A 72,089-nucleotide genomic window follows, 5' to 3' on the forward strand; every position below is an offset into this window, starting at 1 on the left:
CTGACTTTATCAAACAACTTATGTCTTGAAGATACTGCTGATATTTACTAAAAGATTGCTATTAATATCTGGTAATTCACAATCAACACTCACAGGGTTTGAAATAAATGCCGGAAGGGCAACTCATTGAAATGCAAAAGGCATATTGCCCACTGCAGGGTTCTGTTTACGTTTTCTTCAATAGAACGAATCGCACCATTTTTCCAACCCGTGTTAGTAACGGTACTGTCACACCCCATGTTCATTACGTCAAGTTACATTCATTACGTCAAGTCACCCCATTACGTCAACTTTGACAGCAAGCGCATCTTCAACGTAACCACTCAGAAATAGTGAGTAAAAAACTCTTTCTTAAGTCAAAATTTCATTTAATTTGTTGGCATTGTTTGGCTACAACTTGGTTTCTTTTTTGTTTTAATTAAACATGCTATTAAAATTATAAGTTGTTTTATTTATATCTTTTTTAACTTTAAACACACTTTAATAATTCTATTCTAATTAAATGGACTATAAAGTAAAAAAACAAAAAATGGATTGTGCTATTAACACCAAACACAACATACTAGACCACACCTTCTTTTAAGGTGCTAATATGTGAATTATACCAATAATTGAGTATTTTGCGTTACCGCAAATTAAAAAATATTGCCTATTTCAAATTTATTTCCTATTTTCTAAACTATTAACTAAACAGTTTTCACTACAGCACGTTCAAATAGTATTGGCTAAAGATTGTAAACATAATTGAAAAATGTCTTGATTACTGAAAAAAACTAAATTTTTAGGAAGGATTCGCTAGCTGGGGGTTCAATATATAACTTTATTTTACTTTGCATTTTACTTATATAACCCAAAGGCAAGTTTTCCGCGGTATAGCGATCAAATAATGAAACATTATATTTTTTCGACCCACCCTAATACATAACTCAAAAAGTATTGATTTATTTTAATAACTTGATATAACATATTTTGCTTAGAATTTTTCCATATATCGAGTTTGCTCTTATTTTTAATAAAATAATTGTTAACAACGAGGAGGTATGACCCTTTTGTTTTGTAACTTTTGTTTCTTGAGGTATCTTCTAACTACTCACCCATTTTCATAAATATCGGTGGAGGTTCAACGAAATCGAAGGTGAAAACCTTCATTGACCGCACTACTAATATAAAAATTGGAGGCCTTTGAGATGTGGTTATATCGACGAATGTTACGGATCAGTTGGGTTGTCGAATAAGAAATTAAATATTTTTACATCAAACGAAAAAGAGCACAGAAATAACAAAAAGAAAAAATTTCGTTACTCAATTATTTCGTTTTGGAACGTGGTCAACAAAAAAATACATTTTAGATAGACACATATACATATTTGGTAATCTATCTAAATACAGCTTCATAATTGCGAACTGGGACGTTTCGCCGTCGCCGTTTCGCCGTCGCCATTTCGCCGTCGTCGTTTCGCGGTCGAGCCGCTTCCCCGTTGGCCGTTTCGCCGTCGAGCCACTTCGCCGTCGAGCCAGTTCGCCGTCGGCCGTTTCGCCGTCGCCATCGCGGCATTGGTTAAGTTTACAAGAACGTGATAACATACTTACTTTATACTAAATGTCGCAAGAACGTGATAACATACTACCTTTTTTATACTAAATGTGAGTGTAAATAAAATGCTGATGTTGCCAGTAAAACCAAGTTATATTTTCGTATTCAACTATACATTGTTTTCGACTAAAAATAAAATATTTACAGTATTAAAATTTTTTAAAAAGATACATTTTATAATTATGGGCAAGTCCTCTAAGATTGTCTAAAATATCTCCATTGGCATTGAAGTTTCGGACTAATCTTAAAATTCGCTCATCCGCGTCCCTATATTTTTTATTTTTCAAGGGTGGCAGATTCCCAGCAACTAATTGTTCATAGTGAACATCCCTACCCTTCTGCACCTTACGGGGGCTGTCGATAAATTTCCATATTGTAGGGTGGTCGACTCCTAATTCTGTTTGAAGCCTTCTGTGTGCTGCCTCCGCGTAATTGTTGGTTCGATCCTCCCTATTCATCGTCCTTTGATAGAAATTCCACATCTCCTGGGGAAATAATGGAGGGCGTCTACCATCTCCTCGTCTATAAATAATTAATAAAACGATATACAGAGTTTGGATTTTCTGAAGAAGTACACTTTATAGTTACCTGTTCATACGTCCTGCGTAATTGTCTTCGAACCAATCCAACATTGGTTGAAGCGCAACTGGTAAAGCGTTTCCCAACACATCAATGGCCTGATCTAAATGACGAACTGGAACGAATGCCAAGGATTTCACCATCTTACAATTTAAGGCAAATGGGGCGTCGTTATTGTATTCTGTAAGATGGCCTAACTGTGCCACATGCTTTTTCATGTTTTGTGCTAAGTGGAAGAAGCATCCGTTGATATTTACTCCTGGGAAGCAATATTCCATGGCTGCGAATGCTGCCTGCTCAAAGTCGCAATGGATCGCAGTAGGGCTCAGATTTGGCTTCAAATTATTTATTAGATCGAACATACGGCTATAAGTAGCTCGTGATTTGTTTGGCAAAAGGGCATAAAATATAGGGTGGACCCCATTATTTTTAGTTGCCATCACGGTGTACACTTGGGAAAAAAACGGCGGTGCTATTGAAAATGCACCATCGGCAAACCATATGGGCCAAGTTTGCAAATGCTGTAGCCAGCTGTCTCTCCCGAAAATCATTATTCTGTTGGGCCCTTCTCCATTGTCCGCCAAAAGGAAATTTTCTTCCACCCCTTTCGATACTTCATAAATCCTGTAATTTTCCGGTATCCACAATTCTTCCAAATTAACAGGGTTTGGTGGTGCAGCTTCAATTTCGTTGCGTTTTCGTCTGATGGTCTTCCTCACTGCGCAACTATGTGGAAGTCGAGCTTGAGAAGCCTGACTGGTATTATTCAAACGTTCGTTGACTACCTCAAATAAAAAAAATGAATCAATGAATGAAAATTTCAAAGTAAAATATTGTTGGAAATAAGAAAATTTATTAGAATAAATTGAAAATTACCTGAATTGTTCCTTCCATTGCATCTTCTGCTCGTCTTTTAATGGTTGTTACTATTTGGGAAACCTCTACATCCACAGTCATCCACAGAGGCGTCATGAGAGTGCAGGTTAACCTTTTTTATTATTTCACTATTTTTAGTGTGAATTCTTGCCTTACACATGCCTCTTCTCTCACATCTTCAAAATCTAATTTCATCGTCATTTTTGCTAAGGGCATCAAAAACATAAATAAACCATCTGAGCTAAATTTTGGCTTTCCTCTAGTAAAAAGAATTTGTCGGTCCATAATTAAGTTCGTAATTATCGCAAACACTTTCAAGATACGACTGAACTCTTCAGATAAATTCTGCACCCTTATAGTAAATCAAAATAGAGAAATGAGGAAATACCTAAAAAAAAATGAGTACCTGATGTACCTGCCAACCTTTAATAGTCACCTATTGTTTGTAGTTTTAAGTTTAACCTATTATTTCTAGGAAATTAAGGACAATAAACAAGAGTATAATTAGAATACATCATTAAATAAATAAATATTACTATTATCAGATTCCCGGAAATAAACAATATTGAGAAAAGGGATTTCAATTTCAATTGTTTTTACTGTATCAAAAATAAAAAACTTCATTATGCAAAAGTGATAGTATATAATCGTTCGAAAACCATTCAAAACTTATATACAAGTAATTATCATCCCAAAATTATAAGTACGAATGCTAACAACGAAATGGCGACGGCGAAATGGCTCGACGGCGAAACGGCGACGGCGAAATGGCTCGACGGCGAAACGGCGACGGCGAAATGTCCTAGACCCTCATATTTGAGGGCTAGATATTCTACTGAGACATTCTACATCAAAACTTTTGAGTTATTAAAGATCAAAGATTTTAATATATCGTGAGAAAAATGCATGTTAACCGATTTTTCACAAATAACTCAAAAACTATAAGTTTAAAAAAAAAGTTATTGTTACCAAAATTGAAGTTAATAAAAAATGAAATAAACTCCTTACTTGAAACACCTCTTAATGTTAACCCAAAGTGAGTTACAGGTAATTGAATGTGTATTTTTTTCGGCGAGTACCCAAATCTAAGTATTCAAACTTAAATAACGGGAAAATGATGAATTTTATAACATAAACTTTAAAAAAAATTCGTTATTCTCAATTAATTTCGTTTTGGAACGTGGTCAACAAAAAACAATACATTTTAGATATACATATTTGGTAACCTATCTCTTAAATAAATACAGTTTCATAATTGAGGGCTCGACATTCTACTGAGGTTTTTAAATTAAATTTTTTATAGAATATACAGATTGGATTTTGGAAAAGCTTTATCTCGAATGTTATATTAAAAATATTTTCCTAACGCAAAACGGCCGCATTCTAAGAACATAATATCGAATAAAGTTAATAAAAGTTTTCTTTTTGTTAGTCTTTCTTTTTCTTATGGCAAAGAAAGCAATGTATCTCAAAAGCGTTTTGCTTTTACTCGGATATACAAATCAATACTATAAATTTAAAAGGATAAATTTCAATTTTCTTTTATATTTGGGTAAACCAATACAAATTAAGTTTTAAATGTATTAAACAATTTTGGGCGAGGAAATAAAGCACTAAAACCCCATAAACCTCTAAATTTTTTTAAAGTAAAACGGATCATTGTGAAACCTTTTTCATTCGGTTCGGGAGAGCTTAAGGAAAATTCTTGAACATGAGGGAGAAAAAAAATTGCATTGTTGTAGGCGGAAAATGCATTTTCCAAAGTACATCTCAAAGTACTCAAAAAATAAAAATTCACAACTGGGAAAATAATCATGTAAATGAGTTCAATTTGCATACAACGGGGTTTTTGATGCTGCACGAGGTACGTTGGGCCCTGTATCTAAGTCGTCTCTGGGAATTTTATGATATTTCGTAATAAAATTTGTTGAAATTTGTTATTTCGAGGTTTTTAAGGTTACTGAGAGTTTTACTCATATCGTACCTACTCGAAGTTCTGACATCTTTATTCACAATAAAAAAACCTAAAACTAAAAACCTTATTTTTAGTCTAGGCGCCAGAGGGGTCACCGTGTCATATTCAATTCTGATGGACAAACTCAACGGTTTCTTATAGATTTTTGGCTGCTGATTACGAATTTCGAGGGGGGATTTTGATCAGAGTGGTCAAAAAAGTGTTATAAGCAATTTAATTGTTTATAAATTGTTTATAAGGCTCTGGCTCATAAACTAAAAGAGATGAAAAAAAAACGTTTCAAACAAAATTTGTTCCTTAATAAAAAACCAAGAAAAAACCGTTTACTAAACTTAAATCTAACAATTAGAACTCAAGATATTGTAAAATTAGTGCACAATGCAAATTGCAAATTGCAAAATAAGTATTTTTCGAAGCTTTATCGATCGTAACTCGGTTTCTGCGCATGCAAATGAGTCTTAGAAGGTGTCGCTTTAAAGCTTAATTAACAGGCTTCCAAACAAAGTTCATTAAATTACTTGATCTTCATTTGTTTTAAAGTTATACCCGTTTGAAGTTACAATTTTCTTAAAAATATTGTACATTCATTTCTTTATAAGGGTTTCAAGCAAATTTGAGCTACAAACATTTATACTTTAATGAACAATAATGATAGAAAAACTCAAAAGGAACAATTTGAGGTTGTGAAAATGTTCATAAGTTTATTTTTGGCCAAGATGTCGATATTTTAATGGCGCGCGCTATGAAGCGCAATATCGGCTCACCGCGTAAAGGTTCACGCGCTAACTTCTCGATGCAAATTATAATTTCTATGTATACATACGTTATCTTCATTTTTCATTTTTGAAGATCTTAATAAAATTTTATCATATAATTCTTATAATTAAATCATCATACTGTACCTCGTATCACCTTTCATTCTATTTACTTTGTCTTCTATTTTTTGCACTAAATGAGAAAAAAAAAAAACATTAAAAACTAATATTTCAGAAGTATAACTAAAAAGTAAGTTGATATTATTTATTAGTACTATTTTTGCAAACATTTTTTTCATGCATCTGCAAATCTGCAAAGAGATATACAGGGAATATTATCAGATTTTTTACATCTGCATAAGTTCTTAGCGAAATTTTAACAGTTACATGGTGGTACAAGTCTGTTCTTGTAGGCAGTAAAACTAAAACTTTTTGAGGCTTCAGAGTCTAATTATCTCTATGATATCCATATAAAGTGGATCTAGAATCTTTTGTTCATAGATTTTGTTCATGAATCATAGTTCTTTTGCAGCATCATCAAGGCCCGTCAATTGTGTGTATGCCGCCACATCATAAATGCTCGTTTTATATGCAATGATGATGCTGCAAAAGAATTCGATCCATTTTTATATGGATATCAGATATTGGTTCATTTGCTTGCGTAGAAGCCGAGTTACGATCGATAAAGCGTCGAAGAATACATACTTACTTGACTGTGAGCCAATCTTGCGCCTCATAGCGCGCCATTAAAATATCGACATCTTAGCCAAAAATAAACTTACGAACATTTTCGTAAGCTCAAATTCCTTTTGAGTTGTTTTATCATTATTGTTAATTAAAGTATAAATGTTTATAGCTCAAGTTTGCTTGAAACCTTTATAAACAAATTAATATACAATTTTTTTGAGAAAATTATAACTTCAAACGGGTATAACTTTAAAACAGATGAAGATCAAATAATTTAATAAACTTTGTTTGGAAGCCTCTTGATTAAGCTTTAAAAGGACACCTTATAGGGCTCATTTGCATGGGTAGAAGCCGAGTTACGATCGATAAAGCTTCGAAAAATACTTATTTTGCAATTTGAAATTTGCATTGTGCACTAACTTTACAATATCTTGAGTTCTGATTGTCGGATTTAAGTTTAGTAAACGGTTGTTTCTTCGTTTTTTATTAAGGAACAAATTTTATTTGAAATATTTTTTTCTATTTCTTTTAGTTTATGAGCCAGAGCATTATAAACAATTTTTAAACAATTAAATTGTTTATAACAATTTTTTGACCACTCGGATCGAAATCCCCCCTCGAAATTCGTAATCAGCAGCCAAAAATCCATAAGAAACCGTTGAGTTTGTCCATCAGAATTGAAATTGTAACAACCTCCACCATTTTTTAATATTATGCATGCCTTCACAATTTTCTAGAAAAAATAGTTTATCGCCAACCGTCACTAAAGTCATTCATTATTGTACTCATTTGCCCTCATTTGCGGCAGTAAAGTGACACTTTTTTGTACTAAAAGAAGAATTTTACTTTACCCGCCGTGATTATTAATCAAATTGATCGAGATTGAATGTAAACACAACCAAACCTATATGGAATCACCATGCATTTCAAATAGTGGAGTCACTGAAGGTTTTCACCTCCGATTTGGTTGAACCTCCATCGATTTTCATGAAAATTGGTGAGTAATTAGAGGATACCTCAAGGAATAAAGGTGACATAATGCCAACTTGCGCTTTTACCCTGGGGGTGGATGCCACCCCTTCTCGGGGGTGAAAATTATTTTATTAAAAATAATACCATAAATCGATAGAGGGACAAATTATAAGCAAAATTTATTATGTTAAGTTATTAATATAAATCAACACTTTTTGAGTTATTAAAGACCAAAAATTTTATTTTTTCGTAAAAAAAATGCATGTTTTAAATCGGGTTTTCACGTATAACTCAAAAACTATAAGCTTTTACAAAATAGTTATTATTACTTAAATTGATGATAATAAAAAACTGAATACATTCCTCACTTAAAGAACTAAACTAATGTTAGCTCAAAGCGAGTTATTGACAATTGAATGTGTATTTTTTCGACGAGTACTCAAATCTAAGTATTCAAGCTTAAATGACGGGAAAACGATGCAATGTATAAACTATACTGCTAATCATTTGTCAACGTACCTACTTCTAAATACCTATTAAATGAGCTTCAGAACAAGTTAATAGCGTCAAAATTAACCAAGTTATGATTAGAATAAAAGAACCCTTTCGAATTTTTTAGGAAAAAGTGAAAAATAAAACATACGCCATTTCCATAAAAATTAAAATTTATAGTAATCCTTACAACAACTTCTTTATATTAGCATAAGTAATGATTTCAATAATTTTGACCGGCTTTGAATGCATATTTAAAAAAAAAGATATAATTTAAGAAAATCATAATTTTTAAAATTATTGTAATTTTCATATTCATTTGATAACAACTCCAAAAATACTCAATATACGTAAAAAATGATAAATACCCAAATTTTAGTTTATTCTGTGTCAAATATTTTACCTGTTTAACTATTTGCATAGGGTAATAAATAACCGAGATAGAAACGTTTAAATCTTAAATTTTTCTGTGAAAACCATGCAACCGGGGCCATTTAACCTTTTATTTTTAAAAACGTGAGGGGTCTAAAAGAATAAATTCAACGTGGTTAAATAGCACTTGGAATTAACTTTTAAACGGTTTTTAGATAAACCTGATATCTTAAAAACAAACGGAGTTATTAAAAAAAACAATAACATTTTTTGGAGAAATAAAAAAAAATAAATTTTGAACAAGTTTTGGTGCATAAATTTTAATGCTATCAACATTTTCGGGGGCTCATTTAATAGATATTTTTAAGTACTTTGACAAATGTTAAATAAGTTTATGTTATAAAATGCATCATTTTCCCGTTATTTCAGCTTTAATACTTAGATTGTTTTACTCGCCGAAAAAAATATATATTCAATTACCCATAACTCACTTTTAGTTAACAATAAAAGGTTTTTCTAGTCAAGGATTGATTTCGTTTTTTATTATCTTCAATTTTGGTAATATTAACTTTTTTGCGCAAACTTATAGTTTTTGAGTTATTGATGAAAAATCGGTTAAAAACACGCATTTTTCTCAAGAAAAATTAAAATCTTTGATCTTCAATAACTCAAAAAGTTTTGATTTATTTTAATAACTTTATATAACAAATTTTGCTTAGAATTTGTCCGTCTATCGAATTATGGGGTTATTTTCAATAAAATAATTTTCACCCCCGAGAAGGGGTGGCATCCACCCCCAGGGTAAAAGCGCAAGGCACAATGTCACCTTTGTTCCTTGAGATATCCTCTAACCACTCACCAATTTTTATGCAAATCTATGAGGGTTCAACGAAATCGGAGGTAATAGCTCATATCCACCTCCAGTGACTGCACTAAAAGCAATATTTGTTTATTTCTTTTGAAAAAACTTGTTATTGTTGCGAAGTATACAGGTTTTTATTGAAAATAAACAAATCGATAAGACAATCAGATAGTACAGCTCAGTACGGTATATGTTATTATACCCCAGGCTGTGGGTGAAAAAACGTGATATAATTAAGGAATTTTTGAAACCTATCAGGTGTTGTAAAGGATGATGCCAGGAATAACTTATTCTAAAATGTAACCAAAAATTTTCTGCGGTTTTTTATTTATGACGATTTTCATTTGTTAAATTTACAATTTTTAAAGATTTTTAATTTTGCAGCTTAGGATATTCATTTTAGAGAAAAACTTTTAAATAGAAAATTGTTGTAAATTAAAAAACCTACAATTTGAGCTATGGCTAGTTTAATTTCGTTAATACGTTATTGCAAAACAGCCTGCGAAAGGTCCAAAATGGCCGTTTTTTGCAATTGCCTTATTTATTGTAAAAATAACTTTTAAGTATTTTTTAAAGCTTTAAAATGAAGATCTTTCAATACTAAACATAAAAAAATTTGTACTGCCCGATTGGTGAACTTGTTGTTTAGATATTATAATTTGTTTATCCCAAGAGGTCAAATGTCCAAGTCTATAACTTTTTGAAAAAAAAAATCGTACAGAGTTAATCCAAGATCCACTCTCCCTCTAAAGACTTATAGTTTCATATTCTGATGTAAATAAATGCGTATAACATTTTTCAACCTATTATTTCGGGTTTGAAAATAAGGGGGCAAATTTCGTTATAAACATTTAGAACTGAAGCCGCCCCTGTACATCCTATGAGTTTTTAACTTACAGGTTATTGTTGCTGAAGACAAAATAAAAATTCAAAACTAAATAAAAATTTTCTACGACCAACTGAAGCCGAGATAATTGTTTTTGTTTTCTTAAATCGTAGTGACTTTATTTATAACAATTAAGAAATTATTTCACAGTCATTGACTAAAGAAAAACTTATATTATCTTAAAATAAAAATTATTTTAACCGAAAATTACATTTAGTTATTAAAAATGACTTTAAAATGTAATGGAGATTTATTTTTCGTTACGACTATGATTTATTGTGTCGGTTGCCCTTAGCAACGGCTAGCAACTTATAATACATTGTATCACGGTTTTTGCTTTAAATTTTAAAGCACCGCTTGGATTGACAGGAAATTTGGCAAACACATAGTTAACATGTTAAAGAATAAAAATTATATTGGACATCTGTGTGCTTTTGCCCAGGGGGTGAGTTTCGCCCCTTATGAGGGGTGAAAAAATATATGTTCAAAATAAGTTCGGAAATGGATAAAACGTCTAATTCTAAGCACTTTTCGTTCTACAGCATTTTTTCACCAAGTTAATACCTTTCAAGTTATTTTCGAGTAAATACCTTAATTTTTCAACAACAAAAAAAACACGTTTATAGGCGGTTTTTGACAAATAACTCAAAAAATAAGTGTTTTATTGAAAAAATGGGTTTTAACAAAAATATAGCAAATTAAAAATTGAAAAAAATGATGTATGCATGAAATCTCTAGACCCAGTATGAACAAAGTTCTAGCTAATGAAAAATAGGTTCATATCCGTCAAATTTCAAAGTGAATTATTTCAACGTGAAATAATAAAAAAATCATGCACTTTTAGGAGAAAAATCATTTTTAAAGTATTTAAAAAAAATATGTATATATGTTTTTAAAAAATGTTTATAGTATCAAAAGTAAGCAAGTTACTCTGAAAATAAAGTTGATCTCTTTTTTTTTGGTCAAAAAAACTCGAAAGTCAACCCCCAATTAGCATCTTAAATCAAATTAATCATTACCGCTTCACAAGTTACTTTGCTCATGTATTATTTATATGATCTGTATAATCGGTGCAAAGGGCTTATTTAAAAAAAGTTGGTTTTAAAATAAGTTTGTTTTAATTTTTAATTAAAAAAAATGTTTTTTCCTAAACAACTTAAAATTGATTATAATAAACTATTTTTAATGGGAAATTAATAAGCTTCAGAACAACATTAAAATTTATTAATGTCACCAAAAATCACAAAGAGTAAAAAATTTAGTTTTTGCTGTTATGAATATTTTGGATTTTTTGCTTTTTTTGGAAGGCAAAAATTTGTTAAGATATGGCTGTTCTAAATTTGCATAGACTCGTGATTATTGACTAGTTCAAGTCCTTTTAACTACTGCCCCTTCAAAGATAAGCACTTTAAACCGATGAAACTTATAGACATACGACGCATACATGAGTAAAACAACATTAAAATAAAATTGATTAATTTCATTTTTGATGCTAATTAGGGGGTGACTTTCCCGAGTTTTTTTGACAAAAAAAGAGATCAACTTTATTTTCAGCGTAACTTGCTTACTTTTGATGCTATAACCTTTTTTTAAAACAGATATACATATTTTTTTAAACACTTTAAAAAATTTGTAATGATTTTTCTCCAAAAAGTGCATGATTTTTTGATTATTTCACGTTGAAATAATTCACTTTGAAATTTGACGGATATGAACCTCTTTTTCATTAGCTAGAACATTGTTTCTACTGGACCTAGAGATTTCACACGTACATCATTTTTTCAATTTTCAATTTGCTATATTTTTGTTAAAACTCTTTTTTTCAATAAAATACTTACTTTTTGAGTTATTTGTCAAAAACCGCCTAAAAACGTGTTTTTTTGTTGTTGAAAAATTAAGGTATTTACTCGAAAATAGCTCGAAAGTTATTAACTTGGTGAAAAAATGCTATAGAACCAAAGGTGCTTAGACTTAGACGTTTTATCCATTTCCGAACTTATTTTGAACATATATTTTTTCACCGCTTACAAGGGGTGAAACTGCCCCTAGGACAAAAGCACACAGGGGCCCAATATCATTTTTATTCTTTAGCATATTATCTATGCGTTTGCCAAATTTCATGTCAATCCAAGCGGTGTTTTAAAATTTAAAGCGAAAACCGTGATTCAATGTATTATAAGTTGCTAGCCGTTGCTAAGGGCAACCGACACAATAAATCACAGTCGAAACGAAAAATAAATCTCCACTACATTTTAAAAATCATTTTTAATAATTAAATGTAACTTTCGGTCAAAATAATTTTTATTTTAAGATAATATCAGTCTGTCTTTAGTCAATGACTGTGAAATAATTTCTTAATTGTTATAAATATAGTCACTACGTTTTAAGAAAACAAAAACAATTATCTCGGCTTCAGTTGGTCGTAGAATATTTTTATTTGGTTTTGAATCTTTATTTTTTCTTCAGAAACAATAATCTGTAAGTTAGAAACTCATAGGATGTACAGGGGCGGCTTCAGTTCTAAATGTTTATAACGAAATTTGGACCCTTACTTTTAAACCCGAAATAAGAGGTTGAAAAATGATATACGCATTTATTTACATCAGAATATGAAAACATTAGTCTTTGGAAGGAGAGTGGATCTTGGATTAACTCTGTACGATTTTTTTTTCAAAAAGTTATAGCCTTGGACATTTGACCTCTTGGGATAAACAAATTATAATATCTAAGCAACAAGTTCACAACTCGGGCACTACAAATTTTTTTTATATTTGGTATTGAAATATCTTCATTTTAAAGTCTTAAAAAATACATAAAAGTTATTTTTAAAATAAATAACGCAATTGCAAAAAACGGCCATTTTGGACCTTTCGCAGGCTGTTTTGCAATAACGTATTAACTAAATTAAAGTTGCGATAGCTCAAATTGTAGGTTTTTTAATTTACTACAATTTTCTATTTAAAACTTTTTCTCTAAAATGTATAACCTAAGCTGCAAAATTAAAAATCTTTAAAAATTGCAAATTTAACAAATGAATATCGTCATAAATAAAAAACCGCACAAAATTTTTGGTTACATTTTAGTATAAGTTATTCCTGGTATCGTCCTTTACAACACCTGATAGGTTTCAAAAATTCCTGAATTATATTCTGAAATCGACCTATTTTTCACCCACAGCTTGGACTATTAGCTTGATTTGCAAATTTAACCAAATAACTAAACTAACTTTTGCGTCCAAAAACGAAAATATGCCTCATGTGCGGTTATAGAACTTACAACAGGGAAAGACTATTGGCCATGTGGAGCAAGTATTGTTCTCATAGAGACATAGCTATAGACCTAGGCGTAACACAGGGCGTTCTCTCCAAAACCTATGCTAGGTAACAGGAACTAGAAAAGCTCAAAAATAAAGCAAGGGAAAGTCGCCAAAAAGTACTGTTAACTGTTTCAGTTGAAGCGATAAGAAGGAGTAAAATTTAATAAAAAATATTTGTCTTGGTTAAAGGTATATTAATTTAAAAAACCCCTATAGTGCTACAAACATAGAAACAAAACGTTTTCTCTGTAGCAAGAGCATCATCAGTGTTACAAAAACATGGTGAGCCACCCAAAAATACAAAGGTAATTTTAATTAAAACCTTTTAAAAATAGACTAAAAGACTTATAAAAATGTAAACATCGTAAAATCCAAAGGATGGATATAGTTCCTATGGATGTGGCTTTAGAGCAACATATGACTCCCACACGTGGTAAGTGGGTTACTAGGTAATAATTATTTAGGTCATTATGTTACAAGAGGTGACAGGCAACTCAAAATTCTAAATTCTTCCTTGTGGATATGAACAAGAGTTCGTACCAAGAAGTATACAGCAGGAGACAGTTAAGGGTTCTTGAGTTATCGAGCCAGCACAAGATTGATCGCCTAAATTGGTATCTTTACCACCAAAACTGGAACATTGGGAATCGACAAAATGTGCTATTTTCAGAAAATGTCAGGATTTGTGTAAAATCAGATGACCCACGAAATCGTGTACTTAGAGGTCGAGGAAGACAAGCAAAAACAAAAACTGGCAGATCTGTTTACAAATATACAAGGGGAAGTGTAATGTTCTTGAGAGGAATTGTGATTTGTAAAAAAACTCCTTTAATTTTCATCCAATCAACTTTAACTCATCTGTTACTCGCCTAGCTCGCTTCGCTCCCTCTGCTCGTAATATCAGACTCGTTTAATAAAGAGTCACTTTACTGACTTGGTACATATTAGTTATTTATGTACCAAGTCAGTAAAGTTACTCTTTATGGAACGAGCCTGATATTAAGAGCCGAGCGAGCCTAGCGAGCGAGGTGAATAACAGACGAGTTCGATAAAGAGTCTTTACTGACGTGGTGCATACAAAATTTTATCGCCAGTTTTTACTTACAATTTACAATTTGACAATTTAAGATTTTTTTTTTAATTTTAGACGTAATAAAAATTTCATAACAGTGATGACAGGTGACTTCTGCATGATGGCCGCTTTCGATTTTTAATCGATAGTTATCAATATTGAATAATTCTAAATCGGTAAAGTGTTGATTTATTTTATATGAATATAATTACAAAATACTACAGAATTTCACTTTTCGATATCAATTTAATTAACAATATCGTAAATTTTGTACAATATTTTTAATAATTTAAGTAAATAAATTGTAAGTTAACTCAAATAAATAATTGATTACTGCCATCGACCACTTACATTCAATTCCGATTAATCGCGGCAGGTAAAGTAGTATTCTTCTTTTAGTACAATAAAGTGCTATTTTACTGCCTCAAATGAGTACAATAAGGAATGACTTTATTGACGGTTCATTAAATAACTATTATTTTATTTGGAGTAGTATTTTATTCTCTAGCAGTGCGAAGAATCATTCTGTAGTTATTGTAAAAAAATACAACGCTATAAGACAAATTAATGTTAAAAAAAGGGAGAAGAGGCAACGGTATGACATACCGCATGTCAGAGTCTATGTCCTGAAACAACCACGTCAACAGCTAAGGGTTAACATTGCTTTATAATTATCTTTTTATTATTGTCATGAGTTATTATTATATCATTCGTCCAGTGATTAGTAATGTAGTAGAGCTTAATACAGCAATCTTTCTCTTGGTATAGAAGTAAGAATGCTGAGATGCTATGTCTACTCTGTCCTTTTTTATGGTGTTGAATCATGGACCTTGAACGAAGATATGTGCCGAAAGTTAGAAGTATTGGAGATGTGGCTATATCGGAAAATTCTTAAAATCCCATGGACTGATCGGGTCACAAATGAGGAGATCCTTAGAAGAATACTAACTAACCACAATAAAATCTCGAAAGTAGGAATACTTTGGACACATTATATGAAACGAATCCAGATATGCCCTCCTACAAGCCATCCTGCAAGGAAAAATATTTGGAAAGTAAGGTGCAGGAAGAAGAAGAACATCCTGGCTAAAAAACCTCAGAACCTAGTTCAACACAACATCTGTGCAGATTTTCCGCGTTGCTGCAGATAAAGTGAAGATTGCCATGATGATCGCCAACATTCGTCACGGATAGGCACATCAAGAAGAAGAAGAGCTTAGTAGATAATATGGATCTTGACCAAAATTACCACCAATTTTAAATACGATTTATACAATTTTAAAATCATCTTTCCAGTAATATAATTATTTTTTGTATTTAAACGTGGCTAACAAAGTACTTAGACCACATTTTCTAATATTTACAAATTCGATAAAAGCATTATGGAATAAAAAGATAATGCTGTAGTATTCAAAATTCCAATTTATAATGTTTTACGATGTTCTGTTTTGTAGCTCACTTTCCATCTTACATTATAAAGCTAAGGTTTATTTATGGGAAAAGTCAACAAGGGATAACGTTTCATGTTTTTGGGGCTCGCTTAAGCAGCAGCGTCCTTGTAGAATTTTAGTCGACTGTAAAATGACGAAGGTGGATTTTGGCCAATAAAATCTTATTTTGTTATACGAGTATAAGCCAAAGTAAAGCCCATATTTTTAAAATATAAAAATTGCCGCAAAAATAATAAGTAAGAATTGAAGACCTAAGTGGAAGAAGGAGGTAAGTTACAATGCCTACCTTTTGAGATATGGGCAGTTAAAGTTTTTATTCGTCTACTTTTAGAAGGAAAATGTTGTTTGTGTTATTTGGATTTATTTATATTGCTATAAGCACTCCTTTACGTTAATAGTTTGTTTTTATTGAAGTTATACTTCTTTAGGCGCGATTGAGGGTGAAATTTTATTAATCTGCGCGCATGCGCACACAGACAGTATGGAGTTCTTTACTAAATGTTTTAATTTATGTATGTATCAGTCCAGAAAAGGTGTGGAAACAATAAATTAGTGTTTTTAAATATATTTTTCTACAAACGTGTTAAAAATGCAATTTATAGCACTCCATAGCACTGCAGTTAAAAGTGAATTGTCAAATTGTGAAACGTCAAAATATTTATATTTCATTTATTAACATTAATATTAATAATACAACTTGCGCAATTTAAAAAAGGTTGTTTAAAAGGTTTTTTAAAATTTAATTTAACCTGTATTATTGCATTTTTAACACGTTTGTAGAAAAAAACTATTAAAATTTGTTAAAATATACAAAAATAAAAGTAGATTTTGATGTTATTCTATAGTTGTTATGATTTGCGTTTTGACAGTATAGGCAGTTTTGATGTAATGTCAAGAAAAATATAAAAATAGAATGTCAGTCAAGTTCAAGTAAAAGTTTTTGTAGGTATTGTCCTGTAATTGAGAATGAATAAATTATAACTGTTGATATATAAGACGTTTGTAGAAAAAATATTGTATGATATACGTGTTAAAAAGTACATTTTTAAGGCACTCATGTGAATTGCAGAATGAGCGAAGCGAATCTTTCACACGAAACTTTTACATACGTGCCTTAAAATTGTACTTTTAACATTTATATCATAAATAATTCTTATAATTTTTGTGTATTTGAACTTGTCTACCTCGGGAATAAGATAATAAGTAATATTTAAAGTATTTTATAATCAACTTCGTCTGTTTGTCACTATGTCTGAGAAATCTTGTAGCCCGGATAAAGAAAAGGGTATAGCTCAGTGGTAGAGCGTTGGACTGGAGATCAAGAGGTCTTCGGTTCGAATCCTGGTGTTTTCTAACCTTTTTTTAATTTTTGGTATTGTTTTAATAAAAATTTTTGGAAAGTAGTAAGTAAAAATTAATTTAATCTTTAAATAAAATACAAATAAAATGTCCGAAAGTATATTTATTTCATTGAAATCATATTTAGAAGTATAACTTCTTATGTGCGTACAAAGTACACACACATTCTGTTTTTTAGTATTTTTCCTACAAATAAATAAAAACTGTACATACCGCCTTCTTCCATTAATTTTAGTTTGAATAACTATCCTTTATCTGAATGGATGAAGGGGGTATGTGGCATGAAATAATACTCTATAATTAGTTTTACAGAAATTTATGTAATTGAACACAAAATAATCTTCTTCTTCATGTGCCGTGCTTGATTATTGAACGTTGGCTATCAAATTAACTATAGTTATTTTTTGAAGTTATACTTCTTTAGGCGCGATTGAGAGTAAAATGTCATAATACTGCGCGCATGCGCACACAGACAGTATGGCGTTTAGTTGCTAAATCTTTCAAGTTATGTATAAATATATCAGTGCAAGAAAAGGTGTGAAAAGAATATATTAGTGTTTTTAGTAAATATATTTATTATAATTTTTGTGTCTTTGGATTTATCTTCCTCAGGAGTAATTTATTATACTGTGAAGTATTTATTATACTTCACCTTGTCTGTTTGTTACCGTGAATTGTCATTAGGTAGGGGAAGGGGGGGTATGATGGGGTAGCTAAGGAAAATAACAAAAATACAACATAATTACTACGTTTATTACTATTACTAATTGATGGCACGTTACGTCATTAATCTAACTATGATTTGGTACAATCTTTGGAAAATCAACCTATCACATTTTTCAACAATTAGCCATTAATAAGAACATTATGAAAAACCATCTTGCCCCATACTATGGGGTATGATGGGATAATGGAATTGGGGCATGATGGTGATGCTAATTAATTCTCACAAAACAAACAAAAATGTGTATTTGCTCCAGATCTTCATTGTCCACCCTAGTACAAGCATTGTGAGCTCAACATCTACAGATCTGGCAGCCTACCCAGGGTTCTGACGATGTCACTTTATCTATGGCTGTTTTCATAGCATCTCTCGACCACTCTCCTCTTTTTGTTTTTTTCTTGTAAGTACGTACCATGGTATTATCTAAAATAATAATCCAATGGTATTTATTAAGAAATTTAAATTAACCCAGACTTACCACCAATGTCTTATCATACCCCGCACCCAATACCCCATCTTGCCTCAAAAGGTAACTTTGAACAAAAAAAAAATTCACTAATTAAATGTTTAACGTATTCACACAAACAATATGCCATTATCAAAATAAGAATACTAGTAAACAACGATAAAAAAGACATTAATGAGGTGATCATCTTCTTCTTCTTCTTATTTTGCCCTTTAATTCGTCCAATTCTGAACATAGGCTTCCCCCAGTTTCCTCCATTCGCTTCTGTTTAGTGCTTTCTGTTTCCAGTGCGTTCCTCCTATCTTTTTAATGTCGTCTCCCCATCTCATCTGGGGTCTTCCTCTTGCTCTCTTTCCTGTCCATGGTCTCCATTGTTGTATCGTGCTATTCCACCTATTGTCCGTTTGTCTAGCGTTATGACCTGCGAAGCTCCATTTTAGCCTGGTTATATGTTGACCTGCGTCTTTGACTTTTGTTCTATTTCTGACCCAGTTGTTTTGCTTTTTGTCTGTCAATTTTACTCCTAACATTGCTCTCTCCATGGCTCTTTGTGTCTTTATTATTTTATCCATGTTTGCCTTGGTCAAGGTCCATGTTTGGCATGCGTATGTGAGAATTGGGAGTATGCACTGGTCAAACACTCTTGTTTTTAAGTATTGTTGTATTTTTTTATTCATTAGGACCCATTTTAATTTTCCAAATCCTGCCCAGGCTAATCTGACCCTTCTTTTTACCTCCGCTGTTTGGTTTTCCTTATTTATTTTTATAATCTGTCCCAAATATATATAATCATTAGCCGCTTCTATTGTGGTGTCGTTTAGTATTACGTTTCTATTGTCTTGTGTGTTTGTCATTGTTTTTGTTTTGGCAAAATTCATTTTTAGACCTAGAGGTGATCATAATTACCTTAAAATAACGATGGTTTTCCTTGCACAAAATTAGATCAACGGGTCGCTAAAACAGTTTTCCGTTTGTAAACAAAAAACGCATACACTCTCATTCACAGTTTCTCTTGCAGGGACCGTTAGTCGAATGACTCTTCCTATTGAGTTACTGCATGATATTCACCAACCTGTAGTTTCTTGTTTGTGTGTGGTACCCCGTCTTACCTCGAGACCCCGTCATGCCCCCCATTCCCCTACGTCCGAACCGATAGAGACACAGTCCTTGTAGCGTATTTGGTATAGCATTCGGCTAGAGATCGAGAGGTCTTGAGTTCGAATCCAGAGCAATCCTATATTTTTTTATTGTTTTGCAAGCGGTAAGCACAAAATTAGTTTGGTGTTTAAAAAAAATTAAAACAAACTGTTTAAAGTATATTTATTTTTAAGAAATCATATAATAAAAGTATAACTTATTACGTGCGTACAAAGTAAACACTAAACACACATTCTTTTTTGGTGGCAACTCGGTAAAGGGATGCAGAGGATCTATTAAACCATTCTCACATATGTCTAAGGCGGCACATATAGTGGGAGCGGTTTCCGCTTACGTGCAAACCGCGCGAATCTGAGCGGTTTTCACACGCGGGAATGGTAACACAGTGAAGACAGGTAAAAGCGAGAGAAATCGTCCAAATATGTCAGTTGCGTCTATAATTGCTTTTAATTCTGTTTTGACTAAACTGAAAAGAAAAAAAGTTGGTATACATTTTCTTAATCGCGAAAAAATAATTTATGGAGAATATCATCATCTACTTCAAAACTTAAAATAAGATAATGAAAGAAAGTGAAATATCGTTCTCCCTCGTGTCCCAAATAGGGGATCTTTCAAAAACGGCCGCAATTAATGCCTCCTTTTTCATTGTACAAACATTAAAACATTAAAACCGCGCGGAAAAAACTAAATTTTCATTCGAGTAAAAGCGGTCACGCTTGGCCCGTGCGAACCTGCTTTGACTATGTTCGTGTACATGATACAATAACCCAAGATACGACACGCAGCGATCCTAATTTGTTACTCCACTTATGTTACATGTATTAAACAAATATGTACATTGATTAATATTTAAGGCAAAAAGCCCGAGTATTTTGGACCTCTACCTCCATCCATCCAATGGCACTACAGCCCAAACTGAGCCTTGAGGTTCAACAAGCTTCTCCAATCATCTAGATTTACTGCTGTTTTTTTTTCATGAACGCATTTTTAGGAGGTTTTTGGCATCCTCGTCTACTTTGTTATCCCATCTCTTTTTGGGTCTTCCTTGCAGGTCTTTTTCTTTGCAATCTTGCATTTAGCAATTTTTTGTGGATTCTGTTCTCATGTATGCGGACCACGTGCCCTGCCCACGGTAATCTCTGCAATCTTGTGTATTGTTCTAGTGTTGGTTCGCTATAGTGTTCGTATATTTCTTAATTATATCCAATTCGCCAGTTGTTATTTTCACTTATTGGGCCCAGTATCCTACGTAATATTTTTTTTTTCGAACACGTGCAATACATAGGCAGATTTCTGTGTTGTAACTTATAACCCATGTTTCACACCTATAACTTACTATATGGGCCTGATTATCATCTTATATGGCCGGATTTTTGTTTTCCTGTTTACGTCTGTCGATTTGAATATATGGTCCAATAGGCTTTATTTATTAGCCTTCTTTAATAGCCTCCTATTTATTTCCGGTTGTTATTCATTATTTGCGACCAGGTCCACTACTAGATACGTGAATCTATTCACGTGTTCTATATATAGGCCAGGGTCCCGCGTACCAAAAAAAAAGTTTATTAATAGCAAGCTGAAAATTTGTTAGTAGCTTAACGCTGTCTAGTCGGACAAACTTTAATGTACGGAAACACTGGAAGAGTGGAGGTTTTAATTGTGGAACAGGTTACAGGGTTCGAACGTCAGACTACGAAAACGTCTAATGTATTTTGTCGGACAGAACTTTCAATTGATTTGTTACCCTTTCATTAAACTCTCTTGCAAAAATCAGACTGCTATTTACCACCATTATAATTCCTGTCATTTGACATGTTCTACGTCTCGGACTTACTAAAATGCCCAACATATTTGTCGGATAAACATTTTTTCTTATATTATATAAAGTTTGCTATTGAATAAACTTAAAAACAACCTGCTAGTTTTCACAATCATAAACTTGTCAGGATGACACGTTCCACAATTAAAATGACGTTCCACAATTAAGACTTAACTTGATACATCAAAGTTTGTCCTACTAGATATCAATAAGCTATTAACAAATTTTCAGCTTGCTATTAATCAAATTTTGCCCGGCCCTTTTGCTTACTTTATATGGCCCGTTGAAAAATCCTGCAATCAATTTATTATTACTATTATTTATTATGAACAGTCAAATTTCTTTGTCCAAATCCTTAAAAATTATACTTATGATGCATCTGTTTCCGTCATTGTCATTTGCACTAGTCTTATTAATTTTGATGGTATGCCTAATTCTTGCAATATGGTTAGGTATTACTGTTCTTGCTATTGAATCATAGGCTTGCTTAAAATCTATAAAGACATTGTAAACATCTCTGTCATATGCCCATATTTGGCTAATATTATGTTTAACTGTTAATAATACGTCGATGGTAGATCTATTTTGCCTAAGCCTTGCTTGATATTCCCCGGTGATTTTTTTTAGTGAGAGGTTGAAGTCTTCGATTAGTAGTGTTTGTTTCCCGAACAAAGTAAAGAGATGCCTCTATAATTCTGACATAACAATTTGTCTCATTTTTTATAAATAGGGCAGATTATACTTTTCCTCCATTGTTGGGTGACTTTTGCTTTTCTTCATATTTCTTGTGTTTATGGTATATGGTATATGTATGGTATGGTACATCTGTTATATCAAATTGTTTTCTCCTTGCTTGAGTAGTTCTGATGATATTTTATCTATTTCCGGCGCTTTATGGCATTTTTGTATTTGGATTGTCATTTGAACCTCCTCTAGCGTTGGAGGTCTAGTTAATTCATACTCTTCTCCATCTTCCCTCAGTTCTTGTTGTTGTACTTCCTGTTGAACCTGCTGCTGCCGCTGATGTTGTAGTGGTGGTTGAATCCTTCAAACAATCAGATACATCCAGCTTCCCTTAATTACGTCCATATCACTAATTATTTCACCGTTTTTATTTTTGCATAGGCTAATCTGCGGTTTGTATCCCTGTCTTAAATGTTTGATAAATTTGTATGAACTGCGTGTTTCGTTTTCCTTAAACTCTCTCTCTCTCTCTCTCTCTCTCTCTCTCTTTCTCTCTCTCTATGTTTGTTTTTCATATTCGCGGTGTGCAAGTACTTGGAAGGGAATTGAGAAACGATCGTGCGCGAATAGCGGAGAAATATTGCAACTTTTTTAAGTAATTCATATTGTCAATTGAAATTGTCAAATTGACGTACATTTCAAATCTACTGTCATTGAAGAAGAAAAATTATATGTTGCTCCACAATATTGATATGATATGCAATTATTATATAAAGGTAAATTTAATTAATTGTATTTTGCTCGCAGTACTGCATTTTAATAACTAATTTTATTAACTGCATAAAATTGTTTACGTTTTAATAACATAACCTGAATCTTATTTTTTCTTATTATTTTTTTACTATGGCCTTGACAATTATCCAGTAACCAGGACTAATATTATTGGCCAATATAATTAAAAATGCGAATAAAGTTGCAGAGCGTAGAAATAGGTGTCGCTTTGCCGAACTTGCACGGTCCCAATAGGTTTTCGTACTTTCTATTTTTCTGTGTGCCTAATTTATCTGCTCTACGTCTTTTAATTCCAAATTCTGTTTCTCTCTCTCTCTCTCTCTCTCTCTCTCTCTCTCTCTCTCTCTCTCTGGTTCGTCTGAGTATGAAATTCTTATGGGCTTCTTTCTTTCGCCTCTTCATGTATTACGCCAATTATTATTCGAGTAAATAAATTATTGTCACACCGCTGTAGATGGTCTACCAGAAATCTCAATTTTAGCATGTCTTTTTCTTAGGGCTGAACAAAGTAAAAACCAAAAATAAAATTCGATTATAATTAAATTACAAGTAAAATTCAAACAGTGTAACCTAAATTTAGTTTCGAGTAAGTTAACCTGTCCGCTATTCTATAAAGTATACTGTCTCCATTAAGTTTAATAAGCCTCTTTATCCCGCCACTGCAGAAGCTGGAAGGTGTACCGAAACTCCGCTTATGTTACATGTATTAAACAAATATGTACATTGATTAATATTTAAGTCAAAGAGCCGGGGTACTTTGGACCCGTTCCTGTGTTGACATTAAAGCAAGATTTTCTATTTATGAGTTGAGTATTATAGACAGAGCGTTTATGACGGGAGATTTTAAAATATTACAGTTACTAAATTTATGACAATTAGAAGGATGTCGTGAAACGAAAACAAGAGGTGTATTATATTTCAATTCTAACAATCTAACACTGAAAACGTTTGTTTTCTATACTTCCACAAAATGTATTACAACTATGTGACTACAGCTGTTTCGGCAGAGTGCCTTTCTTAAGTGATTTAGTTTACTATGTGTTTGCCTTTTTAAAGTCTTTAACTGAAGAGGTTGAGGAGTGGGGTACTGTTTGTCTCGAGTTGGTCATTCAGAATTAAATCTTTATTTTTCAATTTACTAATTTCCATAGATTCTAATAAAGATAGCTTAAGGCCTTTATTTTGAATATGCAGAATTTGAAACTGTTCATTAAAAGAATGATTATGATCTAGAAGGTGAAGTGCGTTTGTAGAAGTGTCTGTTTTTCTATTGTTGAAAGCCCTTTGAAAGTGTTCTGCTATCCGTTTGTCAAAGGTTCTGCCAGTTTGACCGATGTAAGTTTTCGGACAGTCACCACAAGTTAGTTTGTAAACACTACTCTGTAGTTGATTTCTCTTTCGTCTCTTATTGTTCTCAATATATTTGCTTAAGTTGCTGTTAGTTCTGAAAGCTGGTGTTATTCCTTTTTTTTAATGTATCTGGCTATTTTTGTTGTTGTAGTATTTTACTACAAAAACGATATTACGTAGGTCAAAATTTTTGACGTAAGAGAACTGTCAAAACATTAGAATGTGACTTTTCATTATTGCCATGTTTATTAAATCAAAATTTTGACCTACGTAATATCGGTTTTGTAGTAAAAATACTATATCTTGCCAGTATATGTGATAGAGCAGAAGGTACTGGGTTCTTTCTGTGGTGGTGGATAAACTAATTTCAGGTCTTTCTTATGAAGTTTTTGGTTTAAAATTTTGTTAATTGTTTGTTCATTATAGCTATTGTTCACTGCTATTTGTTTAATGATGTTCAGTTCTATCTCAAAGTTATTTTTTGACATGGTAATTTCTGTCAGTCTATGTATCATGCTATGGTAGGCTGCTAATTTGTGTTGTGTAGGATGAGATGATGAATTGTGTATAGTTGTATCAGTATGGGTAGGTTTATGATATACGGAGAACTCATGTTTGTTGTATAGTCTGGTAATTTTTACATCTAGAAGGTTTATGGACATATTCTGTTCTGTTTCTATTGTAATGTCAACATTAATATGAAGTGATTTAATGTATGATAGAAATTGGTCAAGTTGCCTGTTAGTTCCTGTAAAGCATACTAGTATATCATCCACGTATCTCCACAAATATAAGAACTGTTTAAATACGGGATGTTTAGAAATTGTCGTTTCAAGCTGGTTCATGAATATATCTGATAGCAATGGGCTTAGAGGATAACCCATAATAAGTCCTGCACTGTTGTTTATGTATATTTGATTATTTAATTCAAAATAGTCTTGATTTATGCAAATTTCAAGAAGGTGTAAAATTTCAGATGCAATGATCGGATTTGTACTATTATGGTCTGAAAGATTTTTAACAAAAACAGAAGTTTCTGTTGGAGCAACACTAGGAAAAAGACTTTTTAGTCTGGAGTTGTTGGGCAATTGAAAATTTGTATAAAATAAAAGTCTACACCCTAAAACATTCATGTCAACAGTTAAGAGTTAAAATTATATTTTGAAAATTGATTTGAATCTGGAAGTCTAAACTTTATTTAATTTATTTAAGTGTATGAGATTTTGTTATCAATTTTTAAAAGGGACTGTACTGTACCGTCGGCCCCGTTAGCGAAATTATTCCAATTCGATTTTTTTGTACAAACTTACTTAAAAAGAGGTCCTTATAACAAATCCACAGGGAGCCAGGTGCAAGGACGCCGTGGTCGAAAAATTGTTTAAAATTTTTTTAAACAAATTCACAAAAAACAATATTTTGAACAATTTTTTAAAATAATGTGGGTCATTCTGAGCAAAAAAGTTTTCTTGTAATTTTTCTCTAAAATTGATTGTTGTCGAGTTATACGCGATTTAAAATTTGAAAAATTCAAAAATGGCCATTTTTGAGACTTAACAACTCAATTAAAAATTATATTATGAAAGTCAGAAAGTGATCATATCAAAGTTTAAAACCCCTCCTTCAAGATCCTGAAGAAATTTTTGTCATTATTTTATTACAAAGCTGTTATTTTTAATTATTAACTATTAGCGCTATACTGGGTGTCCCGAAAAGATTGTTCATAAATTATACCACAGATTCTGGGGTCAAAAATAATTTGATTGAACCTCACTTACCTCTATACAATAGTGCACACAAAAACAGTTACAGCCCTTTGAAATTACAAACTGAAAATCGATTTTTTTTTCATATATCGAAAACTCTTAGAGATCTTTTATTGAAAATGGACATGTGGCATTATTATAGTAGCAACATCTTAAAAAAAAATTAAAGTGAAATTTGTGAACCCCATAAATATTTTATTGGGGTTTTGTTCCCTTAAACCCCCCAAACTTTTGTGTACGTTCGAATTAAATTTATATTGTTGCACTATTATGTAAACACAATATTTTTAAAACTTTTTTGCCTCTCAGTACTTTTTCGATAAGCCAGTGTTTATCGAGATATTTTGAATAATTTTCGAATCCACCACATATTTGTATATGGTTAACTACGATTATAGAGGGCTATCAATAATCTGAAAATTGGTTTATAATTCACATTATTAGGTATACTTTGAAAAAGAAGCCACATCTCTTTAAAAGGTCAATAATCTGAAAATTGGTTTATAATTCACATTATTAGGTATACTTTGAAAAAGAAGCCACATCTCTTTAAAAGGTGACTTAAAAAAAAGACTAAGAGGCAAAAAGATTTAAAAACACTGTTTACCTAATGGTACCACAATAATAATTTAATTGGAATGTACACAAACATTTGCGGGGTTTAAAGAACAAAACCCCCATAAAATTTTTATATAAACATATTAAAAAAGGAGCCGCAATATAAACTGGCTTATCTAAAAAATACTAACAGGCAAAAAAGTTTTATAAACGTTGTGTTTAACTAATGGTACCACAATAATGAATTAATTGGAACGTTCACAAAAGTTTGGGCGGTTTAAGGGAACAAAACCCCAATAAAATTTTTATGGGGTGGAAAAATGTCACTATAATTTTGTTTTAAGGTGTTCCTGCCATAAGAATGCCCCATGTCCATTTTCAATAAAAAATCTCTAATAGTTTTCGAGATATTGAAAAAAAATCGATTTTCATTTTGTAACTTCAAAGGGCTGTAACTTTTTTTATGAGCACATTTGTACTAAGGTAAGTTAGGTTCAATCGAACTATTTTTGACCCCAGAATGTGCAGTATAATTTCTGACCAATCTTTTCGGGACACCCTGTATATTAATATTTTTTAATCGAGTTATTACGCCATGAAAATGGCGCATTTTTCAAAATTTAAATCGCGTATAAATCGACAAAAATCAATTTTAGAGAAAAATCACACAAGATCTTTTTTGCTCAGAATGATCCAAATTATCTAAAAAAGTATTAAAAGTATTCAAATTATTCAAAGTAAAAAAATATTTCTGTCAATTTGTTAAAAGAAATTGTTTAAACAATTTTTAGACCAAGTACCGCCTGGAACCCTGTGAATTTGTTATAAGGACCTCTTTTTGTGTAAGTTTGTGCAAAAAAATCTAATCGAAATAATTTCGCTAACAGGGGCGGCGATACAGCCTGGACTATAGCGCTAATTGTTAATAATTAAAAATAACAGCTTCGTAATAAAATAATGAAAAATATTTCTTCAGGATCTTGAAGGAGGGGTTCTAATCTTTAATTTGGTTACTTTTATGACTTTTGTAATAATAATTTTTAATCGAGTTATTAAGCGTTAATTGTGGCCATTTTCGCATTTTTCAAATTTTAAACCGCGTATAACTCGACAACCATTAATTTAGAGAAAAATGAAAAATACCGTTTATGCTCAGAATGAACCATACTATCTAAAAAAAATTGTTCGAAATGAAAAAAATATTTTTGTGAATTTGTTAAAAACAAATTGTTTAAACAATATTTCGACCACGACACCCCCTGGCACCCTGTGGAATTGTTATAGGACCTCTTTTTGAATAAGCTTGTGCAAAAAAATCGAATCGGAATAATTTTGCTAACGGGGGCAACAGCCCCGACTATTTATATATTTTAGACCCTATTGATTTAGCAAAAAACGACCACAATAATTTACAATGTCAAATAAGAGCAATTACTCATTTACATATTTACAAATACACAATACCAAGTGACTAGCTTTGGTAAAGTATCACGACAAAAGCACACTCGAAGGAAATCATTAGGCGATAAAACCTGCTGATATTTTTTCCGGATGCGTCTTATCTTTACGAGAGCGGTAGGGAGTAGTAGCTCTAAAGTTACTGGTATCAGCTTTCATCAAATGGTAACATGGCGTAAAATGAACACGATACACGCATTATAGACCCCCTTCTGGCTCGATTAATGCTCATAAGCGGTTCTGGTAAAAGTAACGGGATAAAATAAACAGTACAGAGGTACGTAAGTAAAATTTAATAACAGTTTGATTCAAATTATATATTTGTTCAAATTAATATTGTATTGTAGGTCAGATAATATAATTACTCTGGGCTAATTAGCAAAGTTCATGGAAAAGTTATTTACCAGCAATTTTATTGATGGAATCGAATTATAAGGTCCTATATATTAATAATATAGGTATGCAAAGTCCGCAGATATTGTGCTATTTTTTTATAAACAAAATGGCGCCGACAAATCGTATTTGTTTCAATTATGGCTCTATAACTCCAAAGATTTTAACTTTACAAAAAAACACCCAACTAAAAATTCACCGCAATTAAATTCTTCATAGAGATATGTTTTTCACGATTTGCTCCGACGAATATTTTCCTCGAAAAATGCGGGTTTTCCTAACAAAAACTCTAATTTTCAAATAAAGTTTTAGGTAAGTAATTATTAATCAATAATTAAATAACTTAGTGACATTAAAGCTTTCTTGGTTTATATTGTAATTCTAGAAACCGGTGAAAATTAAACGAATATTTTAGCAACAATTCAATTGTTAATTAACAATTTACGATCGCAATAATAACCAAAATAATCATGATACATTGATCAAACTTATAAAGATTATAAAGATGAGATGCTTATTTAATATTTTATTGACAAAATATAAATTCTTCTTTTTTTTGCATAATCTTTAAATTTTGAAAAAAAAAATGTTAATAATACGCTGGTGTAATTAGTAAAGTACAAAGAAATGTTATTTACCAGCAATGTTATTGCTGGAATCGAATTATAAGATCCTATATATTATTAATATAGGTATGCAAAGTCCGCAGATAGTGTGCTACTTTTTTTATAAACAAAATGGCGCCGACAAATCGTATTTTTTTCAATTATTGCTCTATAACTCCGAAGATTTTAACTTTACACCAAAAACACTCAAATAAAAATTCACCAGAATTTAATTCTACATAGAGGCATGTTTATCCCGATTTCCTCCGATGAAAATTTTCCTTGGAAAATGTGGGTTTTCCCAACAAAATCTCGAATATTCAAATAAATTTTTTGGGCCAGTAATCATTTATCAATAATTATATAGCTTGTTGAAAGAAAAGCTTTCTTGGTATAGATTATAAAGTCAGAAGCCGGTGAAAATAAAATGAGTATTTTACCAACAATTCAATTGTTAATTAACAATTTACAGTCGCAGTAATAACCAAAATAATCATGAGACATTGATCAAACTTAGAAAGATTATAAAGGTGTGATGCATATTTAATATTTTGTCGACAAAATATAAATTTTTAATTTTTTTGCATAATCTTTAAATGTTTAAAAAAATTGTTATAACCAAATTAACATATCTCAGAAATTGTTTATTATATTCTAATTTTAAAAAATACTTAAAATGCGTATTTCATAGTTCTTGAAAATGAATGCTTTAAAAAAAATTTCCAACCATTTGCAAAAAAGTTATGAAACAGCAAAATAAATATACGATTTCTCCGTTGTTTATTATTTGTTTTAATTGTTTCAAAGCTTAAAAGTCAGTCTATGGTACAATCTAATTATTCACAAAGAATGTCAAAAATTAGTGCAATGGTTATATTTTAATCAAAGATTAAAAATACTTTTTTTTGTAATTTTTAGCGCAAAAGTAGGCCTGATACAGAGTCGGAGCTAAAATGTTCACTCGAAGCGACTGACACGCAGCATGCATTATTTATTAAAAGTGTACGTCGCGCGGCCAGTCGTCGCTCCAAGTGAAAATTTTAGCTACAGTACTGTATTAGTCGACTTTCGCGCGTGTAAATTACAAAAAAATATAAATATTTATAATCTTTAATTAAAATATAACCATTAAACTGATAATCGATATTTTTTTGTAAATAATTAGCTTGTACTTTAAACTCACTTCTACGCTTTGAAAGAATTAAAAAAAATTATAAACACCGTAGTAATCGTACAGTATTTCTCATGATCATCTTTCAGTGCGTCACAGTTTTTCGATTTCTTTCTAACGCATTAAATTGTATGTGACAGAAAAAAAGGCACGTCGGTGATTACATTTCGTCGGTGACATTTTTATAACATTTATTCTAGTTATTCTAGTTGTCGATAGATGGCGCCATAATAAAAAAATATTTTTTTTTAATTAGATAATAATATTACAAATATAATCTGTATAATTTATAAGACTATACAAATCAAACAAAATACCATTTTATAAATGCAAGAAACACATTTGATTTGTTTTTATTCCAAATTGAAAATAAAATGTGACAACTGTCAGATTTAACTAAAATGTAATGTTAGAATAAATGTCATAAATGTGTATTATCACGGACTTACCCTTTTTCCTATCATTTGTTACGCACTGAAAAATGATCATGAAAAGGACAATATGTTTATTTTGCTGTTTCATAACTTTTTTGCAAATGGTTGCAAAAAAGTTTTAAAGCATTCATTTTCAAGATATTTGAAATGCGCATTTTAGCTATTTTTTAAAACTATAATATAATAAAAACTTTCTGAGAAACGTTAATTTGTTTATAACTATTTTTTTAGACATTTAATTATTATGCAAAAAAATAAAAAAATTATATTTTGTCGTCAAAAGGTTAAATAGGCATCTCATCTTTATAAGATTTCAAAGATTTATCAGTGTATCATAATTATTTTGGTTATTATTGCGACCGTAAATTATGAATTATCAATTGAATTGTTGCTAATAGACCTGGATCCCGCGTAAGAAAAAAAAGTTGATTAATAGCAAGCTGAAAATTTGTTAATAGCTTAACGGTGTCTAGTCGGACAAACTTTGATGCACGGGAACACTGGAACAGGGGAAGTTTTAACTGTAGAGCATGATAAACGTGTTGTCCTGACAAGTTTATGATTGTGAAAAATAGCAAGTTGTTTTTAAGTTTATTCGATAGCCAACGTTATGTAATATATGCGAAAATGTTTGTCCGACAAAAATGTTGGGCATTTTAACGAGTCCGACACGTAGAACATGTCACATCACAGGAATTATGTTGGTGATGAATAGCAGTCTGATTTTTGCATGAGAGTTTAATGAAAGGTTAAAAAAGCAATTGGAAGTTCTGTCCGACAAAATTAATGGGAAGTTTTCGTAGTCGGACATTCTAAACAGGTAAGATATAGACAAAAATGCTGGTGATCAATAGCTTTCCGACAAAGACGAAATATAATTAAGTAAATTATTCCTTACCAAGAATGACTGTTGTCGGAAAAAAATAAGGGGTAGATTTTGTAGTCGGACAATTTAAAAAAATTATTTTCGAAATTTCAATAAGGGGTGATTATTCTATGTCAAAAGTACTTGCAATCAATTACAATCGATATCTTTCGATTTATGTCAACATCATTTAGATACCTCACTGTAATACATTTATAGTAGATCAGGCAAATTATATTATGGATTGAGTGGTCTAGCTATCTTTGTCTGCCACATGCGCGGTATCGCTTTGTTAAAAGAGATAGATAGACCACCTATCGACTTTTTGCACTGTATTCCCTGTCTACCCTTATGTCTATGAAAACATTTCCATTTAAGAAAAACTGTCACTTTTGACAATAATTCATAATAAATTGCAATCGTAACTTCAAATTTAAACTAATCGATTTATTTTGGCAGCAAATTATTTCTTGCCATGTGACATATTAATTACATTATTATTTCATTTGTAGAAAGTTGAGAAAAATTACGTTATACAATTTTAGTAATAATTTATTTAGGTACCCTTTTTCAATCAAGCAAAGCATTATAGCACGAATAATGATATTCAATAGAACTTTCACAATTATCTGGCAACTGAACCTCATTGAATTGATGACCAAGTATTTTACTAACTTTGTAAAATGTTCGAAAATTACTCAAAAATGTTCCGTTGAATGGTTTCACTTTTGATTTGGCGACTTAAAATTTAAACTGTTGACACTCAAAAATAGACACAAAAACACTCCACTAGACCATAGTTAATATAAATTTTAATTTCCAACACACGTGGCAGACAGAAACTCAGAGACCATGTACTTTCAAATACTACTTTGTATAGCACAAAGTGTCACACTGACAAATGCAGCCTTCTAATACATACTTCTAAGCATAATGTGTCATATTTACGTCTATTCTTATAAGCACCGAAGTTTTAGATTCTTCACATTTTTCAATGTCGTTTACAGGGTTAAGATTTGAGTATGGAAAAAAATGTATACAACGTTTTTTGTAGGAAATTTTCCGTACTTTCTGATGCGCCTAATTAGAAAACCCTAAGAGATTGCTTTCACATGTTCTTTGACATTTTTTATTGTCATTTTGAGAATATCTAGAACAAACTCTACCCAAAAAAATAATTGTTTTGCAATATATACATGCATTGATACTTACCTCACTGTTTTTGGAGTGTGCATGTATATATATGCACATGCAAATATATGTGAATATAAATAATAATATACATACAACTAAAATAGCTTTATCAATATGTGACTAAGTCATTCTGAAAAAATGTTTTTTATTTATTTCCTTCGATTTGCCCAAACTTTTTGTCCGACATATAACTTTTTGCGTTACAAAATATAATTTGAACATAAACAAATCAAAATTAGCTTGCTATTTATCACCAACATTTTTGTCTATATCTTACATATTTAGAATGTCCGACTAGGAAAATTTCCCATTCATTTTATCCGACAGAACTTCCAATTGCTTTTTTAACCTTTCATTAAACTCTCATGCAAAAATCAGACTGCTATTCATCACCAACATAGTTCCTGTGATGTGACATGTTCTACGTGTCGGACTCGTTAAAATGCCCAAACTTTTTGTCGGACAAACATTTTTTCATATATTATATAACGTTGGCTATTGAATAAACTTAAAAACAACTTGCTATTTTTCACCATCACAAACTTGTCAGGACGACACGTTTATCATGCTCCACCGTTAAAACTTCCCCTGTTTCAGTGTTCCCGTGCATCAATGTTTGTCCGACTAGACACCGTTAAGCTATTAACAAATTTTCAGCTTGCTATTAATCAACTTTTTTTTCTTACGCGGGATCCAGGTCTATAAGATATTCGTTAAATTTTAACCAGCTTCTGGAACTATAATCTAAACCAAGAATGCTTTTAAGTCATTAAATTATTTAATTATTGGTAGATAATTACTTATCTAAAACTTTATTTGAAAATTAAAGATTTTTTTGGGAAAACCCGCATTTTCTGAGCAAAATTTTCGTCGGAGCAGATCGGAAAAAACGCGTCTCTATGCAGATTTGGGTGTTTTTGTTGTAAAGTTAAAATCTTCGGAGTTATAGAGTAATAATTGAAAAAACACGATTTTCGGGCGCCATTTTGTTTATAATAAAAGTAGCACACTATCTGAGGACTTTGCATACCTATATTATTAATATATAGGATCTTATAATTCGATTCCAGCAATAAAATTGCTGGTAAATAACTTTTCCCAAAAATGGCCTATTCTCCGATAATCAGCCCAGACTATAATGTATATACATTACTTCTACCTAAAGCTTCTACTTTAAATATAGTCAATATCAAAACAGCTGCAATCAGTTAATAGAAAATCTAAAAATTATATTCATTCTTCACTATAACCTTTGCAAGTGTATACTTCTTCTTCTTCTTATCGTAGCACTACAATCCGGCGTGGGTCTTGGCTGACTGCTCAACTCGCTCCCATCTCGAACAACGGTCGCTCATGATAGTTAAGTCATTGTGTAGCCCCATTGTTCTTAAATCTAATCATATAGAATATTATCTCCCTATCGCTTTCGTAGACATCCTAAGCGAGACACAACCTGCGGGACGGGTGACCCGTGCATTTATTTTTCTAGCGTGCCGCATATTGAACACAACCCAACCCAACCGTTGGCTATCGACGTGATGAATAGAGACGGGCAAAACCAGTGCGGACATGTAACGGTTACTTTTGATACCGGTTCTCAGTGGTACTGAGTACAAAATACTGATTACAAAATACTGATGTATCTGATCCTTGTACTGAATTGAGTGGGCAACTTAAAATCGGTATTTCCGTACTTGTAACTAGTAACTTTTAAAAATATCTTACACGTCCCTAGTAGTCATAGCGGTATGACTTTCGAAAACCTCGACTTTGATCATAAGCGATTGCATAAAAGATATCTAACACTGAGTATTTTATTTCTGCACATGATACCTACATATTTAAAATAATCTCTCCTCTACTGCCCGGTCATAACTCATATTCCTCAATTTACTGTTCGGATTACAATAATTTACAATTACTGCAGGATCGCAATCATTTACAATTACTGCAGGTCATAATTCATAATTCCTCCGCTACTAGTCGGTCATAAAAAATAACACTATCTGCATATTTCGTTTTTAATTTTTAATCATAAACAAAAATGTAATATGTAATAAACAAAAATGTAATATGCCGACGAGTTGAATTTGACGGTAATACGATATTTTATCGATCACTGTTTTAAGTAACATGAATCATTTTTCACCTTATTTTTCCAATAATGTGTTTTTGTAAAGGCATAACTTTGATTATTAATTACCAAACCATACCATTACAATACCAAAAGTTATCCGAATTTAATGACAAAGACAACGCAGTTTTCACTCGGGGTGTTGACTATATGCTAATATTATTATTTATCATAATAAATTGTACTTAGGTACCATCCGTATTAATTTCAGATACGTCCATCTCGCAAACATAAACAAGTAAAAATAAACATCTGGCGGTGAGTCACGCGTCCCACGGCCCAAGAAAACTGTACGCCGATGACAAACGTTCCAAGCGAGACCTGCGAACGAATGCACTGATAGTAGGATATGCAAAACTGTCAACGCAGTTCGCCGGTGCAGGTTGTGTCTCGCTTAGGATCAATTTGCGCCGGGCTAAGGGCCTCCTTTCGGGGCTTCCTCCCAGATTAACTTGGCAAGGCGGTTATTACTGAAATCTATGGACATGGCCAGCCCATCTTAGACATTGGGATTTAGTCCCTTTACATCTGTTTCACCTCGGCATTTGTTCTTATTCCGTATTGGTTACTATTCTGGTCGTGATAAGGTCCAAAGATTTTTCTGGGGCAAATGAAACTTTAACGTTTAATATTAACAATATCAAAAATAAAACTTTATTAGAAATAATCTTCTGGTTACACCATTCGTAGCTTCTAAAATTTGCAAGCCACCGAATTGCCGGAGCTAAGAAAGCCTAGGGAGATCTATCAGGTTGCTTCTCACTTCCAGCCTCTCCAGCACGGTAAAATTCCAACAAAGATTAGTTCCTAATATTCTGATTAACTGTGAAGCAGAAATTCGGAGACGTATTGGTATGGCAAAAAATGCGATGAGTCGCCTAACTAAAGTTTGGAAAGACAGATCTATCTCTCAAAATATCAAGATAAGACTGGTGAATGCCCTTGTATTCTCAATATTTCTATACGGAGCAGAGACTTGGACTCTTCGCGCATGCGAGCACCAAAAAATTGATTCCTTTGAGATGTGGTGCTGGAGAAGAATGCTGCGCATACATTGGACAGCTCATAGGACAAACGTTTTCATTCTAAACCAACTCAAGATTAAAAAAAAAGGCTGTCCACAATATGTCTGCAACGAATACTGCAATTCTTTGGTCACGTGGTTCGCAGAGGTGACGACAGTTTGGAGAGATTAATTGTTTCTGGAAACGTTCCGGGGAGAAGATGAAGAGGACGATCACCAACTAGATGGCCCGACCAAATAAAGAATTCAGCTGGAAACTCATTCTGCGAAGCTCTTGGAGCAGCTGAAGATAGAGACCAATGGAGAAATATTGGTTAGGAATATTGGAAGAAATCACGATCCTCAGTAATGGGGAAACGACAAGAGAGAGAGAGAGAGTGAGAGATTCTGATTAGGAGCAGAACAACAGGAGCCTTGGACCAATTTAAAGTGGTTAACGAGTTCAATTATCTAGGATCCTACATCAGTAATACAGAATCTTGTGAAACAGAAATACGTAGGAGAAGAGGCATGGCCAAAAACGCTATGAGTCGATTATCGAAAATCTAGAAAGAACGCTCCTTGTCAAAGAACACCAAAATAAGATTAGTACGTGCCTTAATTTTCCCATATTTAATTACGGATCCGAAACATGGACAATGAAATCGGACGACAGAAAAAGGATTGACGCCTTTGAAATGTGGTGCTGGAGAAGAATGCTTCGGATCTCATGGACGGTACACAGAACAAATTACTCAATCCTCCGAGAGCTTAATATTTAGACTCGACTTTCCTCTATTTTTCTCTCCACCGTCTTAAAATTTTTCGGCCATATTGCAAGAACAAGTGATGATAATCTTGAGAGACTTATAATTTCGGGAAACGTTGAAGGGCGCAGAAGTAGAGGTCACTCACCTACTCGATGAACGGATCAAGTACAGAAAGCCAGTGGAAAAACATGCTCTGAATCCGTGAGGGAAGCTCAGGACAGAAACCGATGGAAAGAGATAGTTGCTCGTATTATAGGGACTCACAACACTCAGCAATGAGGAAACGACTGAGGAGGAGGATTTTGTTTTCTCTTCATTTGCCCTTAAACTAGTTTTTTAACCTTTACCTCCAATTTATTGAAAGTGTGCTTTACATTGGTGACTGTGTTTTGTGTTTCCCACAATGTCAATGTCATTCGCGTATGCTAGTAGTAATTTTGGTCCATTTACTGTCAGCAGTTTTGTTTTAATTTCTGCTGGAGCTTTTGCGTCTTTCAATTGATTAATTGCTCTGAATGTTTCTTCTACGTTTGGGCCCTTTATCTATAGGTCCACTTCAAGATATACTATTTTAATTATTGTTGGTATTCTAAAATTTATAGCACAATATAATATTGTTGTATGTATTGTAACTATTCTATAAATTTTTATAATTCTTTTTTGTGAATACGTTTTTCTATCGTTACATCTTTGGTGTAAAATAATTAATAGTGTTGTATTATGTTTTAGAGGGAAAAAAGAATTTAGTTGAGCTAAATTACACTATATACAGGGTGTCCCGAAAAGATAGGTCATAAATAATTATACCACACATTCTGGAGTCAAAAATATTTCAATTGAACCTAACTTACCTTAGTACAAAGGTGCTAATAAAAAAAGTTACAGCGCTTTGAAGTTACAAAATGAAAATTGATTTTTTTCAATATATCGAAAACTATTAAAAATTGTTTATTGAGAATGGACATGTATCATTCTTATGGCAGGATCATCTTAAAACAAAATTATAGTGAGAGTTGTCCATCCCATAATAATTTTATGGGGGTTTTGATCCGTTAAACCCCCCAAACTTTTGTGTACGTTCCGATTAATTCATTATTGTGGTACCATTAGTTAAACACAACGTTTCTAAAACTTTTTCTTTTTAGTATTTTTTCGATGAGCTAGTTTTTATCGAGATGCGGCTTCTTTTTTAGTATATTCACATAAAAATTTTATAGTAGTTTTGTTCCTCTAAACCCCCCAAATATTTGTGTACGTTCCAATTAAACTATTATTGTTCTACCATTAGTTAATCACAGTGTTTTTAAAACTTTTTTGCTTCTTAGTCTTTTTTTGATAAGTCACCTTTTATCGAGATGTGGCTTCTTTTTCAAAATATACCTAAAAATGTAAATTATAAATACATTTTCAGATTATTAACAGATCGTACTTAACCATATACAAAAATATGTGATGGATTAGATAAATATTCAAAATATCTCGATAACCACTGGCTTAACGAAAAAGTCCTAAGAGGCAAAAATGTTTTAAAAACAGTCTGTTTAACTAACGGTGCCACACTAATAATTAAATTGGAACGTACACAAAAATTTGGGGGGGTTTAAGGGAACAAAACCCCCATATTTTTTATGGGGTACACAAATTTCACTTTAATTTTTATTTAAGATGCTGCAGCCATAAGAATGCCACATGTCCATTTTCAATAAAAAATCTCTGAGTTTTTGATATATGAAAAAAAATTGATTTTCATTTTGTAACTTCAAAGGGCTGTAACTGTTTTTGTGTGCACTATTGTATATAGGTAGGTGAGGTTCAATCAACCTATTTTGACCCCAGAATCTATCTGTGGTATAATTTATGACTGCCATTAAGTCTATTTAAAAATTCCGACAAAAGAAGGTAAAAAAGCACAAAAATACAAATTTTGTAGTTTATCGAACGGGCGAGTAACTACGTCATCATTTTGCATGCGTTAACATGCTATTATAATCACGCAAACGTTTTAGCAGACCTCATATCATGCAACTGACCTGCCACCGAATACAAATACACCGTTTTAGAGGTTTTAGTTATTGCGTTGTGTTGTATTTGTGAAGATAAAAATAAAATGGCAAATTACACCGTCAAGTTTATAAGCGGTAAGTAACGCCTTAAAAAATTAAAGTAATGATTTTTATTAAAAGAAAGCATATATTAAGGGGCAACATCAGCGCGCAGAAAACGCGTTCCAAGATTGCAGCTTTAATTCATTCCGTATGAAGAGGTACCTAACTGTGGCATTAAATGGTCACTTCTTGCAATAAAAAGAAGATTCAACATACCTGGAAATTGACCTGGACCGATGAAGAACATGGATAACAGACATATTGGCTAAGAGAAAGCAACGGAGCTTAAAACTTAGCAAACTATACTGAATATTATGTCCAAAAATACAACTAACGATTAACAACGAGATGTTAATTATTAACAAAACCATCCTAAACTCAATGTAGGGCTATGAAATAGAATTGTGGGGAGCAAAATCTAACTCAAATATCGAAATATTAGAAATATTTTTAAAGTTCTCAGGATTATTGCAAAGGCTCCATAATATATGTAACTTACCGAGACATTAATCGTGACCTTTAAATGAAATCAGTTGAATAGAAATATCCCAAAAGTCTAAGTTTTCAGTCTAATGGCATATAAAGCAACATAATGCTACTCTACATCCCACCAGAAAGAAAAAAATGGGAACCTTCCCTGGTTACACCTCCGAGGCTTCTACAATTTGCAAGCCATACGGATGCCGAGACTAAGGAAGATGAGGGAATTCTACAATATATAATTCACGTCCCATCTGCTCAGCGCGGTAAAGTTCCAACGAGAATAGTTCCCGTTGTACTCCAAACAGAGTAAAGTAAATCAAAAACACGTGACGTGAATTATATATTGTAGAATTCCCTCATCTTCCTTAGTCTCGGCATCCGTATGGCTTGCAAATTGTAGAAGCCTCGGAGGTGTAACCAGAGAAGGTTCCCATTGTTTTCTTTCTGGTGGGATGTAGAGTAGCATTATGTTGCTTTATATGCCATTAGACTGAAAACTTAGACTTTTGATAGCAGTTGCCGCTAGGGCATCTATGCCATTTCGTTCGTTGCGATCCGTGACTGCACGCCGGGGTTTGTTTTGGTTGGATCGGGGAGAGCAGCATATGTGCCTCCTGATGAGAGATTAATAAGCTTCGAAACCGGTAGAGGTTCTTGCGGCACTCTCTGATTGGACTAGAATATCGCGCGGCTGTAGTTTCTTGTTGCAACGACATTGAAAATGGTTATTCATTTTTGATTTACTTTACTCTGTTTGGAGTACAAAGGGAACTATTCTCGTTGGAACTTTACCGCGCTGAGCAGATGGGACGTGAATTATATATTGTAGAATTCCCTCATGTTCCTTAGTCTCGGCATCCGTATGGCTTGCAAATTGTAGAAGCCTCGGAGGTGTAACCAGAGAAGGGTCCCATTGTTTTCTTTCTGGTGGGATGTAGAGTAGCATTATGTTGCTTTATATGCCATTAGACTGAAAACTTAGACTTTTGATAGCAGTTGCCGCTAGGGCATCTATGCCATTTCGTTCGTTGCGATCCGTGACTGCACGCCGGGGTTTGTTTTGGTTGGATCGGGGAGAGCAGTATATGTGCCTCCTGATGAGAGACTAATAAGTTTCGAAACCGGTAGAGGTGCTTGCGGCACTCTCTGATTGGACTAGAATATCGCGCGGCTGTAGTTTCGTGTTGCAACGACATTGAAAATGGTTATTCATTTTAGAAATATCCCATTTGCTCGAAAGTATAATTAACACAGAAAAAATTACCTTAATCCTATGGCTCAACCTCCAACCTAACTATAATAGCTTTTACTGCTTATGCAGTGTAGTGTAGTAATTGATGAATGATGAAATTGGTACGAACCACGTAGAAGAGAGTGAAGTAGAGAATGAAGTAAAGAATGAAGTAGAGAATGGAGTAGAGAATAAAGTAGAAAATGAAGTAGATAATGAAGTAGAAGCTCCAACCATAGAAGAATTTTTTGAAGCTATTAAGGCCCAGGGAGTTGACGACCAGCAGAACTGTATAAGGTAGGTGGTAACCACCTAGCAAGTCATATCCACGTGCTCATCAAAAACATATGGCAATAAGAGAAAATACCCGACGACTGGCAGAAAAGTATACTATGCCGATCTATAAAAAAGGAGACAAACTTCAGTACAAAAACTACCGTCGAATTTCTCTACTATGTACCGGGTGTCCCAATAAGAATGGCTCTCGGCCATATCTCAGGAACCGTTTATAGTAGAGCTTTGAAATAAAAAATTTTATAACAAAAGTTGCCTCAGGAAAAGCCTGGAAATTATTTTCATAATTGTGGGTCCACCGTTAGAGGGCGTAATTGAATATCAAAAATAAAAAAATCTAAATTTTACAAAATTTTCCTAATGAAGGGGCACTGGAAATCCGATTATTGTATTCTTCATCAAATTCTGCGCATATTTGATTTAACAAGTTTAACTCTACCTTTGCAAATAAGAGGTGGGGGTGAGTGGGAACCTTGTTATGAAAAAATGGCTGTAAGTCCGGTTCTGCTAAATCAAATTTTGAAAACTGGGTCTTGTTGAAGACAGATCTTTTTCTTCAATGTAAGCGTGATAATTTTGAACCATCCTAATAAGTAATAAGCCAGCTGGGAGGCGTTATTTAATTTTTTTCAGAAATCTAGTTTTCTTTGGAAAATATTAAATACAAGTATGCATTTTTAATCATACTTTATAAAATTAGATTAAATTAGCAATAGAATAGCGAAAACCGCATGTCGATACCCTTTTTCTATCTCAAGATATCTCGAGAAACGTGTAAATTTTATACATAACTGTTACTATCACCGGTAAACTAAGTTAATGAAAAGTAGTGTGCTGTGGAAAAAAACAAAATAACATTTTCCAGATGTCAACGTATAAAAATATAATTAATTAAAACAACAATGTAAAGAGAAACAATACTATTAAAATTAAATATAACATAGAACAAAAAGACCTACTTAGTGACGACCTAAATATTCAAATTGTTGCCCATCATACACTACTCTAGAATACATTATCCAGAGAATACTAAACGCCATTCAAAGCATATCTAGAGCAGAAATTGAGACTGCTGTTCAATCTACTCTTGAAAGAGTAAATGTTTGCAACGAAAATGATGGGCAAACATTTGAACGTTTATGTCATCACTAAATAGTTGTTTTTATTTCTTTGTAATAGGGCTTTTCAACGCTTCTCATTTGTTTCGAGCCTCTGTCATATGCCGTATAATCCGTGTATAATATTAATATACGAGATATGAACGAGGCTCGAAACAAATGAGAAGCGTTGAAAAGACCTAATATACGTTGACAGCTGGAAAATGTTTCTTTGTTGTTTCAACAGCACACTACTTTTAATGAATTTCGTTTACCGGTGACAGTAACAGTTATGTTTTTAAATTTACACGTTTTGTAAGATATCTCGAGATAGAAAAAAGGTATTAACATGCGGTTTTCGCTATTCTGTTGCTAATTTTGTAATATGGTATTAAAAATGCATGTTTGTATTTAATATTTTCCAATGAACACTAGATTTCTGAAAAAAATTAAATAACGCCTTCTAGCTGGCATATTACTCAGTAAGTTGGTTCGAAATCATAACTTTTACATTGACGAAAAAGATCTGTCTTCAACAAGACCAAGTTTTCAAAATTTGATTTAGCAGAACCGGACTTACAGCCATTTTTTCATAACAAGGTTCCCACTCACCCCCGCCTCTTATTTGAAAAGGTAGAGTTAAACTTGTTAAATCAAATATGCGCAGAATTTGATGAAGAATACAATAATCGGATTTCCAGTGCCCCTTCATTAGGAAAATTTTGTAAAATTTAGATTTTTTAATTTTTGATATTCAATTACGCCCTCTAGCGGTGGTCCCACAATTATGAAAATAATTTCCAGGCTTTTCCTGAGGCAACTTTTGTTATAAAAATTTTTTATTTCAAAGCTCTACTATACACGGTTCCTGAGATATGGCCGAGAGCCATTCTTATTGGGACACCCGGTACAGCATATAAAGTCCTCACGTATATTATAAACCAGCGGCTCCGACCATTAGCAAAAAATATTATTGGAGATTATCAGACTGGCTTCAGATGGGGAAGATCGATAATGGATCAAATATTTACAGTCCAGCAGGTCTTGAGCAAATCATGGGAACACAACATTGATGTTCACAACGTGTTTGTAGACATCAAACAGACATACGAATCAGTCAAAAGGAACAGACTATACTCTATATTGGCTGAATTAGCAATACCACATAAGCTAAATAGACTCACTGAAGCCACAATGGATGAAAGTCAGGCATTTGTATGAATACAAAACCACCGGAGAGACTTTTTCAAAATCTCGCAGGGACTGAAGCAGGAAGATGGACTGGCCCCAACATTGTTTAACCTGGCACTGGAGTATGAGGTTAAACAAATGCAAATTAGACGAGGAAACCTACTGACCAACAGAACGGTTCAACTGGCCGCTTATGCTGATGATATTAATGTTATGAGTAGAACATCAACAGGAGCACAGGAAACATAAGCAGAGTTAAAAACGCAAACGAAAAGGCTAAGTCTGGAAATTAACACAGAAAAATCCAAAATAATGATACAGACGAGAAGAAATATAGTCCCACAAAACATTATACATGAAGATGATGTTGAAACGGTTGGAAAGTTTACATACCTGGGAGTAGAAATATATGCCGACGGATCCGAAGATGGAGAAATACGGCAGAGGATAATGCAGGAAAACAGAGCTTATTTTGCCCTCTCCCCATATATCTCGACCTACAAGTGTCCACCTAAATACAAAGATGAATCTATAAAACCTTAATTCGACCAATAGCACGCTATGGCAGTGAAGCATGGATCCTGAAAGAAACATCCAAAATCAAACTCGACACATTCCAAAGGAAAGTACTGAGGAGGATACTAGGATCTGTGAGGGAAACAGAATATTCAGAATTCGATACAACAACGAGCATTATCAACTTTATAAGGAATAATACCTGTCAGATTTAATTAAAATACAAAGATTGCAATGAGCCGGACATGTGATACGAATGGAAGAGGATAGGCTACCAAAAAGAGCACTGAACGCTAGAATGCAGGGAAAGAGATCGGTTGGAAAGCAAAGAAAGCGCTGGGAAGACACAGTAAGCAGCGACGCACAAGCACTTTTAGTTGTTCCTGTACGGAGAAGATCAGCAACAGACAAACAAGGGTGAAATCAAAAAATACCGTAGAAGAAGAGAAGTGGTATTGTAAAGTAGTTAAATTTCCTAAATCAAACCGTATGTAAGTAAAGTAAAGGGAGACTGTCACTGAATAGTTTTCCTTAATGTTTTAATATTGGATTTAACCATCTACTTGTTATAAAATTTACAGTTTGGAAATCAGACATATTAATTGTTCTTTTTTTCTTTTTAACTACCCACAAGTCAGGTCCGTACATCATAGCTGGTTTTATGGTAGTTTGCAGAATTTTATTCTTGGTTTCAGTTAAATATTCCTATTATAGCAAACGCCACTCACCTTTTCCCAGTTACTCCATTTTACTTTAATTATAATGCATTAGTCGCCATTCATTTCCCCATCATTTTTTAATAACGTTCTTCTTCTTCTTCTTTAGCCCATTTCTGTCCAACTTTGGACAGAGGCCTTCCCCAAATTTTTTCATTTCCGTCTGTCCTTGGCTGCGCTTTTCCAGTGAGTTCCTGCAGCTTTTAAAATATCGTCCTTTCATCGCATCTGAGGTCTTCCTCTTCCTCTTCTTCCTGTCCACGGTCTCCAGTTTTGTATTTCAGCATTCCATCTTTTATCTTCCTGTCTCTAATTGTGGCCCGCAAATCTCCCTTTTAACCCTGTTATATGTTCAGTTACATTTTTTACTTTTGTTTTCTCTCTTATCCATTTGTTTCATTTTCTGTCTTGTAGTTTTATTCCCAACATGGATCCCCAACATGGATTCCCAACATTTTTCTCTGAGTTATTTCTATTTTGTTTATGTTGGCCTTTGTTAATGCCCACGTTTCTGAGCCATACGTCAGAACAGAAAGGATGTACTGGTCAAATACACGAATTTTTATGTACTGTTATATCTTTGTGCTTTTTAGTATCCATCTAAACTTTCCAAACGCTGCCCACGCCAATCGGATTCTTCTCTGTACTTCAATTGTTTGGTTCTCTTTATTAGCTTTAATTATTTGACCCAGCTTATATATTCGTCTATTCGTTTATTTATTCTGTATTGTAATTGTATTTGTCATGATTTTTGTTTTACTCATGTCCATTTTTCATCATATCTTCCCTGATGCGTGTGCGATTTGAGTCAGCATTGTGGCTAGTTCTTTTTGATTGGTTGTAATAAGGACAACATCATCGCAATATCTGAGGTGATTGATTAATAACGTTAATTAGCGTTAATTAACGTTAACAAGCTACTAAAATTAGAACTGTTCATAATCCTTTCATCATCCAAAGTTACCATTCGAATTTCTAGTAGCAACTTCAACTTTAAATTGTATACTTATTATATTTCAGTGTTCTAATTTTTATTATAAATCCCTTCCAGTATTTTCTCCTAACAATATATCATCAGCATACATTATGCACAACGGAGTGTTACCCTATAGTTTTCCTGCTATCTGATCCAACGCTTATGAGTAGAGAGCGGAATATATGCAACACAACATTACCAAAATATGCGGATATATATGCATTACTTTTACTACAAATATGCAGGTATTTTTTCTAAATTTGTCTAAATATGCAATTGCATATTAAAAATACTAAAAAATAAAACAATATATTAAATATAAACATTTATGTTTAAAAAATTCAACCTACATTTATGTTTAATACATATTTATTTTTCACATAAAAACAAATAAAATGACACACAAAAGCTGATATTATAATTAAATTAAGAATCTAAATTACAGTATGAATTTATAATCAAATATTTTTCAAAATTTTCAACTAGCAACTTTTGCCTTCTATCACTAAAAACGTGTTTGGACACAGAAAAACTTCGTTCTACATCTACTGATTTTATAGGACAATATTTTAATTTAGGCAGTAAACTAATTTGACAAGTCGTAAGATTTTCATAAGCACCAAAAAGAAATCAATTTTCATACGAGAAGCTGAAGAACAAAAGCGGAATTGTCTACAATTTTATGGATTTTGTATTTTGATGCTTCTCTCTATGTCCGTCTTTATAGAAGTAAAAGCGAATTTGTCGAATAACAACACTCTTTCCAGAAAAATTTCTTTTGTGGGACATGATGCTTTTGTTTGTCAGTTCCTCATTTAAAAAATGAAATGTGAAAATGATTGTAACTTACGATTTTGGAACAAGCCTTGCAAAATACTTTGTCTCCACTTAGCTTTAACGCGGGAAAACACTTTATCCAAGCACTTTTTTGAATGGTAGACATATTTAAATTTAATATATACCAATCACTTCAAAAACACTAAATACGATACAACGTTTACTTTAAACAAATGTTGGCCGGAAACTGACACAATAAATATTAGACCCTTAAAAGCAGGTAGGTACCTACGACTTGCTACGCTAATAAAATAAAATTTTTCTGGGAACACCCATAATTGTTAAATTCAGGTAAACTCCCGTCGTTAAGCATATTACGTCAGATGCTCTTCGTTGCTACGGAAAAATACATTCAGTGACATTAATGACAAATGTTTTAAAAATTATAAAAGTGATGACTTTCAACCGTCAAATACATATTTATAACAACTGTGTGTTTAATTTCACTAATTGGTACTTACATATATAAATTGCAATAAAATTTTGGTTTTGAACAGTTTTATTCATGAAATAATCGCAACAAATTGCACTCGAACTCTAAAATTAATATAGAATTTTAGAGCTCTTGTGCAATTACTACTGAAAATCCGATAAAGAATTTTAGACTATGATAGTTTATTAAATTTCAGCACACTTTTTTCCTGCGAAAACCCAGTAAAAGATGGTGTAAATTGACAATTGAATATTACAAAAACAAAAAAGCGGTTAGAATGGAGCCAATATTTATAACGAAAAACAAACTCAGAGCTTCCAAGGTACCACAGCAAATCAATTGTAGTAAATCTAAGTGTACTGAAAAGTTGTCTGAAGACTATTAAAACTCTGCAGAAATTACTGGAGTCTAGTAACAGTAGTCTTGTCTAGAAAATTTTTTATTTTGTACAGTATAACTGTCAAACTAATTAGGACTAGACTTGTCCCTAAAACTTCCCAAAGAAAGGAACGAACATTTAGTAAGAAATATTTCTTTCCACTAGCTTCCTCTAATTCCAGTGTGTCAAAAGTTTTTTAAAAAACACTGGGTGTATTCTGAGATGATATAATAAATGCTGTAGCTAACAATGATTCCACTGGGTGATATTCTAAAGGAGACAATAGCGGAAAACGGTAACCAGTTAATAGAAATATCCGAAGATATTGGTTTGAACTAAAAAAAAACTCCTACTCTACGGCCTAAAAGGCTAAAACAAATTTCATCCCAAAAAGCAACCATAGACTTACCAACACCGGGCAATTTACTAAAGTTATATAAAAGTACCTTTCCAATAAGTGAAGCAAAGAAAACGGATTTGATAAAGATGTGCCAAGAAAATATTTTCCAGAAGAGGTGCATGCCTGAATAACAAATTTAAAAACCGGTAATTATATCGTAGAACGAATTGCAAACGTAATAATGTGAGAAGAATCGGAAGAAGACACATTTTACCTTTTAATTATCTGAAAAGAATGCAGATTAATTTATTTTTGTACGAAGTGAAAAAATTATGTATTTTTGCGAATTTGTTTAAAATCATTGTTTATCACCAAACTTCACTAAAATCATTCATTATTGTACTCATTTGCCCTCATTTTCGGCAGTTAAGTAACACTTTGTGTTACTTTTTGGAGGAGTCCTTTTTGAGTAAGATTGTGCAAAAAATCCGAATTAGAATATTTTTCCTAGAGGATGCGCAGTGGCTTTCTGGACTAAATATAAATACCAGGGAGCAAGGATCGGAGCGAGGATACAATCCATTGCTCTCCGTAGTGAGCAAACCCTTTTAAGTTTACAAGATTTTCATATTTTTTATCCGGTTTAGGGTTTACCGTTAAGACTTTGGTTAACTGTCATAACCCGTCTTTCCTTATCTAATGGGTATTTGTTATATTGATTCGCTATATCACGTTAGCTGGGTAGGAACGTAGGTATAACAGATGCAACTATACATTTTAGATAACGATGTTAGCATCGGTTTATTAAAATTTAATTAGAGCCGCAATTTAGGTCAAAATCAGAGACTGACGCTTTTCCGAACATGGAATCTCAGTATTTACCCCAATTAAATTAAATCCCAGTGCAAGTTCACAGACGGGCATATTGATATTGATTTAATCAAATGAGGGATGCTTTGGAATTCCGACGTCAAACATCTAGTCACTTTAAACCATAAAACGAGGAATTTTTAGTTCACTTTTTAATATCTTTTACACAAGTTGAAGCTGTGTGAAATTGAAAAATAAAATGCAAATAATGTATATTATTGTTATGCTCTGTATATCTCTTTTTAATGAGATTGATAAGCAAATTCTAAAATTAATTAATTACTCAATTATTTTAATTACTGTTTATGTAAAACAAAACAAAATTTAAATTAAATTTTGTAATAAACTTTATTCTCAACGCTATTTTATTTTTGATGCTTTACCTTTGGTTTGTGGCTTCTGGTATCTCTAGTTACTTACTCCATCCAGGACAAAACAGAGAATGTCATATAAATTTAAAAAAATATTATTTATTTATCCAATATACCATAAACATAGGATTTAAAAAATATGCTAAAATCTAAATTTGTTGCAACTATTTATCATCTACTAAATTAAGCTTTAATTCTGATATCTCCTCTGTTTTTACAACATAAATTAAACTTTAATTCTGATATCTCCTCTGTTTTAAATAATTCGTTATTTATTCTTACAAATTTTAATAAAATTCACTTTTCTCTTGTTGAATTGATTACTTATTTCTTCTTTAAAATTTTGACTGACTAATTATGTTATAGAACTGTTCAGTACAAAAATTAAGCAAATATGGTGTGGATATAAACAAACTCTCTCCGTTTCACAAATGATTTGACTACCCTTTTTGTTTCTTCTCTACTTCTTTTCCCGGATTGCGTCGTCCTCGATTCTCGCACACGTACTCTTAGGATGTTGCGAAAGGTCCGTCTCGTCCAAACTGCTTCACAAACAAACAAACAGGACTCGCTCGAATTCTCGACTTAGTTTTCTCTCTGCTCGATATCTTGTGCAAATAGAAACCAATCGGCTACTCGTTCTAGACAGAAACAGAAATCTTCCTCGGTTCCAGGAAAACTAACTTCTCAACTCGGTCAACGATTTCGTTTCAACTTGATTCTGCTCGCAAAGACCAACTTCACCACTTTACACTGACTTCTCACTTTTCAAAAACTGGACTGCTGTTTTCAGATATTCATTAAACAGTGCCTATTTTTTCTCTCGTCAAAATCAGACTCACCACTCTCATCCCTTCCATCCATCATTTTTCACCAATCACAAAACATCCTTTCTACCCACTACCCATATTATAATTTACCAAGAACCAATTTAATTTGTATACAACTTTCCATTTTGTTAAATTCTCGGAGACATCAAATTACTTTCGTTGTTTCAAACTGCTAAACACAAAACCTTACATTCTAAACTCAATAAATTTGTTTACCGCTTAACCTTCTTCGAATTTTTTATAAAATGTCTTATTGTGTATTGCAAAGCGAAATAAACGGTATTGTCTAATCTGACCGCACCATTGTTTAAGTACGTTCAAAAACCCATTAAGAAAAACCACCTTCTTAACGATTTCATTTTTCCGCGAAAACACTGATTACCAACTAAATTATCCTATTACAATTTTTGGTCATATACAGGGCGATGAAAATCTATAATTTTGTGGTCTCTGATATAAATTTATTTACTAAATTTTTCCCACAAAAAATGATACAACAGTATTATTAGAAATTTCCACCATATTAAATCAATTTTATTGTATTTGTATAAGCGGGGTTCCTACAGCTTATTCCTCTTCCCGCATTTCGATCGCTATCGTTTTCTATCTCTCCATGTATCTTAATTAATGTCGCTATCTTTTATGGTTTCCATAAAACCTTGTATCCAAGACTTGACTGGTCTTTCTCGTTTCCATCTATTACTTGGATTATATTCCATAGCTCTTTGTGGCCAACTGTTGTCGTCCATCCGCTGCACGTGCCCATACAATATCAATTGTCTAGTTTCTATTCTGTCCGAAGTTTTATGTGCTATATCATTAGGTATACGGTCTGCTCTTGATATACGACAAGCTCTTCGCAGGTAGTCCATTTCAACCGTGTCAACTTTTTTCTTTCCTTTTGCTGTTATTTGCCAACATTCTGCTCCATACGTAAGAATGGGCTTTACAATTACTTTGGAGATTGTTATTGGACCAAAGTATCGATTTCAGAATTTGAACACATTTGATTCAAATATGTTGACCAGGGATATAGCCTAGGGTTGTGTAGCACAAGAAGCAACATAATTAATGTTAAAGCCCCGCATAAGATTTTTCTGCTTTTATGGGGCAGGTCATCTAACAAATTAAGCAGGTTCTGAAACAATAGTTCCACGGAAGGGTCAGGTGATCTATAAATGCAAATAATATAAAGATTAAGGTTCTTACTGTAAACTAAGGAAAACTCAAAGAATGTTTCGCTTAATAGAAAATCATATTTTGTTACCAGAGAAAAATCATTATTTGTAGAAAGAATCAGCCTTCATGCGCTGAACTTGGACGATCGTACCTAGCAATAGTGGAATATTTTTTTACAAAAAAGGCTCGTTGACTTCAAGCCAGTGCTCAGTAACCACAACTATCGGAGGAAACCCTAATTCCTCTAGAAATAGAAATAATTCATCAGTTTTATATCTTATAGAACGAATATTAATCAGCACCATGCTGAAGTTTTTATCACTAAAATAATTTGAGGATTCTAGTCCCTCAGAACACGTTGTGATGTTTAAAAATTTCGTTTAGGAGAGACAGCGGAATAGTAATTTCGGTGATATTCTCTTGATTTTTGTAAATGGATAATTATTTCAGAAATGAGAAAGGACCTAATAGCAGCAAGATCAGCTTCCACCTCATCTGGACCAATTCCATAGACTTCGTTAAATTCTAGAAGAATTTTTCGTAGATCTTTCATCTGGGTAGAAAGCCCTTCGGAAGCCAAAAACAGTTTAACGCTTGTGTTGGTAAATCCATCAAAAATACTGAATCAGGTTGGTCGTGTAGATAAGCAAGATGAAGTTTAATGGCTTTTAAGATATCTGGTTCCCTCCGGATGATTGGCAACTATCATAGCGATTCGAATCATAACGATTCGAATCTTCGGGGCTGCTGCTCTGAACAATTCTATATAACTGCAGTAGATCTGCGTTGGGTTGTTTAGCCAAGCAGCGCCTCTTCTATTTAGACTTCATCATTCTTGTAGTTTTCCCCGCATCATCACCGACAACAGTTCGTAGCGCTCACCTCCCATATTTTTATTTTTGTAGCTAAACAGGCCTTAAAGGTCCATGGCTTGGAATTTCTCAAAGGTTTTCCTCCATTTTCTCCTGTTCATGGCCACATTTCTCCAATTTGTTTTCCCGATTGTTTCCAGGTCTTCCTTAGATGCTTCTAGCCACTTTTTACTTGGTTTCTCATCTTTCCTTCCCCTGTTATCAGCGAGTCTTTTTCTACCTTCCGTCAACCATTCTCGCAAGACGACCTAACCAACTAAGTCTTTTTCTTATGACGATTTGGCTTATTTCTGGTTTTCTGTACAGCTCTCTGATCTCTGCATTTGTTCATCTCCTCCAAACGACTTCATCGTCTTTAAGAGACTCGGCTCCCAAATATTCAGCATATTTTCTTGATTTTTGTTCATGACCCATGTTTCGCTACCGAAAAGGACTGTGGGCTGGATCACTGTTCAGTATAGTCTCAATTTTGCCTATCTGGAAATATTTTTTACTCTCAGCAATTTCTGTAGGGCTCCGGCAATCTTCCTTGTTCTCGAAATTCTCTCCTCAACTTCTTGATTTCTTCCCCTTTCCTTGTTAGAGTTACTCCTAGATACTCAAATTCCGTCACCTTTTTGAAGCATTACTCTTTACTCTCGTTGTTAGTAAACTGCTAAATCTTTATTTCAAAGAGTTTGAAAATCAGTTCTTGTCATTAGCACTACATCGTCCACAAACCGCCTGGCTTTTCATGATGCCTTTTTGTTAAAAATCTTCTCGAATGAATCATGCGTATGACTAAAACTATACAAAAATGTATGTCAAATATAATTTACAAAATTATTCTGCTATATTTTAAAATGATGAAGAGTCAACGCACCGCCTATGTATTGGCAATATAAAATTTAATATGCTTTAAAATAAGTTTTTCTTTTTAGTGGTCGAAGAATACTAAGAAATATATTTTAGCGAGCAAATCAACATATATAATATTTAATGTTTGATTTAAAAGCTTGTACCTAAAGTATATACAAGTTTAATTCACAAAGTTTGTAATTGCATTCTACTTTCTATTCGCCGAGGCAGAAATTCGATTTAAAAACGCTATAATAAAACTTTTTCGCTTTATAAAAAAGTATGTCATTTCTATATGTGGATTTTTCTTTGAAGGAATTTTTTATTGTGATTAAATTAAAGAAAATATGTAAGAATTGTACAGGTACAATTTTGAACACATCTTAAATATCAAAAATTGAGGCCTATAGAATCAAAACCTACTAGATCATGTGTTTCTAAAAGAACATTAAAAATGTAAATTTCCAAAAAAGCATCCAGCATTTCTCAATCAAGGGGGCATCAATGAATATCATAAAATAGCACACTAATTTGTCATTTTACTGCATGCCCCGTACTTCTTCAGAAATTTGTACTTTAGTTTGGATTTAGCAGAACGAAAAATTTAGGATTTAGCAGGTTTTGATTCTGTTGGGCTTAATTAGCCTATTGTATATTCTAATAAATCACTCATTTGGTTTTTTTAGTTTTTTTACCTACATAAGACATTTTAATTTACTGTAGTCTGTAATAAATTAACGGCAATGATAATGTCATAATAAAATTACATCAATCCTTTGAAATAATTGTTAAGCTTTTTTTTGTGCATCTTAATACAATTTACAATGTTTATTGGAAATTCGCAGCTTTCCATCCACAACAAACGGATGTCGACGGCGACATGATTTCGATATGGCACAAGCAGGCCACATGGAGTTGTCATAGGAAAGCAACGTGCTTTCATATCTACTACATTGAGTTTAGTGAACAATGTCGTCAAGTGAAGACAATAATATGATTGCAATGCACCGGTACTTACAAAATAAAAAAAAAAGAATGTGTATATACTTTGTACGCACGTAAGAAGTTATTCTGCTATTATATGTTTTAAACGAAATTAATATACTTTTTATTTATATTTTATTTAAATATTAAACTAATTTATACTTACTACTTCTCAAAGATTTTTATTAAAACAGTGCCAAAATTTAAAATAATAAAAGAATAAAATACACACAAACACATTAAAAATGCCACAAATGATTTCTGAACATTACTTGTCGGAAATTTTTTTAACTAAATACGTATTTTCTGAAAATATAATTATATAATAAATATACTTACAATCATAAAATGTATAAAAGAAATAAAAAAATAAAAGTTTTGATTGAGATTCGAACCAGCTATCAGCGCGGTTGGTATATTTGGGTTCATTCGCCTTAAACGCTTCGCCACGGAGGCGATGTGTCATTATGTGCGAAGATCGACTAACTAAACGGATTAAGCTTTTGACATTTTTGAATTAAATTAAATTATTTTGATTTTGAATTGAAATGATTTAGAATTGAAAAAATACAACAAAACATAGAGTAAGAAAACAATATATTAGGAACATTGATAGAAATTTTGATGGTAATCAAATTATGTAAATAAAAGTATTACATACTATGTATTTTGGTAGGTTCAAATAGGTAGGTACCTATGATACATTTACAATTATTACGTACCTGTTGCTTTTAAAAACTATTTAAATGTCACTACAATTATAAACTTTTTTGTTTCTGTCCTCACAACAATAAAACTAATATATTATACATTTGTTTACCTTCATATTGAACAATTATTTATTATTGACAGATCATTTCAACACCCAATCAGAGCCCGTATAACGACTAATACCATACTGTCGGTGTGCGCATGCGCGCAGATCAATATAAATTCACCCTCAATCTCAATCGCGCCTAAAGAAGTATAACTTCAAAAATAGGAAACAGTTTACGAAAGGGAAATGGTGGGTGCATCCTTTCATTGCAAGAAACCAAAAAAAACAGAATGTTTGTTGCTGCTAAAAACTTACATTCCTTTTCATGTTGTGCCATAATTTCCCTTTTCGTTAATTTTCGATACACTTTCGTTTACTTTCTTTAATTTTCGATACGATACACATCACACAAGATACCGACGCATAGATTGAATGTCTCTTCGCCGGAGCGTTGGTGGGAGCACGGTGTATAATATAAAACCATATTTATGTAGGTTTAACAAGAAAGATACATCACCACGATATCGTATCGTCGCCGTGTAGCTTTGATGGGACAAGGTCCTTACTTAGAAACTTACAGATTTTCAATCCGGCCTATTATACACTCACCGGCACAATATTCTGTCACCCAAAATTTTTGATTAAGTTTGACAATTTATAACTTTATTATTTTTACTCCGATTTTCAAGATTCTTGCACCAGTTTGTAGATACATGTATTGATATCGGTTGGTATTATTCCGGTAACAAAAAAAATTGGGCTTGCATGACATTATACAACGGTGAATGAAAGCGTTGTATTTTCTCCTAAGTTTAAAAATTTTTGTGGAAAAATTTTGTTTTTTGAATTATCCGAATATTTCTTTTCTTATAAGGGCTGCACAATTTTTTGTAAATAAAAACACTAATTGACGCATAAAATAGAGGTTGGATTGGTAAGATTAGGATGGCACGCATGCGGCCCAGATCTCAATCCTATTGAGCAATTATGGGATGAATTAACACTTAAAACGCCCAACCTTTTTTAGGTTCCATGTACGCACAAGGGTGGGTAAAAATGTCCACCTGGAACATAGCTAATATATTTATTGAGAGTTGTTGAAAATTGATTAAACTTAAGAATCTTATGCTTAATAAACACAGCATCTTCTAAAATATTAGTATAAACAATTTACAAACCTTACAACAAAATTACAATGTACATCAAAATTAACATACCAGTAAAAGCCAGTAATTCAGATTTGTCGATTTTCTCCACATTCTTCCTTTCAACTTTCTCATTGGCGGATAATTATGTAGATTATGTAATTATACGTCGATAATTATACGGATTATCTTCCTACCAACGAGAAATTATATAGAAACCTTTAGTAACAAGTTTTACCAAGGGTGTACTTTTTATGCCCACCGATATTTACCTCAAGATGCTACTTTTATTTTCAAAAATATCGGTAGAACCAAATTAACATACGATAAAGGGATGTCTGTTTAACAATAAATAATTTTTAAAAAAATTTTAAACACGTAATAAATATGTTACAAGGGAATACGCATTAGGTGAACATTTTTTACCCACCCTTGGACGCTTAAGGGTTAATAAAAGCTATTTGCCGTCATCCTAGGCGTCCAAAAAATTTGGTACAGCTATGGCCCTGGTAGAGGAATATCGGGCTATTAATTATCCTGGCAAGGATAACACATCTTTATTCGATGCTAAACAGATTGCGAGCAGTCGTTGCTGCAAGAGGTGGGCACACCCGCTCTTGAATTGTTTTGTTGTTAATTTTGTTTTGTTTTGTTAATTTTAGTGCGTTTGATATTTTTAATTAAATAATCCTTCAAGGCAGTGTTTTTATTTACCTACAGATTTAATTAAAAAAACAAAAAAATTCAAACAACAAAACTTTACTCATACCTCCAGGATAATACAAAAGGAATATGAAACAAAATCAGCCCTCCAATATTTCCACAGAATCTTTTAAAGTTAGGAGAAAAAACAACGCTTTTATTCACCCCCGTATAATGCCATCTAAGCAAAAAATTTTTGTTACCGGAATAATAACAAACGACATCAATACAAGTACAGTGGAACCCCGATAAGTCGGCCCCCGATAACCCGGAAGTCCGGCTAACCCGGACCGATTTTCATCAGATAAACATTTTGATTTTCAGTACATATTTTGTACTTTGACAATGACACCCGTTCTGGGAGTCTAAATGTTAATAAAATTATTTTTTCAATTTAATTGTGGCTTATTTCCCATCAAAATAGTTAATTATCAGATAAACATTTCAACAATAAAAATGTATGTAATATAATATTTGAGAGATAATGTGTATTTGTGTAATTTGAACTATGGATAGTATAAATTATAAATGAGTCATGGGCACAAGCCGGCAGAAATAACAGGCACCTGTCTGTATTATTCCTTTATTTTTTATTTCAAACTGTGCATTGTTTAAGAAAGACTATTTACAAAATTCTTTTTTAATCAATGGTCTTAGTTTTCACTGTTCTTAATACATAATAACAAAACATCCTTCGGATTGTGACTGTATGAATACAGTATTGTGGTATTTTTCGCTTCGGTTTGCTTTGCTTAGGTTTGTGTTTGCGTGTTTTTAGTAATTAAGATGTGTAGGTACTGTGCATATTTATATATATTTCATGTTATTTCAATTCTAACGGAGTTTATCTGTAAGTATACCGTATTTTATTAATTTTTACCATATTCTCCGGCTAACCCGGATTTTCGATAACCCGGATCGGCCGCGGTCCCGATTAATCCGAGTTATCGAGGTTCCACTGTACTTACAAACTGATGCAAGAATAGGAAATGGTTGAATGCTCGAATATATGAATTTTACAAAGTCAAAGGCAGATATCGAGCACTGAATTTATTTAATCTTGCCCAAGTATACTTTCGCTATCTACAGCATCTTCAGGGGCATCTGAAATAAGTAAAGAAAACGCCATTGTAAAGGAAGAAAAAGTTAGAAACTCCGACAAAAAATCGAAGATGATATGATAAAAAAGTACAATACCGTTTCTTACTTACTTCGTCAATAAAAAGAAGGTGTTATCCTCGAATGTCATCTAATATGAAACAGTTTGGTGGCAACTTAAATTAACATATAAATACACACTTAATAAAGGAAAAAAATTTGTTAAGTGTGTATTTATATGCTAATTTAAGTTGTCACCAAACTATTTCATATTAGATGACATTCGAGGATAATACCTTCTTTTTATTGACGAAGTAAGTAAGAAACGGTATTGTACTTTTTTATCACATCATCTTCGATTTTTTGTCGTAGTTTCTAACTTTTTCTTCCTTTACAATGGTGTTTCTTTTACTTATTTCAGATGCCCCTGAAGATGCTCTAGATAGCGAAAGTATACTTGGGCAAGATTAAATAAATGCAGTGCTCCATATCTGCCTTTGCCTTTGTAAAATTGATGCAAGAGTCTTGAAAATCGGAGTACAAATAATAAAGTTATAGATTGTCAAACTTAATCAAAAATTTTGGGTGGCGGAATTTTGTGCCGGTGAGTTTATATTACATTAAATATTATATTTTATATTAAATATGTGATAAGTTTACGGATTTTTCAAAAGTGTAAAAATCGTGAATACGAGGGGAGATGCATAACTTTTGAAACTATGTGTATTTTTCTCTATCAATATTGAAAAATATACGATATAAAGAAAAATAGTTTACACAATTAAATTTAAATTAAAAAGTTTAAAAGTTGCTCAAAAGGAACTTACTTTTATTTAAAAGTAAGTTAAATTTCTCTCTTGTACAAACGATTTCAACTTCCACCTATGACAACAGATGCTACAAAAAAGCTATCTCACCGGGGGCCAAATACCAAATATGTTCGTTTTCTCAAATATACTTCAGTGACATTTATCTATTCTTTTAACCCGGTTCATTCACTTTCTATCCATTTTACAGATGACGCGAGACTTGAATTCGATTCCTGGAGATCATATAATTCATATTAAGGGGACTCTACGTCAAAGAATATTACATGCAAAAATACGTTTTAAGTCAAGCGTTATTTATTCAAACGGTTTGTGACAATAAGCTTTAAAAATGACATTGCACTAATAGTAGAAATCAATCGTCATTCATTATTTTTATAAAAATTAAATAAATTTAGGGTGAATTTAAAAAAATATGTATTATCCGTCTACTTATACCTAGATGACGTGTTTTATCTCAATGTGTATTATTCATTATTTACAGTGATAAGCATGCTAATAACCGGCAAAATAGCACAAAAGGTGGAAAATGTATTTAAGTTGTGAGGTAAAAAGAAATAAAACTAGTCGAGCTGAGAAATTGAGCGATATTAACCTATGAATTTACATTATTTTGATTGTTTCCCACCGTTAAACGTATCGGATGAGTTTGGCAACTGCCACTGTCACATTGACAGTTTTAGTTGACATACTCATAGTTGATACGTGTAAAGATGGGAAACAATCAATATAATGTAAATTCATACGTTAATATCGCTAAATTTCCCAGCTAGATTAGTTCCATTTCTTTTTATCTCACAACTTAGTACGTTTTCCATCTTTTGTGCTATTTTGCCGGTTATTAGCGCGCTCATCACTGTATATCTATTATATTCAGTGCTCATTATAGTAGAGACCTTCACCTATCTGTTTAAGGCCATCGGTACATAATTCGCAAATATTATACGGCTATCCCTACTTTTTCTCTCTTTACACGGCAAATTATGTGTAGTAAAATTCACACTGGTATGGATAATATGTAAACATTACTAGAATGTCATTCTACTTGACAATGTCAGCATTAACTTTAAACAGGTGGATTTTGAATTTTCTTGGATAACTGTTATTTGTATAATTGCAAATTATTAATTCAGTTAATAAATGTGATAATTTTTTCACTATGTATCCAGTGATTGTAATAATTTATATATACAACAAAGACTAATACTCAATCGAGAAAAGAGAAAAAGTGTGTAAGTGATTTTTTAATAATATATTGTTACTATGGAACGCTTACAATTATTTTGAACATCTTTAACAACAAAATACTTGGATCACAGAATATAATCCTGATGTATTCTCTGCTTGGATCTTCCATAAATAACAAACAATAAATAACTTTTTATTAAGTTCATGTCTTAAATCAATTATTTATCAAAATATATTATCGGGTATAATATCACAAGAGAGTGAGAATAAATTGAAATTAATGCGGCAGTTTTTCGAAAATCGAAAATTTTGAGCCCTGCGGGCTCTCGTGGCTATTGCCCGATGACAACAAATTTGAGTAAAAATGAAGCATTATTTTCTTATTTATTCTTACTGTCGTGTGATATTCGTAAGATTATTTTTTAATACGTATATGCTTTTTCTCATGAGGACCTTTCAGTGCGTCACAGTCTTTCGATTTCTTTCTAACGCATTAAATTGTATGTGACAGAAAAACACGCACGTCGGTGATTACATTTCTTCGGTGACATTTATAACATTTATTCTATTTGTCAAAATTATTTACTAAATATAATTATCTTTTAAAAATTATTTACTAATTATAGAATAAATAATATTTACGAATATAATCTGTACAATTTAAAAGCCTATACAAATCAAAGAAAATACCATTTTATAAATGCCATAAACAGAATTGATTTGTTTTTATCCCAAATTGCAAATAAAATGTGACAACTGTCAGATTTAACTAAAACGTAGTGTTAGAATAAATGTCATAAATGTGTATTATTACGGACTTACCTTTTTTTCTAACATTTGTGACGCACTGAAAAATGCTCATGGAAAGAAGCATATTATGGATATTTTCTTAAATGTGACAGTTGTCAAAACTAGGAAACTGGTTGCCATTAAACAGAAACAATCTACTTAAAAAAATTATATCGGTAATTTTCTACAGTAGATAATTCTCAGTATAATTTTAACCTGATTGGACAGAATTAAACACGTGATCAAATATCTTACTATACGATTGGAAGTTAAAATCATTAAAAATTACTCAATATTATTTAACCAACAACTCAAAATATTCCCGATGCCATGTCAAATATTTAAAATATTTATAACTGTTACTGTCTTGTTATCATATTCTATTTGACTCAGTGCGTTGTATGACAAAGATAGCGAATGTTCGATTTGGAAAATATCACCACGGACATGGTGTCCATTTTTTTCTAATCCTAAAAAAACTAATGAATGTTTTTTAAAAATTTAAACGCCAAATGAAAGACTAAATTATTACCGAGGGCCGAAAGTCCCTTAGAATAAATAAAAAGTTTCTTTTGAATAAGATATTTGAAATTAAAAATCAGACTACATTTTCTCTTAGTTTTCACCCCTGTAACTTATTAAAATAAACATAGAAGTTTTCAGGGACTTTCGGCCCTCGGCAATAACGTACTCTTTCATACTGCGTTTAAATTTTTCAAAAATACTTATATTAGTTTTCTCAGGATTCGAAAAAATAAAAGACCATTTGAACAGCATTGCAGCCGAAAATACGTACCCATCTCCTTAATGAATAAAATTAATGGGATATGTAATTAAGCATGTCAACAATTACAAAAAACAATGTTTGCCCAATCTAATCTTGTTCTATCTATCTCGTATAATTTTTTACAATTAGGGGTAGTTTTCACCTTTAAAAAACCAAAAGCATACAACGGCTCAATATAGAAAATAAACTAGAGGATGAAATGAGCCTAATCCCTTGTACAAATTGATACTGGACAAAAACATTGCGAGGTTTTCCATATTTTTTTCAGCTTTATTTCCTGACCTATCTATACGATCGTCACCTATGCATATTCTCGAGTCTTCTGGAGGGTTTCCGCTAATGACCATATATTTCGTTTTGCAAAATGTTAATCTTGAGGCTCTAGATTTTACCTATGCTATTCACCCTATCTAATAATAACTGCTGATCTTACAAACTGTCGGTTATAATCACTGTGTCGTCAACTAGCAACTATCTAAAGATTATAACTTATATACACCATAAAATGACTACAACAAGTAAACGAATATCAAAAGTAATGAATTAATGGCGCGGCCCTTGAACATTTTTAACTTTATGACGTCACGACCAGTGAGGGCACGTTTTGGATTGGCTGCTATAATTTGAATTGTCTCTTGATTTTAATCGTCCTTAGGGACCAAACGAAAGACAAAATCAACTTGTTATTCTTTGATATATATTTTAAATTATGTTCTGTAATTTAGGTAGGTATAGAATTTTTTTCGAATTTAAAATTTTATGCAAGTTTCCTATCAGGCGTTTTCATAGGTACGTTTGATCTATTCTGTCAGGGCCGTAACTATCATTGGGGCAACCGGGGCAGTGCCCCGGGGCCCCCCCAGAGGGGGACCCGCAGTGGCCTCCTTGTGGTTGGCTGTGCATAGATTTTAACGAGGAAAATAAAAATATATATTTCAAGAGCCGATCCCAATAAAATATTTTCAAATGACACAATTTTAAAACGACCTTACAGGGGCACCCTAGATCTCAATATAAAGAATTAATTTTTCACCGGGGAAATTAGTCTTTTCGACTAAAATGCAATTGGAACAGAACAGAGGCGCCTGAGGCTTGAGCTAAGCTGGGACACCGAGACCTTAGCATAAAAATTTAAATTATTACTTAGGAAATTAGTTATTTCGGCGTAATAAAACCGTTTATTTTCTTCTTTCATTGCTTGTATTTGACTTGTTTGTCTCTATAAAGCCCTTTCTTGTCTTTCTGTTCTGTTCATAATTTATTCTCTTCTTGTTGTGATTTTATTATTTGAAACAATTGTTCAAACCTTGCTGATTCTTGTTTGCTTCTAGTTTCCATCTTTATTTATAGCACTTCTAAACATACTGAATAAAGCTTCAAAATGTAATAAGTGGTATATAAAGTGTAAGTTAAACTAAGTTTCACTCTGTGTTTCAAGAGATTTCAAACTAATAAAATTAAAATGCTAAAATAAAACTACAATGAATAATAGATATTTTTTGATAATAACAACATATTTATTTGTAAAAAGGCACAAAAAGGCCGTAAAGGGGAAAACACTCACAAGTAGAGTGACAATGGAAGAGGCGATAAACATGATGTCAACTTACTACAAACAAAACTCATTAAACCAAACCCTACTAAAACCCATGTGGCGCATGTGCATTCCATCTCAACAACCATGTGGCGCATGTAAAACTGAATGTTTCTTGGGAGGGACAACGCTTGGAGCATTATGATAGGCCCAAATATCTTGGAGTGATACTAGACCGGTCACTAACGTATAAATTCCACTGTTGGAGCACAAGACAAAAGGTTTCTACGAGAAACAACCTTCTCCGAAAACGTATAGGGAGCAAGTGGGGTGCAAACTCCCAAGTCTTAAAGTCAACAGCTGAGGCTTTATGTTTCTCAACAGGGGAATATGCTTGTCCCGTCTGGGGTAGATCTAAACACGCCTAATAAGTCACCACGGCCTACCCCTCTGCCCCTACTGTACCGGGCAGATGGATTCGCATCACCAGACGACCGTAGATGCGCCTCACAATATGTGGAGAAGTTCAGGCAAACTTTCGATGAAAGGCACCAATTATACGGGTTTGACGAACTGCCAGGAACCAGCCGACTTAAATCAAGGAAAATATTTATGAGAAATGTCAGCGTCGAACCACCCAACTGTTCCCCCTACATCCAGAACGACCTAATGGAATGAACCTGGACTGGAGAACCTGGCAGACATTCAACCGCATACGTACAGGTGTTACCCCTGTAAAACAGAACCTTATTAAATGGGGCATCAAGACAGATAACCACGCACTTTGCGAATGTGGGGAAATACAGAACGTGGAGCATCTGAGAGTATGCAGACTTTGCCCATCACAGTGCACCCTCGATGATTTATGGCTCGCAAATACAAAAGGTGTAGACGTATCCCGATACTGGGCAGAAAAACTGTAGTCGGATCCAGACACGAAAAAGTGAAAAAAGGCAAATTGCATTTTACATTGTTCAGCTACACTGTAGGTTTGTAATTGCTTTACATCGCCTATAGGAAATATAACGCGTTTGTAATCGCGTTATAACAATGTAATTAACATTACAGTATATTTTTTAAGAAAACATAAAAGATGTTATATTGAAGGTACTCGCAAAATTATTTAGCTTAAAATAAGGTGATTTCTGAATATTTTGTGTTGTTCAACTAAAATAGCAATATGTGGGTAAGTACAAGAAACTTCAGTCATGTAATGCATTAAAATACGTTATCAAGAGGTTAAATATCAAACATTTTTCCGGACCCCCCTTCCGCTGGGGGGTAAACCCACCAGACCCCCGGTAGGGGGCCCCCAGATCACGTTTGCACCGGGGCCCTCAAAATCGTACCTACAGCCCTGTACTCTGTATAGTCATAACGTAATGCGAACAAATTGTTATGAGTTTTTAAAAAAAAAATTCTAAAAGTGTAATTAGTTACACATGTATACTTTCAACCCCTAACAACGTGATGGCAGTTTGTGTATTTATAAAGCGTCGATGATCATTTCAGAATGCAGTACTTGTTATCTCATTTAACTCGGTTAACAGAAACGATCACGTCTGTCAGGCGACGACCTCGTACATTTGCTGTATGACAACTGGGTTTAATAGGAGCCAAACACGACAGTTAAACTCTGGACGACGTTACCCATTTGGGAAAGTTATAATGAATGCGATATTTATGATTTATTTACTTGCCAGTGTTTTTTTGTAATGGCGTCATTTTTATTAAAATCCAACGGTTCATTTTGTGGAAAGGACTTATGATTAATACGGGCAATTTTGCTGCAGTGTTTAACGTGATATGATAAGGGCTTCCCTTTCGCTGAAAGAATATTTCATAAATAACTACGAAAGGTTGCATTAAGTTAAAAAGGATTTTTGCTAAAAATTTTGAAATAAATTACAATGTACAACGTAGTTCCACATTACAGTATAATTCTAACGAATCAGTAGGGTCACTCCGCGCAAAATCCTTGTGTTCTCTATAACAATGTATATACATAATAATATATGCTTTCTGTTGTTTTCCGGGTTTGACTCCGCGTTGAATAATTTTGGTTTTGAGAAAAACCATTATTTTGACGACGTTTCGGCAAGATCTCACTTGCCATTGTCAAGTCAGGTGGTTCCGCTTCTCGCTGCTGCTTGAAGTAAACTGAATTCTTACTCACGATACCGCCACTTATGTAGTTAATCCTGATGCTACCGCTTGCCCTGCGCGAACTCGGGCTCTTGTTATTGGTCCGGTGTAGGTTGCAGTCGTCGGAGGGATGTTACGCGTGGATGTTGCGGCCTGATTTATTTTGGTCTTTTTCTTCAGTACCGTTTTCCATGTTGTAGGAAGCCGTTGCGCATCATCTCTTTGGTTTAAGCCGTTGGGATTTCTTTCAATTTCTATCGATTCTCTGATTTCCCGTTTTCTTTTTACTTCGATGTTAGCTAACATCGTTGTTTGGTTCAGGTTTATTGTGTGTCCTGTATTTGCGACATGTTGAGACAGGGATGACGTGGTTTCTCCCCGTTCGATAGCATTTCGGTGTTCTTCTCGTCTTACCTGGATTCTTCGGTTGGTCTGTCCAATGTACGACTTTCCACAATCCCCACACGGAATCTCGTATACACCTTGACTTTCTAACGATATTTTGGTTTTTGGTGTTGGTAAAATAGTTGAGATCTTTCTGTCCGTATTAAATATCTGGCCCAACAGCTGCAACCATACGCGGAAGAAGCGGATTCTTACGTCAAGAACGCGAGCCACTTCATCGAGCGTATAAAAGGTGTGACTCTTGAGCCGGGACATTTGCTAGTCAGCTTCGATGTAGTCTCACTTTTCACGAATGTTGCTATAGATGAATCACTGGACATCATAAGCAAAAAGTATCCAATATCACCGGATACACTAAACCTAACCAAACACTTTTTAAATAACACTTATTTCATCTATAAGGAACAAAGATATAAACAAGTTGAGGGAGCACCGATGGGTTCCCCACTGTCACCAGTAATAGCGAACTTGTTTATGAAGAAAATAGAACAGCGGGCAATAGAAACAGCTGAATACAAACTCAAAGTGTGGCTTAGATACGTGGATGACACATTTATAATCTTGCTTATAACACATCAACAATATCCACCATAAAATTCGGTTTACCATGAAACTGGAAGAAAACGATCAAATTCCATTCTTAGATGTGTTAAAAATAAAGAAACAAGACGGACACATAGGCCATACAATGTATCGGAAACCGACACATACCGACAGATATCTAAATGCTGCTTCACACCACCATCCTGCACAATTGCATTCAGTCATCAAAACCTTGATTACAAGATCCGAAAGACTGACAGAACAAGAACATCAAAATGAAGAAATGCATAACGTGAAAACAGCATTAAGAAAAAACGGTTTCTCAACATACAACATCGAAAAATGCTCGAAGAAGAGATAAGGACCCTACAGAAGACGATAAACTGATCGGCAAAACCATTCTGCCATATGTGAAGGGTACTACAGAGAAAATAGGGAGAGTGCTAAGAAAACACAACATAGAAACGATATTTAATACGGGCAGAAAGATCTCAACTATTTTACCAACACCAAAAACCAAAATATCGTTAGAAAGTCAAGGTGTATACGAGAATCCGTGTGGGGATTGTGGAAAGTCGTACATTGGACAGACCAACCGAAGAATCCAGGTAAGACGAGAAGAACACCGAAATGCTATCGAACGGGGAGAAACCACGTCATCCCTGGCTCAACATGTCGCAAATACAGGACACACAATAAACCTGAACCAAACAACGATGTTAGCTAACATCGAAGTAAAAATAAAACGGGAAATCAGAGAATCGATAGAAATTGAAAGAAATCCCAACGGCTTAAATCAAAGAGATGATGCGCAACGGCTTCCTACAACATGGAAAAAGGGTACTGAAGAAAAAGACCAAAATAAATCAGGCCGCAACATCCACACGTAACATCCCTCCGACGACTGCAACCTACACCGGACCAATAACAAGAGCCCGAGTTCGCGCAGGGCAAGCGGCAGCATCAGGATCAACTACATAAGTGGCGGTATCGTGAGTAAGAATTCAGTTTACTTCAAGCAGCAGCGAGAAGCGGAACCACCTGACTTGACAATGGCAAGTGAGATCTTGCCGAAATGTCGTCAAAATAATGGTTTTTCTCAAAACCAAAATTACGGAGTCAAACCCGGAAAACAACAGAAAGCACATATAGCTCCCACGGAAACTTCAAGTGTAACATAATAATATGTACTGTTATATTTCTATTTGATATGAAAATTAAATTTTGATAATTATAAACAGAATTCAATTTAATATAAAATATTTTCAATTTTCTCAACCACGGGCATATAAATTTAGAACAACCTGTATACAACAAATTGTTATATGTAATTTTAAAAAGTGATTAGAAGAAGCTTACGAAACTCGGGACAATGCGCCGAGAATAAACAAAGTGAATGGCGCGTACCATTATCGTTGTTCGCGGAAGGTTCGATCATTAGCCTATGCTAAATAAGACTCAGTTGAAATACATAATAGGTCATTATCGTTGTTCTCGGAAGGTTCGATCATTAGCCTATGCTAAATAAGACTCAGTTGAAGTAGATAATAGGTCATTAAATTTTGTAAATAGTAGAAAGTAATTTTAGAATGGGAATTAACTATTTTTTTTTTAAATCCATTAAGCATATTTAGAAAGATTAAAAATTGGTTTTGAGGAATACTGCGAATGAGAGTTGGTGGTGGAAGGTTGATTTGTGAATCTGGAAGGGATATTTAGAAAGTAGGGGAATGAATGAAAAATAGAGATCGGAATGTTTTGAGCTGTCGAGAAGTGAAATCGAGTGGTAGACGGTAGTGTACGGGGAGTGAGAAAGCCGGTGTAGTTCCGTGAGTGTGGAGTATCTATCGTGGAACGAGAGGTAGGCCAGGTTGAGAGTAAAAGAACCTCCTTGAGCCAAGAGTGTCCCGGTAGCTGATTGCAGTTTCGAAAAAGGTAGAATACAGCATCACGACAGAAGCAGGAACGAGAGCTATACGAGCTAGTTTTCAAAGGAGAACATTACTGAAAGCCAGGACGAGGTTTTGATCGCAGCCAAGGATAGCAGGAAACGGGTTTTGTATGAAGACATTCTCAGTTCACCAGAAAAAGGTCAGTCTCATTTGTTTGGACATGAATGTACGGGTTTTTCGTATTAAATACTTCTTCTTCTTCTTCCTTCTTGTATGTAGGCTTTAAAGCCTGTTTCTTCTTCAATATTATCCTCCTAAATTGTTTAGGTTATCGCACCACCTTTTTCTTGGTCTGCCAATACTTCTTCGTCCATTTGGTGACTTATCTCGTGCTATTCGTACTATCCTATCCTCTGCCATTCTACTAATGTGTTCGTTCCACTCCTGTTTCCGTTTTGTCACCCATCCATTTATGTCTTCTATATTGCATGATCTTCTTATGTTTTCGCTCCTCTCCCTATCCAACAGACTTTTCCCTGATATTCGTCGGAGTATTTTCATCTCTGTTGTTTCTAGTAGTCGTCTCGTTTTAGATGTGTCAGGCCTTGTCTCCGCCGTGTATGTTAATATAGGTCTAGTTGCTGCTTTATAGATTCTTGCTTTTGTGTCTTGTTTTAAGTGTTTGTTCTTCCAGATTGTGTCATTAAGAGATCCCGCCGCTTTACTTGCTTTTAAGCTTTGTTGTCGTACTTCCTCTTCAACATCTCCGTAACTGGTTATATCAATTCCCAGATATCTAAACCTTGCTTCCTGCTTTATTATTTTCCCATCAATTTATCATATTGTATTTCTTGGCTGTTGTATTAAAGATGTGTGTTAATCTTTGGAGATCGTCTTCTGTCTCGGCGATTAAAGCGGCGTCGTCTGCATAACACAATACTTTGATTTCTTTATTCCCCATTCTGTAACCACGACCTTTACGTACTGCTTCTATTATTTCGTCCATTATTATATTAAAGAGCAGTGGGCTTAATGAGTCACCTTGTCTGACTCCACTTTGTACTGGTATAAACTGCGTTAGTTTTCCATTTATCTTTGCCTGTATTCGATTATGAAAGTAGATGTTTTCGATGGTTTGTATAATATTGATTGGTATGTTTCTTCCATACAGTAAATGTAAGACGTCTTCGACTTGGATGCGATCGAAAGCCTTTGTCAGGTCTATAAAACATAGATATGCTGGTTTATTGTACTCAATGGCCTTTTCTGTGATTTGTCTCAGTACAAATACGGCGTCTACGCAGGATCTTCCGGATCTGAATCCTTGTTGTTCATCTGATAAAGTTGTTAGTTTATTGATTTTGTTGGTTAGGACTTTTGTGGTTAGCTTAAGTGCGGTGTTTAGTAGATTTATACCTCTATAATTGTTGTCGTATTAAATACCACATTATAAATTGAAGAACATAATAAATAATATCAGAAAAGCTTCATCAAACTTAAATAGAATTGTTGCTAATAAATCCTAATAGTTAAATGTTAATAAAAACTTTCAATTGGAAACCAAAAGGAAATAAGATTCCCATTTGTAAATGTTATGTTTAAGAAAAATAAGATCTAGCAAATATTAAGCAGTGATTGCCATTTAAATAAAATAAACAATATTTTGATTATAATTGTAACCCATATGCGTGTATTATTTTAATCTTTTCTTTCCTATCCCGATTAGGAACCATTGAGAAATACTGAGAAGCCACGTAAGTAAGTAATTAATTTTATAATTCGCCCTGAGATTGAAAACATATTGATATGTGATCTGGTTAATTAATTAAATTATTATTAATGCATTGATTAAATTAAATGACAAATAAGAATATTATCTCATATCAATAATCAAGATCACATCAGTACATATTATGACAATGTCACCAAAATCTATCTATAATAGTTATTTATATGTAGTCGGTTCGCTAAACTCAGACACAACTGGCTAGTAATTTTAGTTACTTTGTCAATTTCGTAAAATTGGCAAAAAAATTATTATTAATACTTAATAATTACTAAATACACACACCGGCAAAATAAGCCGAACACCTTAAAAATGGGACATGTTTGATGTCTCGAATTTCCTAAACCTGTTGTCCGATTTGAATGATCCTTTTAGTATGTTATAGCCTTGGTTGTTAAAAATATCGGGGTAATAAATAATATTGTTGCTGGACAGGTAAATGTCACTTTATACCGGGTGTTACAATCATACTGTGTTTTTCTCTTAAATTTCCACCCTGTGGAATAACATTCCATTAAAACACCCTGTGGAATATTCTAGCATATATAAAATATTAAAAAAGCATAGGGAAGTAAAAACTTCGTTTGTATAATGGTATAAAAAGTTTTATTAAAACACATTAAAAGTCATCCAAAAGGATTTGCAAAACGTTTTCAATCTGGATCAGATCATCCTCAGTGCCTAGAACGAAGTATTCCAAGTAGGACGCACACGCTAACTAATTCCTGTGGTTGCCTCCTATGTTATAACTCATTAACTTCATTTATTTCGTTTCAAAATTACAATTGTTTGACAAATATTTCACTTTACATTTATGATATTATCATTCAGGTTATTTCCTCTTTGACTAGATTCTTTTAAATCATTATTTTTATTTTCAATTCAGAGATCATTACCCTCTTTCTATGGCCATTATGAACCCCTTAGTTCTCATCAGGAAAGCTACCGTAATGATGCTCTGAAAAGAAAATAAAAATCTTTGCCATTTCTGTCAATTATAAAATATAATTAACATTCAGACGCTATAGCGACATCTATTAACCATCATTATTTTTAAATTTTTTGACAACATCTTTTAGGTCATTATCATTAAATAACTAATATTCTTTCAGTAATTTTAATTAAAATTATAATTTCAACATATCACATCAGGCAACCACCATCACTCGTTTTCAACTTGATTCTGCTAAACACTCTTCTCTCCTATATAAAAAACTTTACAATAATATACATTACTTTCACATCAGTCTGTTTACTCCATTACCTTCTCTAGATTTCAAATTGTTAGTTCACTAATTCAGACAATAAATAATTCAGACAATAAATAATTCAGACAATAAATTAAATTAAAATATTTTCAATTTGTTAATAATTGAAATTATTAAAACCACAATAATAGGCAACCAACATTACTCTTGTTATTTTTACAAATTTTCTTCTCTTTTATTTCAAACTAAATCAAATTTTCGTCTTCTTTCTCAAAATTGTCACAAATGACGTCATTAACTCTACTATGACTAGTATTTTTATCAACCTAATACTAACAACAGTTCTTTCTGTAATAGAGAGTAGGGAGTTGCCTTTTAGACTTTTACAATAAAATCTAATTTATTATTATTTAAATTTCACTTTTATACAGTTACTAATATTTAATCAAAATTTTAAACAACACTAATAATTTGAAATTCATAACCAAAAATTGACTACCTCTCTTGTCATGTCACTTCGGTCTGATAATTAGATTGTCATCTCCTTCACTTTTGTTGGTCTGTGTCCATTGAACTGTCAAGAACCACAAGTTCTTATCGAGCAGGGAACCATGTTGCCCTTTGAGCACTGCTAACACATTTTGTCTTTTAACATCGACTTGGAGTTGCTATAAATATCATACAATTATTATGTAAACCATAATTCTCAATGTAACCAATTTCAAAAAGTTGCTAGTTTCATGTACTAAGCAGAACGTAAGTATTACCACATTTTTCTTTAACTAGTCACAATTTTAACCATTTGCATTCATTCTAACGTGGAAATACTACGTTCTAGGCACTGAGGATGATCTGATCCAGATTGAAATCGTTTTGCAAATCCTTTTGGATGACTTAATGTTTTTTAATAAAACTTTTTTATACCATTATACAAACGAAGTTTTTACTTCTGTATGATTTTTTTAATTATGGTATTCAGCCAGCTACTGGGATCTCCCATTGATTTTGATAAAATATTAAAGTTAATACTGTATTGTAGACTTAGGCTTTCTTAACATTTTCTTTTTTGATTCATTTGCTTTTGTTGGAAAATAAAAAAGTTATGTGCTTTAACAACTAGCCATGTTTTTTGTCAATAAATCCTCATAGTAGGGGAGGAAAGTCTGCTAAATTTGCAGTTACTCGAGCGTTATGGGGACCTATTGGATTGTGAAGAGTGGGTACACTCTCTATTTTTTAATTTAATTTTCCATTTCCACCAATCGTTTTTTCCGATTATAGCGTCATCTATCCATAATTGGAAAAAATATTGCGAATAAAATTTGCTTATTTTTACGTCAAGAATCCAAATCTACAATTAAAATTGGAGGCTCCTATTTAAGATTTTAAAGTAACCCCCCACCCCACCTCTGTGGGGGGTCGTGTTTGATGCCATTCGCTAGATTTTTGAAAAATATTGAATAGGTGTATTTTGCAGTTTTACGATCTGATGTTCATCTCGCGAAATATCGCAGGGTTCGTATTTAAAATTTTTAATTTACCCCCACACCTCTCCGTGGGGTGTCAATAGCCCCCACGGAGGTGGGGTGGGGGATTTAATTTAAAATCTTAAATAGGAGCCCCCAATTTTTTGCAGATTTGGATTCTTTACGTAAAAATAAGCAACTTTTATTCAACACATTTTTTCGAATTATGGATAGAGAGCGCTATAATCGGAGAAAAATGATTGTTTCAAATGGAAAATTAAATTAAAAAATGAAAAGTCCCCCACTTTAAGGAAAACTTAATTTAACCTTTTTCTGATTTTAGCACATACTGTTCACAATCCAATGGGTCCCCATAATGCTCGACTAACTGCAAATTTAGTATACTTTCCTCCCCTACTATGAGGATTTATTGATGAAAAACATGGATAGTTGTTAACGCCCATAACTTTTTTATTGTCGCTCATAAGTAAATCAATCAAAAAGAAAAACATTAAGAAAGCCTAAGTCTACAATCAAGCATTAATTCTAATATTTTACATATGCTAAAATATTCCACAGGGTGTTCTAAACTTTAAGAAAAAAACACAGTATGATTGGTACACCCGGTATAAAACGATATTTACGTGTCTAGCAACAATATTATTACAACGATATTCTTAAATAATA

The sequence above is a fragment of the Diabrotica virgifera genome, chromosome 4, assembly GCF_917563875.1.
Source record: "Diabrotica virgifera virgifera chromosome 4, PGI_DIABVI_V3a".
Lineage (NCBI taxonomy): Eukaryota > Metazoa > Arthropoda > Insecta > Coleoptera > Chrysomelidae > Diabrotica > Diabrotica virgifera.